Genomic DNA, 72,089 nt, shown 5'->3' on the forward strand with positions numbered 1-72,089 from the left:
ATGACACTACAAGGAAGCAAGCAGAGAACATCAAAGAACCAACAGAGGATGAAAAGCAAACAAAGGCAGATGAGGCTAAGGAGCAAGTTGTGATACCAAACAAAAGCACTGAGAAACTTAAAGAGAAGAACAACCAGCCACATAGCTCAAAGGAAGTAGCTCAGGGGCAGCAGCAATTAGAAAAAAACATCACGCCTCCACTGCCATATCCCCAGAGGTTTAATAAAGAGGTTAAAGACCAGCATTTTCACAAATTCCTTGAGATTTTTAAGAAGCTGGAAATCAATATTCCCTTGGCTGAAGCACTTGAGCAAATGCCTCTATATTCCAAATTTCTGAAGGATCTTATCAACAAGAAAAGAAGCTGGGATGAGAAACAAACCATAATGATTGCTGAGGAATGCAGGGCCTTGATTCAAAAGGGGCCTCCTCCCAAGCTTAAGGACCCAGGAAGCTTCCTGTTGCCTTGCACCATTGGGGAATTGACAATCACTAAAGCAATGTGCGATCTCGGAGCAAGTATTAACTTAATACCATCCTCCTTGGTGAAAAAGCTGCATATAGAGGAGGTCAAACCAGTACAAATGTCTCTGGAGCTGGTAGACAAGTCAATGGTATACCCCAGGGGTGTAATTGAAAATCTTTTGGTCAAGGTGGACAGTTTTATATACCCTGCTGATTTTGTGGTTCTAGAATCAAACGATGATGATGGTGACTCTGTTATACTGGGAAGGCCATTCTTGGCCACTGCTAGAGCTATCATAGATGTAGAGGAAGGGGAATTAACTCTCAGGATGCATGACCAGAGTGTCACTCTGAAGGTATTACCTGAGGCACAATTTAGCAAGGAGAAGAAAGACTATATGAAAAATGACCAGGAAAGTCACAGCAACATCCCAATGCTAAAGATTGTGCAGACTGATGAAAAAGCCCAAGAGGATATTAGAGTATTAGCCACTGAGAAGAGAGGTCCCCAAGGAAAACCTACGGCCAGAAAAGAAAGAACAACAAAAGGAAAGATGAAGCGCAGAAACAAAGCAAAAAGGGGTTGGAAAAACAGAAAGATTCCAACAGAGGGGCTTTCTAAAGGTGACAAAGTGCAACTGATATATCAACAGCTGGGGGCAAATCAACAAACCGAGGATTACTACACTGTCAGCAACATACTATCATTAGAACATGCTGAAATTGAACACCAGAGAACAAGGAAGAGAATCACGATCAGGGGAGACAAATTGAGGCCCTACAAACACCAACCACCATAAAAGAAAGCCTCAATGTCAAGCTAGTGACAATAAAAGAGCGCTCCATGGGAGGCAACCCATGCTTTAAGATTCATGTCATTTTAAATTCAATAAGTTATGATCATTTGAGCATGAATTCTTTTCTCTTTTCATGAACATGTCCATTGACTGCATGCACTGTTATGAAACATATACTAAGTTTGGTGTACCTCCAAGCACACTAAACCAATATTACAAAGGATTTTGTTTCACATGCTTAAAATGTTTTGATAGAGCATATGGCCGAACACTAAGTTTGGTGTCCACATAGCTTCATGAAAATTTGAAACTCATGCATCAATAATCATACATTTGTTATTTTCCAAAACCTTATAAATAGAAAAAATTCTTATTCGGTAATGAAGGCATTAATTGTGATGTACCCTTGGACAAGAAACAAGTTTGGTGTTCATCAAACCTTGATGCACCGACTCAAGGATACAATTAATCCTTCATGAAAAAAAAAGAGAAAAAGAAAGTGTAATGGAAACAATTCTTATGAACATTGAACGTTTGAACTTCACTAATTGGAGGAAGAGACTCATTTTCTTTATACATTACCAAACATTAAGTTTGGTGTCCTCTAAAGAGAGTGTCACGGTTCAAATAAGATAAGAATTGATGGTTCACATAGTATTACTAAAAAGAACACTCTTGCTACGGTTGGATAAGACTAATGTATGTTGTCTTGTTGTGATGACTAGGAGGTCAAAGAATCTTCAATGAAAAAGACAAGACAAAGGAAAGTATAGCATAAGGACAAAATCCCATCACATGCTTCAAGAAAGAAATCTGCCACTCCTTGAGAATGATCACGACAAAGGCAAAGGAAAGAGCAAACTTTGTCTTCATTCATCCATACATGCATGCCTTTGATCTCCACAAGTCTAATTGCATCCCAACCCTTCATTGCTCATTTAAAAGCATACCACCTTCAAGCCATGCACATGACCGAATCACTCCTCAACATAACAAGCTTTGTGCAACCTTTCTCTTACTTTAAACTCCAACCACTTAAACTTCTCTTCATAATTTCTTGTCATAGCAAGTCCGGTCCTAATTTCTTTTTCCTCCAAACACACATCAAACTCTCCAACATTCTTCACATTCCCTCTCAACCAACCAAGTGATCATGGCATCCTCCTCAAGAACCAAACGACGAAAAGGAAAAGATCCAATAGTAGAGGAAGAAACACATGAATATGACCAACGGAGGTTCAAGTCTTGGTTTCATCAAATGCAAATTCAATGGATGAACGAGAAAAGAATCTATCCTGAAATTCCATTCATGTTGCCGGATGATGGATGTCAAGAAATGAAGAACAAAATCCGGAAGAGGAGATGGGAGGAACTTACATCACCAGCCACCCGAATTAATACCAATATCATAAGAGAGTTCTATGCAAATGTCCCAAGGCTTGACATGCGTGAGCCCCCAACGTACAAGAGCTATGTGCGTGGGGGTGGAAGTAGACTTTAGCCCGGACGCGATCAAGAAAGTCTTGAAACTAAAGTCAGTCCGCTTTGATGAACCAGGATACCAACAAAGATTGAATGAAGATCAGGATTATGAGGAGATTGCGAGAGACATTTGTTTTGAGAACTCAGAATGGGAAGGAGATAACAAGAACAGATACAAGTTCCTGAAGAGATGTAACCTCACTCCGGAAGCAAAAGGATGGTATGAGTTGATGAAAAGGTCAATTCTGGGCACAGTGAACACCTCAGAAGTTAACAGGGAGAGAGCCGTGATGCTGCATTGCATCATTGTGGGAGGAGAGATAAGAGTTCATGAAATCCTTGCAAGAGACATTCAAAAGCTAGCTGAAAAGAATTCGGCCGGATCTTGGTTGTACTATCCGAGCACCATTTGGAGGTTGTGTGCAAGGGCTAAGGTTCCAATGGAAGAGGAGAATCCAATGTGGTTAAGCCAAGGCATGCCCATAACCATTGAACGGATGATGATGCCCCTTGAAGCACATCAAGGCCGAAGGCCACATGGAGGAAGGGAAGTAGAAGAACCAATGGAAGAAGATGAGCCACACATAGAAGAAGAGCCACAAGAGGAGGAGGAACAGCCACACTTTTTCCCACATGGCAATATGGATATGACTCAAATGCAAGAAGCAATAGGGAGATTGTCTCAACAGTACACGAGAATCCAAGAAAGGCAAGAGGAATACCATTCTCTGTACATGAAAAACCAACAAGCACAAGAAGAAAGAGAGCTAAGAATAATGAACAAACAAAATGAATTCGAGTCAAGATTCCTTGTGATGCAAGAAGAACATGCCTTTCAATCTCATGAATCTTTTGGGAAGTTGGAACAAATGCAAGCTGAAAATTTGAAGGCTCTTAAAGAGTTCACAACACTCCAAGATGCAAGGTATGAAGTGCAAGCCGATTACAATGTCAATAGCCAAATCAAACTGAACTATATTGGAGAACATTTGCACAACATGGACCCGGCATTCCCAACTTTTGATGAATTCTTCAAAATGAGAAGTGAGGTAGAAGTGAGCAGGGCTATGAGACTCGAAGATAGAGTGGATGAAGCTAGGAATAAAGCTGGTTTTTGGCAAGATCAACAGGCACCAAACAAGGATGGTGGGAACACTAGCAGCCAAGTGTACGAAAGGAGAAAGAAAAGGCATGACAAATGAAAGGTGGACTTGCTCCTTGTTCATCACTACAAAGAAAAAAGCATGCATTCTATCTGTTCTAAGTTGTCTTTGCATTTCTAAGTAGTTCTTCTTAATTAAAAGCCTTTGCATTATGTTTGTTTCTTTTAAAATAAGTAGGCTAGTTTATGTGTGTGCTTGTGTGTTTATTTTCACTTAACAAGAAGCATGTGTTGTCCCCTGCATCTTTAAATTCAATAAAAGAAATGTTTGAATGAGAAGTAAGATAGTCTCTGTTAGATAGAAGTAGAATAAAAGTAAGTGGTGGTATGTGTGTGATTGTACAATAGCTTACTTTTAGTGAATAAAGAGCTAGGATATCTCCTTCTAAGTAAAGAGTGGCCTACTGTCTATGAATCTCAATTAAATAAAAAATTCCTTGGTTAGAAAGAAAAACAAAAAGAAAAAAAAAAAGTTAGCCAAAAAGTGGCAGAACAAAAGGAGACAAAAAGAAACAAAGCTGGACACCAATAGTTTGAACTTTAAAATATATGCCTGTGATGTCTTTGTACTAGGATCTGCTTGGATTAGTAAGCTCTTAGGAGTGCATCAACACTCGGTGACTTGGGTTAACTAATCCGGGATCATCAGCTGAAAGTCCACTATCAAGAGCAACCTAACTACAAGGCATTTAGTAACCCAAAGAGGTGCTGGGCATCAATGTTTTAAGAAGGAATGTGAGCCAAGTGTCTATGGTGAATAATGTGTCAAGTATAAAGAAAAGAAAATGAACCTGCTACACATGACACTCAAATAAAGCTTATAAACAAAGTAATAGCCAAGGATAAAGGAATAATGAGAGGTCATAGCAGTATGTCACTTGAAGCTTGAAGGAGACTTTCTAGGCCTAGGAGTCAATAAGAAGTGAGTATTTGCATATCCACACAAAACCCCATGAACTATCAATAATACTCTGCTAGCATGAACATCCTCTTCCATTTCATTCTTTCTTCTCAATAAATCTTTTCTTGCTTGGGGACAAGCAAGCTTTAAGTTTGGTGTTGTGATGACAAGCCATCTTAGCCTATTTTAACTAGTCTTTTTCTTTTGTTTTCATTAGAATTATGCACTTTCTTGAGCTACAAGCAAGCTAATTGAGTAGATTTTCATGTTTCCCTTGATTGAATCAACCATATATGAATTCATGCCATTTCATGAGGTTTTATGCTATATTTGTTGCATATTGTGAAAGAATGAATATCTCATGATTTTGAGCATAGCTTTGATGTGTTTGGTTGATTAATTATAGGTGAAGAAAGCTTGAAGAAGGGTTGAAGCAAGAAGGAATGGCTAGGAGTAAAGAGGAGATAATGGAATAAGTGAAATTGAACCAGGAAGCAAGAAGCTGGACCTAAAGTTAGCATCAAACTTTTGCACAAACTTTTGGTTGAAAAGTTAGCCCCAACGTTAGCCCCCTAACTTGGAGGCTAACGTTGGAACTTGAAAATTTTCCCCTGGGCTCCAAAAGTTTGCGCCAACGTTAGCCCCCTAACTTTGAGGCTAACGTTGGCACATGAATTTCTCCCCTGGGAACCAAAAGTTTGCGCCAACGTTAGCCCCCTAACTTGGAGGCTAACGTTGGCACATGAATTCCTCCCTGGCCATCCAACGTTTGCGCCAACGTTAGCCCCCTAACTTGGAGGCTAACGTTGGCACATGAATTCCTCCCTGGCCATCCAACGTTTGCGCCAACGTTAGCCCCCTAACTTGGAGGCTAACGTTGGCACATGAAAATTCAATGAGGAAGGAGCAAAAGTTTGCGCCAACGTTAGCCCCCTAACTTGGTGGCTAACGTTGGCGCCACAAGCACACTAGGCAAGGCCAACGTTGATATCAGCAAAATGTGCTAGCTGATATAAAAAGTTTGAGCCAAAGTTAGACCCCTAACTTTGGCTCAAACTTTTGGTCCAACTTTTGCTAACCTCAAAACCGGTTCAATTGGTTCACTTCGGTTCTTCTCCAAACTTCAAGAGCAATCAACCAAGGCCTCTTTCAACCCAATTCCACCAAGAGCAAAGGCCCAACTCAAGGCTTGAAGACCATTTGAAGAAAGTGTATAAATAGGATAGAATTCAAGTTCTTCGGGGAGCTTTCCTTTTGGAATTTTCATAATAGTTTTCGGAAAGCTTTTGTTATTGAGTGAACTTTAATTTCTTTGTTTCCATTGCTTTCAATTTCATTTACATTTGTCTTGGATCTTGGATTGGAGAATTGAAGAAATTCTGTTTCAATCTCAATCTTGGATCTCTCTGTTTCTTTACTGTTAATTGAATTTCATTTCCGGTTAATTGCTCTTCATCTATTCTCTTTGCAATTTACAATTCCCTTGCAATTGTTCTTGTTGGATCTAGGAAGGCATTGAGATCTAGACTTGGTTTTCTAGTCTCTGGGTCCTGAGATCTGAATTTCCCATTTCACTTCTCTGTTTACTGCTTTCTATGTTCATTTACTTTTCTGCTTCATATCCGGTTCAATCCCAATTCCCTTTCCCTCTTCTGTTTAATGCAATTCAACTTTTCCTTGTTTAAATTCTGCAAATCCATTCCCCAATTCCCTTTACAATTCCAGCTGTTTACATTTCTTGCACTTTAAGATTCCGTAATTTACATTTCTTGTACTTTAAGTTTCTGCCATTTAATTTCTTGTCCTTTACGTTTCAGCAATTTATTTCTTGTTCTCTTTACTTCAATGCAATTTAATTCTGCAAGTCACAAAACCATCAACCAAATCTTGATTCGCTTGACTAAATCAACCACTAAGCTAAAATTGCTCAATCCTTCAATCCCTGTGGGATCGACCTCACTCCCGTGAGTTTTTATTACTTGATACGACCCGGTACACTTGTCGGTTAGATTTGTGTGTTTTGGGAGAGATTTATTTTTCCTCCAAAATACTCATCATGGAGGTCAATCTGTGCTAAAGCTAATGCAAAACTAAGATGTTAACTGATACTAATTTGAAGAAAATCACAAATTTTCCTAGGAGAATTTGACATATTTTAGAGATAAGTTGGAATATAATTGAAAATTTTGGGTCTTTGTACTAAAACATTGTTGTAGTACTTCGGTTCATCTAGGTCTATGGTACAAAACAGATGTAGGGTGCTTGAAGGGATTGTTTGATGGTAGTTTGTTTAACCTCACAGAATTAAACAAAATAAACAACAAAAATAAGTGTTGAATTTAAACTTTTTTTTTTGAAAACTGAGCATAAAAGGAAAAGTATTTCTCTTGGATGAAAAACTAATGCAGTTTAAACAAGTTTCATCAACAATGCAAAAGACATGGGAAGAGGGATCTAATTGGAGAAATAGACAGTCGGGGATACATTGCAATAATGCAATGCGTGGACTCCAGATTATTGTTTCTTGTTGAAAATAGTCTATGTTGTTTGGAAGAGTCTATGCTTCTCTGCTCTGCGGTACATAAAACCTAATAATAGACAAATAGCATATTTTAGTTTTAGACGTATTGAATTATAGTTCTTACTTCTCACTCCTTATCAAGTCAACAAAACTCTCAAACAACTTCATCCTTAGGTCGACTGAAATTTATAGAAACTTTAGATGATAGAAATAAGATTTATTACATTTAAATTGGGAGTATGCATTTTATTAGTTCAACTCACTTGTCAAATAAAAATACCTTGGCAATTAACTGATACTATCTGTGAAATATTTTAGATGTGTTATATACAGGCATTTTTTTTCTTTTTGATTAGTTAAACCTTGCACCTATCATTATATCGACAATCGCGACAGAAAGTTTTTGTGCTCGTTACAATTATAACATTACACATACTTTCCTAAAAGACAAGCATGCCTATTTTTAATCTTTCAAGACAGGAAAAATGCATAATAAGCTGGTTACATGGAGGGAGGCTATTTGCTCACACCTTGATTATGTGAATGACAATGTATTTCCTAATTCTGTTGGTTCTAGTGGTTGTATGTAGGGGTGTGCATGGGTCGGGTGAAACCGGGTTTGATGTGACCCAGACCCGGCCCGAAATATATACCGAGTCTATTTGTTAGACCCGAACCCGACCCTAGACCCGATGAAACCTATACACTTTCGAGCCACGATTATACCGGGTAAAAACCGGGCCGTTAACATTATATTACCTTGATACCTTCTTGTAAGTTAGCATGTAAAAGTATCCAAATTTTCAAGACTCCAATCATTATTTGACATGGTAAAATTCACTTAGAAAAATATAATAAGAACTAACTCTTCTCTAAAATTAAAGTATAACCATAATCAATACTAATATTGCCTAATAACACCAAATATTTAAATCAATACAAATAACACAAGATTATGCATTAGTCTAAAGTCTTATGCATTTTAAACATAAAACATTAACTTATAGTCTTATATATAATGACTAATAACACAAAATATTAAGGTTTACAATACTTAAATTTCACATAATAATAGCCATCATCCATAACTAATAACACAAAATATTAATTGTACATGATGACCGGGCCACCGGGCCGATTTCGGGTGACCCGAGCTATGGCCCGGACCCGACCCGAAATAATGACCGGGTCTACTTTTGAGATCCATACCCGACCCTAGACCCAATAAAATCACATCAAATTAGCCCCTAAAGTGTTCGGGACCGGACCGGGTCTTCGTTAATAAAAAGTTACAATATTGGTTGGTAATGTGCGTCAGTTGCAACTTGCAAGTTGTTACTTATTGCAATATAATTTAGCTTATTAATCTTCATTAATAAAAAGTTACAATATTGTACTATTACCATAATAAATATTATTGCAAAACATACACTCTTGTCTCTCCTGGTAGTGGGTACAAGTGTATAATTATTGTATTTCGATTTTAAAATGATCTTATTGATTTGAAATGGCTTCTTAAATTTGCAGCTTCATGATGTGTAAAGAGGCGTTAAGAATGGAGCTGGTATTTTCCGTGAATGGGGTCTCTTTCACTATGCGTTTACATTTTGAAATATGAAAATTTATAACTTTTTTTTTGAGCTTTTAGATGGCCTCCTAACTAGGTTAGAGATGTAATGCTTGAATGATATGATGGCTAGGTTATGTAAATTTTGTATAATGATGATTGTCCAGTATGACTTTACTTAATTAAATGTGTCAATTTAAGTAAATATGGCATGGTTTGTGGCTCGAATAGAAATGACAAAAAATGGGGCCTTGAAAGATTAAAAATAGGCATGCTTGTCTTTTAGGAAAGTATGTGTAGTGTTATAATTGTAATGAGCATAGAAATTTTCTGTCGCGATTGCCGATATAATGACAGGTGCAAGGTTTAACTAATCAAAAAGAAGAAAATATGCGTGTATATAACAAATCTAAAGTATTTCATAGATAGCATCAGTTAACTGCCAAGGTATTTTATTTGACAAGTGAGTTGAACTAATAAAATGCATACTCCCAATTTTAATGTAATAAATCTTATTTCTATCATTTAAAGTTTCTATAAATTTCAGTCGACCTATGGATGAAGTTGTTTGAGAGTTTTTTTCACCTGATAAGAAGTGAGAAGTAAGAATTATAACTAAATAAGTCTAAAACTAAAATATGCTATTTGTTTATTATTAGGTTTTATGTACCGCAGAGCAGAAAAGCATAGACTCTTCCAAATAACATAGACTATTTTCAACAAGAAACAATAGTCTGGAGTCCACGCATTGCATTATTGCAATGTATCCCCGACTGTCTATTTCTCCAACTAGATCCCTTTTCCCATGTCTATTACGTTGTTGATGAAACTTGTTTAAACTGCATTAGTTTTTAATCCAAGAGAAATACTTGTCCTTTTATGCTCAGTTTTCAAAAAAAGTTTAGATTCCATACTTATTTTGTTGTTTATTTTGTTTAATTTTGTGAGGTTAAACAAATTACCATCAAATAATCCCCTCAAGCACCCTACATCCATTTTGTACCACAGACCAAGATGAACAGAAGTACTACAACAATGTTTCAGTACAAAGATCCAAAATTTTCAATTACATTCCAATTTACCTCTAAAATATGTCAAATTCTCCTAGGAAATTTTGTGATTTTCTTTAAATTAGTATTAGTTAACATCTTAGATTTGCATTAGCTTTAGCACAGATTGACCTCCACTTACTAAATATCATGAGCTACAGTATAAGAGCATCCACTGATCAGGCAGCATAATAGGAATGAGTCTATCAGAAAAATGACAAACGTAAACAACGAAGCATCTACACAAGGGAAATTTGAATCTTCAACTGGAAATTATTGATTTACAACAAAAGAAGTACCGGCTCAATAATGCTCAATAATGCTGAAGAACCTTTATCTATTGAACCACATATGCACCTCCCTAAATTTCTGTAACCTCATGGTCCTAGATGGTAACATAAAAAAACGAAACAATGGAAAATATGTAGTAGTAACGAAACTTCTATGCTAACCAAATCTGACATATACATTTCATAAATAAAAGTAAAGAAAATACTGGGGTTAGAAAAAAAAAGCTAATTGAAAGCTGTAGAATCAACCAAAGATATCACATACCGCATTGTAAATCGGTATCTGGTTACGCCAAAACTCTAAGGGTGGTGGAAGCAACCATCCTGCAATATGATTCGAGCACAAAATTCAAGAAGATTAACTGTAATATGGAGCAAAAATATTAGTAAGTGCATGAAAAGTGCACTAGTGCATCAAGTATCTCTAGGCCAAATAAGATTTAGCTTTTATGAATGAGAACTGGGAAATAACTAACAGGTAATATTTACCTGATCTGGACTTTTTGAAACTTGATAGAGCAGACACTTAGGCTATCTTCTCTTTCTCACCAATGATCGAGGGGCTTAAACCCCTTTTTCGTGGATATTTGGTTGTTGTGGCAGATCTAGTCCTTTTTCTTTCACACGTGATATGACTTTTTTCACTTGTAGCTTTCTTTCTCCTAGAATAACTTTCTTTATTTTCAAATAAAGTTATAGAAACTCTAGATGTAGAGCTTTCATCGAGATGCTCAGATAATGTATTTACTTTTTCTATAGTCACTTTTTCCAGAGATTGCAACTGAGCTGGTGTCACTGGATTGTTCAGTTCCTCTGGATGTTTCAGAGTAATTCCAGAAGCTGGCTACTTCTGCTGACAGACTTTCATATTATGATACCTGGTAACACGTCTAATGCTGCCACTACCTTGAGCAGCATTAACCCCACATATAGTGTTAGAATCATGTCATTCACATTCAGCATGTGGCTTCCCATGAGCTGTCAAACTTAAAACATCAAGCTAGATAACAAAAGATCTTGGAGATACATGAAAAACTGAAGATTGATGGTTTAGAGGTTATAATAAACTCTCGTTGCAAGTATAGTTACTAAACCAAGCAATCAACATTTCTTACAAACGTTTTGGTTGTCACAAGTAACAAACCCCTTTTTAAAATTGATAATCGAGTATTTAAACCTCGGGTCGTCTTCTCAAGGAATTGCAGGGAGGTATATTCTTATTATTGGTTATGAGTCTTGTAAATTGGGGGTTTTGGAAAGAAGGAGCAAGTAATGTAAGATAACAAGTCGTTAAAATAATAAATAACAAAGCTCTTGGCAAGGTATAAGAACTGGAAGTCCTATCCTAGTTATCCTTATCAATTGTGATGAGAATGGATTTTTCTCCCACTTTGTTAACCACTAACTATGAAGGTAAGTTAAGTGGATGAATTAATTTTTATTCCTCAGATCCTAGTCTTTCCTTGGGAAAAGTTAGAGTTATTGGAACTTAAATTAATTCTTGAAGAATTCCAATTTTCAATCAACAATGAGTTTGATAACTCAAGAGTCACCAATTATTTAACCAAAGCCAAAAGGAAAAATATCTAAATTAAATTAAAAGCATTTATAAATAAAGCAAAGCAAAATTAAATCTGAAAATACCTCGAATTGCATTAAGAATAGAAGATCAATCTAAACATAAAGAGTTCATAAATTAAATTGAGAAAAGAAATAAAAAGAACATTGAACCTGGGATTGAGAGGCACTCCTAAAACTAAGAGAAATCCTAAATCCTAATCCTAAGAGAGAGGAGAGAACCTCTCTCTCTAAAAACTACATCTAAATCCTAAAATTGTGAATATTGAAAGCCTATCATCATGAATGAATGGATTCCTCCACTTTATAGCATCTGATCTGTGTTTTCTGGGCCGAAAAGTAGGTCGAAAACAGCCCAGAAATCGCTGGTTGCGAAATCTGCCATGCTGGTTTTTCGTCACTGCAATGCGTCCGTGTGAAGCACGCGTTCGCGTTGCCTAGCATCAGAGAAACTATAGCATATTATATATCAAATCAAAGCTCCAGACGTTAGCTTTCCAACGCAACTGGAACTGCATCGTTTGGACCTCTGTAGCTCAAGTTATGACTGTTTTAGTTCGAAGAGGTCAGGCTGGACAGCTTTGCAGTTCCTTCAACTTCTTGTATTTCTTTCACTTTTGCATGCTTCCTCTCCATCCTCCAAGCCATTCCTACCCTGTAATCTCTAAAATCACTTAACGCACATATCAAGGCATCTAATGGTAATAAGAGAGGATTAAACATAGGGAAATTAAGGCCAAAGAAGCATATTTTCAATCAAAGCACATAATTAGGAAGGCAAATGTAAAACCATGTGAATAGTATGAATAAGTGGGTAAAGAGTTGATAAAAACCACTCAATTGAGCACAAGATAAACCATAAAATAGTGGTTTATCAACCTCCCCACACTTAAACATTAGCATGTCCTCATGCTAAGCTCAAGAGAAACTATAAAGATGAAGAGGAATGGTAGATTAATATGAAATGCAACATATCTATATGAATGCACTACATGCAAAATGTTTCTACCTACTTAGTTAAAAGTAAACAAATCTTTCAAGAAGAAATATGAACTGGATTTCACTAATTCAATTTATACAATAAAGGACAAGTGAACTTGTAAGAAGATAGCTCATGAAAGCAGGGAACATAGAATCAAGCATTGAACCCTCACTGGTAGTGTATATCACTCTAACTCTCAAGTGTCTAGGGTCAATCACTCTATTCTTCCCTAGTCATGCTTTCTAAACCTTGTTCTTCATCTAACCAATCAACAAATACTTAGCATACTAATGCAAACATCATGAGGTCTTTTCAGGGTTGTAATGGGGCTGAGGTAAAAGTAAGGGTACATGTATGGCCAAGTGAGCTATAATATGAATCTTTGACTAACCTAAGCTCTCACCTAATATACATATACTCTATATACTGTTAAATTCATGCCTAACTACCCATAATTCCCACTTTTGTATGATTTCCATACTCATGTACCAAATTTTTTATATTTCTTTACTTTTATCACATGTGCATTGATCTTTTTATTAACTTAGCATTGGGGTAATTTTGTCCCCTTATTTATTTACTTATTTATTGAATATTTTTGGATTTTTCTCTTTCTTTTTTTTTTGTAGAGAAATAAACATAACTTATCAATGCACATGGATTTTCCATTATTTTTTTATTTTGGTTTTTCATGAGTAGGTTCCCAAATTCCCAATATTCAAATAAATTAGAAACATGATACATTCCCTTATCAACCCATGTTCCCACAATTTTCCCACACTTAGTTGATGCACAATCCCTATCTTAAGCTAACCAAAGATTCAATTGGGATATTTAATTATTTTTCTACTTAAGGCTAGTGATGTGGTAAAATACAGAACAAATGGGGATTAAAAGGCTCAAAGTGGCTGACAAGGGTGATTTAAAGGGTAGGCTTATTTGGGATAAGTGAGCTGAAATCAAACAATAGCCTCAATCATATGCAAGCATGTAAATACACTAAATAATGGACATATAGATTGGAACAAAATATAGATTACAATCATAGAGAAGGAAATACACAATAATAAAATATTATGGTTAAATAATGTAATCATGTAAATAAGCTCAAAATCTCACGGGTTGTGTGTTCTTTGGCTCAAAAACCATGTTCCAAATACAACTTCAAACAAGTTTTAATATAAAAGTTTTTAATTTAAATTAGTGAAATACTATAAAAAAATTTTGAAAAAGAAAATATTACTTCAACCAAGTAGTAACTAAATGCACAAAATCAAATAAACATGCAATTAACCATGCAAATGCAACAATGAACAAACAAAGAAAATAAAATAATGGTGTTGAAAGGAAAAAAATGGCTAACCCATGGAGATCGGTATCGACCTCCCACACTTAAAGATTGCACCGTCCTCGGTGCATGCTAAGATGTACGAGTGGACGGGCTGCTCCAACTGATGTCTTTCTCTATAGATTGTGTAGATTGACTTGCCTGTCTCCCCAGTTAGAAGCTTTCCCTTTCCCTTCCTTGGTGGCCATCCTGAAAGAAGAGAAAAAGAAGGAAAGTAACCCAAAAATAAAGATAAAATAAAATATGGTTGGGTTAATGCCAAATGATAAGGGTCTCATTTACATGGAAGCTTCAACATGTACGTGAGAAAACAATAGAAGCACATGGCATACCAATGGTGCAAAATTTGCAACAATGGGGAAGAGAGTGGGGAAGGAGAGATAATATAAATTCATGTCAATGTAAAAGTAATATAGGTATAAAAGATTGGCATTGATATAAATAATATTACCTATCCAAAATAAAACAAGTCACTAAGCACCCAAAATAATTCAAGAGAAGATGCAATAGTTAAATAAGAAAATTAACACCAAAGGTAAAATAATTAATTTAGAAAAGAAAATAAAAATATGCACAAAATTAAAATGTAATGAATGAAGGTATGCAAATAAATTAAATGAAATAGAATGGAAGTGAAGAGGGATGAAGAAGAAGAAAGTAAGAAAAGGACGAAGAAAGAATAAGAAAAGATAAAAAAATTAGGATTAGAGAAGAAAAGATAAGAAAATTTGCACTTAGCTGGATAGGTTGTGTGACGCTGGCGACGCGGTCGCGTGGTGCGCAATAAGGTCAGGCGACGCGGACGCGTGGGTCACGCAATCGCGTGACCTGATTTGTGCGGTTGGCCCGAGTGCAGCCTCGCGATCGCACAACTCTCTGTTCGAAACTTGGTATTGCCAAAATCCAGGGTGACGCGGTCGCGTGGTCGACGCGATCGCGTGAATGGCCATCATGGGGATATGACGCGGACGCGTGGGGCACGCGGACGCATGGTAAGGTCTGGGCGTCTAGCGCCAGTCCAGCATCACTCCAGCTCATCTTTCGGCCATGCACCTTTTTGACGTCGAATTTCAGGTCACGCGGCCGCGTGGGTGACGCGGAGGCGTCGTCCACGCGTTAGCGTGGGTTGAAGTTCGCAGATGCGACGCGGACGCGTCATTCACGCGTTTGCGTCACCTAACGTCGGAGCAGCTATAGCACATTATATATCAAATCGAAGCCCCGGACGTTAGCTTTCCAACGCAACTAGAACCGCATCGTTTGGACCTCTATAGCTCAAGTTATGACTATTTTAGTGCGAAGAGGTCAGGCTGGACAGCTTTGCAGTTCCTTCAACTTCTTGTATTTCTTTCACTTTTGCATGCTTCCTTTCCATCCTCCAAGCCATTCCTGCCCTGTAATCTCTGAAATCAGTTAATGCACATATCAAGACATCTAATGGTAATAAGAGAGGATTAAACATAGGGAACTTAAGGCCAAAGAAGCATGTTTTCAATCAAAGCACATAATTTGGAAGGCAAATGTAAAACCATGTGAATAATATGAATAAGTGGGTAAATAGTTGATAAAAACCACTCAATTGAGCACAAGATAAACCATAAAATAGTGGTTTATCAATACAAAATGATAAAATATCAAAGAAACTATTAGTCGTGTGAATTCAAATAATCATAGAACCAAATCATGCAACGTCGTCCAAATATTTACTAGCAGAGAAGATCTCAGGATCAATTGATGATACATTTTTAGGAACAGCACTACCCAAATCAGTGCCAATAGTTGGTTCATCCTTAATCAAATCTGCTGCATAGCTTTCCCAATTTTGAGGAAAACCAAATAAGAAATGACTGAAGACCTAGCAACATAGAAAACAGGTGAAAAATCAAACTGGAAAGACATACAAATTCTACATTATTTTGATGATTGTTCGCAAACCAAAATTTAATAGTTTCCATCCAATCTACTACTGACCCATCATTTAAAAGTTTGACAACCAGGTTAAACTTCTTAATTATGAGGGAATTCATGGGTAGATGCATGTATGAATCTCTACCTAGACAGAATATGCATATTGATGCCATATGAAGTTCCCAAACCACCATGTAATGAATCAATTTGCAAACGTAATTAATCAAGTAGGAAAGTAGAGAGAGAATACACTAATGAGTAATGGCTACAAACCTCATGAGGGAAACCATTATCAATGATGCGCTGCTCGTCAATGAAACCCTTTATGATAATATAAACCCCATCTGTGGTCTCAAGAGAGAACAGATCATGCCGTTTTGCAATTGGAGCACTGGTGAAGACACGTACTACTTTTTCCCTGATTCACAGAATCAAGTTATGCAATTACCATATTAGATATTTCAAGGAAGGCATTACTTCAAATCAATTTCAACAAATCACTAAAATGCATTAAAGGAGGTAAAACAATATAACGATAAATCCTAATACAAAATCAAGCTAAGTTTCTTACCTTTTTGATGCAATGCCTCCAATTAGCTAACTGCTTTCCTTCGAATCCTTGTTTAGCTTTAACCAGCCACCATTCATACAAGCAAACCTTCGCATACAGAAAACACAGGAAGAATCAGAACTACGAAGAAACGAAAAGAGGAAAAATACTTAGGGGAACAAATAAATTGGAATGAGAATGAGGAGAAGCATAAGTAACCGTTGGTTGGAAACAAGATAAATTGGCATTTTTAGAAGTGGATGGAGTTCAAGTAAGCTCAGTGAACGGGCGAAAATTTGCCGATTAAGAATTTAATGTAGAAATAACGTTACGAGTACAGTTCTTAACCAACAAAAATTCCGCTTATCAGTTTAAAAGGAGTTGTCACAAAATTTGAATAAAAATACTGGGAGTAGGAATCCCAGGTCGTCTCCCAACGAGTTGACAAAAGAGTGCTATTTTATCAGTCAGAAATTTTTCGAGAAATTTTAAGAGTTGGAGAACGGAAAAATAAATGATTGTAATTTAAAGCAATGAAAATTAGCAAGAGAATTTATATAATCAAAATAAAAAGCCTTGACCGGGGGAAGATTAATTGGAAATTCTATCCTTGTTGAATTTTTCCAAGTGTAATAATAAGAGGTTGTTGTTTTCACTTAGTTAACCCTTACCGAATAAAGAAAAGTCAAGTAATTAAGCTAACTCTTACTCGCAAGTCCTAATCCTCTCCTATGGATGGATTAGCGTTAGTAAATAGAGAGTTAGCCAACAACTTCCAATTAAGATTGACACTTGAGTATTCCAACTCAAGGGTCTCCTTTTAATCAACCCCCAAGTCAAGTTGGGAGTCTACTCCATTGACATGCATACTACTTTCACAGATATATAAAGAGAATAGAAAGAAGACATGATAAATTAAATAAAATAGGAACTAAAAATTAATTAAAGGTAAAAGTAGTTCTTTGCATTAATAAATCCCAAAATCATAACATCCTTATTTGAACAAGGTTAATAGGTAATCAAAAGAGTAAAGGGATAAGAAAACAAACTAGAATAATGGCAACTTCAATGGAGGTAGTAACTCTTCTTAATATCCAAAGCAAAAGCATCAAAAGTATAAAAACTAGAATATAGGAATATGAAGAACCCTAGAGGAAGTAGTGATTTCTCTCTAAGATTCAAAGCTAAAAACTAAAAACTATCCGAATGAGAATGTGTGTTGAGTCTCTGCTTGTACCCTGGCTCTAGTCTGTGTTTCTGGGCTGAAAACTGGGTCCAAACTCAGCCCAAAATCGCCCCCAGCGTTTTCTGTGATTTCTGCAGGTTGCACATGTCACGTGTACGCGTCAGTCACGCATACACGTCAGGTACGCGCACGCGTCGCCGTACAAACTCCAATTCACGCGCACACGTAAGCCATGCATGCGCGTCGCTTCTCGCTGGTTGTCTCCTTTATTTCTTGTGCTCCTTCTATTTGTGCAAGCTTCCTCTCCATCCTCTAAGCCATTCCTGCCCTATATAACCTGAAAACACTTAACGCACAGATCACAGCATCGAATGGTATAAAGGGGGATTAAAAATATACAATTTAAAGGCTTAGGAAGCAAGTTTCCAACTATAGAACAAAATTGGGAAGGAATTGTAGAATCATGCAAATTGTATGGATAAGTGTACAAAGATTTGATAAAAACTACTCAATTGATCACAAGATAAACCATAAAATAGGGGTTTATCACTCAGCCATGAGTGGGAAACATGGGAAACAGTGAAATCCCCGTTATTCTTCGCCGGGACTTCTAATGGCTGACAGATGGTGGCAGAGAAGAAGAAGACGACCGAGGACAGCAGCCCCGGGAAAATAGAGCAGAGAAGCGTCATCACACTTTGTAGCCATTGGTGGTGTCGTTGTCGTTGAGGATCGTCGTCACCGAGAAGCAGTGCAGCACCGTGGCCATGAAGGTGAGAGAAGCAGTCGAACAGAGGAGCTTCGGCACAGGCCAAGGTGACTCTGAGGCTGGTGAGTGGTGACGGTGGCTGGTGAGAGACAGAGAGAGGGCTGAGAGGGAAAGGTGGCGCCATACGTGAGGGTGAGGGGACTGAGATTAGGCAACCAAGGCTTAAACCCTACTTACAATGTGTAAGATTTTATTATACATCTTTGAAAACAACCCGTTGATTAGTGTACTTGTTGAAAAATGGCGCCCAAACTCACACTTTTTACCTCCTTTAGGGTTAGTGTACCATTACTTTGGAGGACATGGCAATGCAATTAAAGTTACCCAATGATGGAGAACCTGTAAATGGTATATTGAGGTCATGGAGCAAGTTTCACCAGAGAGATATATGGCAACGATATGAATAACTTTTTGGGGATGTTCCAGATGGGCATGTTAGGACAAATTGAAGTGGCTAAGGACTCGACTTTAAGAGATGCCATTCAATGCCCTGATAATGCCCTCATGCAATACGTCCGTTGTTATATTATGTATTGTTAGGTGGTATTCTACTACCAGATAAGGTTAACAACACCATGCACGTGCAATATTGACAGAGAAAAAATGTCGGTAGAGATTTTTACAAAAATATCGCGTTGCAAGTATAGTTCTAAACCAATAATTAAACCTCAATCAATGTTTAAATTGTTTGTCACTTAAGCAAACCCAATAAAATTAACCAAAGTATTCAAACATCGGGTCGTCTCTCAAGAAATTGCAGGGAAGTGTACTTACTATTGGGTATGGGAAAAATATATTTTTGGGGTTTTTAAAATAAGAGACACGAAAGTAAAAATGGCAAGAAAATTAAGTAATAACTACGAAAGCTCTTAGCAAAGAAAGAGAATTAGAAGTCATATCCTTATTATCATTGTCAATTGTGATGGAAAATGGGAATTGCCTTCACTTAGTTAACCTCTAACCAATGGAGGAAGGTCAAGTGCATAGAATCAACTTGAGTTCACAAGTCCTAGTCAACTCATAGTGAGAGACTAGCTTTGGTGAAGTTCAAGCTAACCCGCAATCTTCAATCACCAACCAACAAGAGACTTTTACAATTCAAGAGTCTCCAAATTACTCAATCCAAGCTAAGAATATAAAAAATCTAATTTAAAATTCAACCAAGTATTTTATCAAACACTTGGAAGGCACAAAATACAAGCATAGAAAGTTGACAAGACATAGGAAATTCTAAGACTAACCAAAGCAAAGAAATAACCATAACAAAGCAATTGAACAATAAGAAATATGAAACATGAATTGCATTAATGAAAATTAAGAGTAACACATAAACTCATAAACTAAATTAGCAAAATAAATGAATCAATAAGTAGAATTGAAGAACAAAGGTGCTAGAACAATAAATTGCAAGGAATTGTAAATAAAAATAGAAATCAAATCTAAATCTAAGAAGAAATTGGAATAGAAACCCTAAAACCTAGAGAGAGGAGAGGGCCTCTATCTCTAGAAACCTACATCTAAAACCTAAAATGTGAATGAATGTTAAGTGAATAATTCCTCCCTTTCTACTCCACTCTGCAGCCTCTAATATGTATTTTCGGGCCTGAAACTAGGTCAAAAGCAGCCCAGAAATCACCCCCAGTATTTTCTGTTTAATGCAGCACATGACGCTCTATCACGCGTACACGTCAGCCACGTGTATGCGTCGCTGGACTTTTCACTGGCCATGCGTAGGCGTCAGCCACACGTGCGCATCATCTGTCGAATGCACTAGTCACGCGTACGCATCGTTCATCCGTGCGCGTCACTACCAGATTCTCAAAATTTGAATTTCTTGTGTTCCTTCCACTTTTGTATTCTTCTTTTCCATCCTCTAAGCCATTCCTGCCCTATAAACCCTGAAAATACTTAACAAACATATCACGGCATCGAATGGTAAGAAGAGAGGATTAAAATTAGCAAATTTAAGGTCAAAGAAGTAGGTTTTTAATCATAGCACAAAATTAGGAAGGAAAATGTAAAACATGCGAATTATATGCATAAGTGTGAGAATAATGGATAAAATCCACTCAATTCAATACAAAATAGACTGCAAAATAGTGGTTTATCAAATATATTTCATTGTTGGACAATTATGATGCCATAAGCAGCTATAGTTATGGTAGTGTTGTTCTTTGTTGGTTATATCAAGCCATGCGTTTAGCAACCAATTATAATGTTGAGGGTATAGGTGGTTGTCATACATTGCTGATGTCCTAGATATACTATAGAGTGTTTTTGGCACCAAATGTCAGGACGTCTTACACCTTTCCCATTAGATACAAGGTATGGTCTTAACATGGCATAGTTTTTTCATAAGGTATCCGCTTTTTAATTATTATTCTACACAAAATTTATTGCCGCTCCTTTTTTTGACAGGTGGATAGGAAAAAAAGCGTAGAATTACTATGCTAAAAATCGATTGATATGACACCGTTTAAGGTTAGACAGTCTATTTGTTGATGATGTAAGTTGAGAATTTTCTTTATTGTTGAATTTTTTATCTATAGTTATGATGTCGGTAATGTAATCCTTGAATTAATTTATGTAGTTCAATTGGTTGTCGCATGATGATCCTCGTATAGCTTCGAATATGTCTGAGGAATTTCAAGGAAAACCCCATGGAGACTTCTATATTGATGTTGTGCAACTCATATTCTTCCGATGGATTGAGATTCTAAATGTAGACCATATTAATATGACTTTATTGATTTGAAATGGTTTCTCAATTTTGCAGGTTCATGATGTGTAAAGAGGCTTTAAGCATAAAGCTGGTATTTTCCATAAATGGGGTCTCTTTCACTATGTGTTTACATTTTGAAATATGAAATTTTATAACTTTTTTTGAGCTTTTAGATGCCCTCCTAACTAGGTTAGAGATATAATGCTTGAATGATATGATGGCAAGGTTATGTAAATTTTATAGATTGATGATTGTCCAGCATTACTTTGCTTTATTAAATGTGTCAATTTAAGTAAATCTGGCATGGTTTGTGGCTCAAATAGAAATGACAAAAAATAGGGCCTTGAAAGATTAAAAATAGGCATGCAGCATGCTTGTCTTTTAGGAAAGTATGTGTAGTGTTATAATTGTAACGAACACAGAAATTTTCTGTCGCGATTGCCGATATAATGACAGGTGCAAGGTTTAACTAATCAAAAAGAAGAAAACATGCCTGTATATAACAAATCTAAAGCATTTCACAGATAGCATCAGTTAACTGCCAAGGTATTTTATTTGACAAGTGAGTTGAACTAATAAAATGCATACTCCCAATTTAAATGTAATAAATCTTATTTCTATCATTTAAAGTTTCTATAAATTTCAGTTGACCTAGGGATAAAGTTATTTGAGAGTTTTGTTGACCTGATAAGGAGTGAGAAGTAAGAACTATAACTCAATAAGTCTAAAACTAAAATATGCTATTTGTCTGTTATTAGGTTTTATGTACCGCAGACTAGAGAAGCATAGACTCTTCCAAACAACATGGACTATTTTCAACAAGAAACAATAATCTGGAGTCCATGCATTGCATTATTGCAATGTATCCCCGACTGTCTATTTCTCGAATTAGATCCCTCTTCCCATGTCTTTTGTGTTGTTGATGAAACTTGTTTAAACTGCATTGGTTTTTCATCCAAGGGAAATACTTATCCTTTTATGCTCAGTTTTCAAAAAAAGTTTAGATTCCACACTTATTTTTGTTGTTTATTTTGTTTAATTTTGTGAGGTTAAACAAACTACCAACAAACAGTCTCCTCAAGCACCCTACATCCGTTTTGTACCACAGACCTAGATGAACAGAAGTACTACAACAATGTTTCAGTACAAAGACCCAAAATTTTCAATTAGTAATAGTTAACATCTTAGTTTTACATTAGCTTTAGCACAGATTGACCTCCACTTGCTAAATATCATGAGCTACAGTATAAGAGCATCCACTGATCAGGCATCATAAAAGTGCACTAGTGCATTAAGTATCTCTAGGCCAAACAAGATTTAGCTTTTATGAATAAGAACTGGGAAATAACTAACAGGGAATACTTACCTGATCTGGACTTTTTGAAACTTGATAGAGTAGACGGTGGGGATATCTACTCTTACTCACCAATGATCGAGGGGCTTAAACCCCTTTTTCGTGGTTATTTGGTTGCAGTGGCAGATCTAGTCCTTTTTCTTTCACACGTGATCTGAATTTTTTCACTTGTAACTTTCTTTCTCCTAGAACAACCTTCTTTATTTTCAAATAAAGTTCTAGAAACTCTAGATGTAGAGCTTTCATCAAGATGTTTAGATGGTGTATTTACTTTTTTTGTAGTTACTTTTTCCAGAGATTGCAACTGAGCTGGTGTTAGTGGACTGTTCAGTTCCTCTGGATGTTTTAGAGTAATTCCAGAAGCTGGCTGCTTCTGCTGACAGACTTTCATGTTATGATACCTGGTAACACGTCTAACATTGCCACTACCTTGAGCGGCATTAACCCCACATGTAGCGTTAGAATCATGCCATTCACCTTCAGCATGTGGCTTCCCATGAGCTCCAAATCCTTCCTTTAAAGGTTTCGAAGAAGACAAGATAGATTTTTGTTGAGCTGTAACACTTAAAACATCAAGCTAGATAACAAAAGATCTTGGAGATACGAAATGATAAAATCTCAAAGAAACTATAAGTCGTGTGAATGCAAATAATCATAGAACCAAATCATGCAATGTCGTCCAAATATTTACCAGCAGAAAAGATCTCAGGATCAATTGAGGATACATTTTTAGGAACAACACTCCCTAAATCAGTGCCAATAGTTTATTCATCCCTAATCAAATCTGCTGTATAGCTTTCCCAGTTTTGAGGAAAACCAAATAAAAAATGACTGAAAACCTAGCAACATAAAAATGGGTGAAAAATCAAACTGGGAAGACATACAAATTCTACATTGTTTTGATGCTTATTCGCAAACCAAAACTTAATAGTTTCCATCCAATCTACTGTTGACCCATCATTTAAAAGTCTGACAACCAGATTAACCAATAAATTGCTTAATTATGAGGGAATTCATCGGTAGATGCATGTATAAATCTCTTCCAAGAAAGAATATGCATATTGATGCCATATGAAGTTCCCAAACCACCATGTAATGAATCAATTTGCAAACGTAATTAATCAAGAAGAGAAGTAGAGAGAATACACCAATGAGTAATGGCTACAAATCTCAGGAGGGAAACCATTATCAATGGTGTGCTGCTCGTCAATGAAACCCCTTATGATAATATAAACCCCAACTGTGGTCTCAAGAGAGAACAGATCATGCCATTTCACAATGGGAACGCTAGTGAAGACACGCACTACTTCTTCCCTGATTCACAGAATCAAGTTATACAATTACCAGATTAGATATTTTAAGGGAGACATTACTCCAAATCAATTTCAATAAATCACCAAAATGCATTAAAGAAGGTAAAACAAGGTCACGAAAAACCCTAATACGAAATTAAGCTAAGTTTCTTTCCTTTTTAATGCAATGCCTCCAATGGCTAACTGCTTTCCTTCGAATCCATGTTTAGCTTTAACCAGCCACCATTCATACAAGCAAACCTTCGCATACGAAAAATACTGGAAGAATCTAAACTACGAAGAAATGAAAAGAGGAAAAATACTTAGGGAAACAAATAAATTGGAATGAGAATGAGGAGAAGCATAAGTAACCATTGGTTGAAAACAAGATAAATTGGCATTTTTAGAAGTGGATGGAGTTGAACTGTTGAAGTAAGCTCAGCCATGAGTGGGAAAGATGGAAAATAGTGAAATCCCCGTTACTCTTCGTCGGGACTTCTAATGGCTGACTGATGGTGGCAGAGAAGAAGAAGACAATCGGGGACAGCAGCCCGGGAAAATAGAACAGAGAAGCACCGTCGAACTTCGCAGCCACTGGTGGTGTCGTCGTCGCTGAGGGTCGTCATCACCGAGAAGCAGTGCAGCACCGTAGCCATGAAGGTGAGAGAAGCAGTCGAACAGAAGAGCTTCGGCGTGGGCCAAGATGACTCTGAGGATGGTGAGTGGTGACGATGGCTGGTGAGAGACAGAAAGAGGGCTGAGAGGGAATGGTGGCGCCGTACATAAGGGTGAGGGGACTGAGATTAGGCAACAAAGGCTTGAACCATACTTACAATGTGTATGATTTTTTTATGCATCATTGATAACAACCTGTTGATTAGTGTACTTGTTGAAAGATGGTGCCCAGACTCACACTTTTTACCTCCTTTAGGGTAAGTGTACCATTACTTTAGAGGACATGGCAATGCAATTAGAGTTACCCAATGATGGAGAACCTGTAAATGGTATATTGAGGTCATGGAGCAAGTTTAACCAGAGAGATATATGGCAACGATGTGAATAACTTTTTGGGGATGTTCTAGATGGGCATGTTAGGACCACGAAGTTCAACATAAAATTGAAGTGGCTAAGGACTCGACCTTAAAGTAGCATTTTTTTTCGGAGACAGGACACAGAGACATGGACAACGAATGTTTAAAACGTGTTTGGAGGTAGAGACATGGACACGGAACACATTGTCTCCAGGACACTATTTTATATTTTTGTGTCCACTCTTTTACGAAGGACAATGATGGACACGAGATTTAAAAAGGTGGACACGGACTTCTTTATCAAAATTTTTTCCCTTTCTATCCATAGATATTTTTTATTATTCTTATTATCTATTCTTATTTTTCCTATTTTTAGCTTCTTTTCTACATCGTAGTTCTTCTTTCTCTGCGTTCTTTTTTTCAGATACTCTCTTTTTTTGGTAGAATTTCTTACTTGACTGGATAATTAATTTATTCTTTTTTTATCATTCATTCTCTTCTCTATGGCATGCTATATTAATGGAGACTTATTTCACTTTTCTACCTTATGTTACTTTATTTATTCTTATTTTTGTTACTTTAATACCATTTTTATCTTATTGGTTCATAGACCATTCTTCTTGTAATTTTCTGTACTCCTACATACTCTTATTTTTTATTAAATTAATTTGTACTTGATGTAAAAAATTTGGAATCATGTAGCTATTTTAGTTATTTCGCATAATATCTTAGTTTTGTCCATGTCTATCCAAACATAATACAAGACATTACATTAGTGTCTTGTCCATCGTATCCAAATACAATACACAAAAAATAATTTTTAGTGTCTCCATTCTATTGTCTCTGTCTTAGTGTCATGTCCTGTCTTGTCTCCAAAAATAAACGCAGCCTAAGAGATGCCATTCAATTCCTAATAATGCCCTCATGCAATACGTCTGTTGTTATATTATGTATTTGTTAGGTGGCATTCTACTATGAGAGAAGGTTAACAACACCATGCACGTGCAATATCTTTTATTGTTGGACAATTATGATGCCATAAGCAGCTATAGTTACGGTAGTGTTGTTCTTTGTTGGTTATATCAAGCCATGTGTTTAGCAACCAATTATAATGTTGAGGGTATAAGTGGTTGTCATACATTGCTGATGTCCTGGATATACTATAGAGTCTTTTTGGCACCAAATGTCAGGACGTCTTACACCTTTCCCATTAGATACGAGGTATGGTCTTAACATGGCATGGTTTTTTCATAGGGTATCCGCTTTTTAATTATTATTCTACACAAAAATTTATTGCCGCTCTTTTTTTTGTCAGGTGGATAGGAAAAAAATGCGTAGAATTACTATGCTAAAAGTTGACTGTTATGACACCCTTTAGCGTTGGACAATCTATTTGTTGATGATGTAAGTTGAGAGTTTTCTTTGTTGTTGAATTTTTTATCTGTAGTTATGTTGTCGGTAATGTAATCCTTGCATTAATTTATGTAGTTCAACTGGTTGTTGCATGATGATCCTGGTATAGCTTCGAATATGTCTGAGGAATTTCAAGGAAAATCCCATGGAGACTTCTATATTGTTGTTGTGCAACTCATATTCTTCCGATGGATTGAGATTCTGAATGTAGACTATATTAATATGACCTTATTGATTTGAAATGGTTTCTTAATTTTGCAGGTTCATGATCTGTAAAGAGGCTTTAAGCATGGAGCTAGTATTTTCCGTGAATGGGGTCTCTTTCACTATGCGTTTACATTTTGAAATATGAAAATTTATAAAAAAAATTTAGCTTTTAGATGGCCTCCTAATTATGTTAGATATGTAATGCTTGAATGATATGATGGCTAGGTTATCTAAATTTTGTATATTGATGATTGTCTAACATGACTTTGCTTAATTGAATGTGTCAATTTAAGTAAATCTGGCATGGTTTGTGGCTCGAATAGAAATGAAAAAAATGGGGCCTTGAAAGATTAAAGATAGACATGCTTGTCTTTTAGGAAAGTATGTGTGGTGTTATAATTGTAACGAGCACAGAAATTTTCTGTCGCGATTGCCGATATAATGACAGGTGCAAGGTTTAACTAATAAAAAAGAAGAAAACATGCCTGTATATGACAAATCTAGAGCATTTCACAAATAGCATCAGTTAACTGCCAATGTATTTTATTTGACAAGTGAGTTGAACTAATAAAATGTATACTCCCAATTTAAATGTAATAAATCTTATTTCTATCATTTAAAGTTTCTATAAATTTCAGTCGACCTAGGGATGAAGTTCTTTGAGATTTTTGTTGACCTGATAAGGAGTGAGAAGTAAGAACTATAACTCAATAAGTCTAAAACTAAAATATGCTATTTGTCTATTATTAGGTTTTATGTACCGCAGAGCAGAGAAGCATAGACTCTTCCAAACAACATGGACTATTTTCAACAAGAAATAATAATCTGGAGTCCATGCATTGCATTATTGCAATCAGTGTTGTCGGAACTGGACTGAACCGTCTGGTCGGACCAAAAACCTGGTGAACCGATGACATAGCCGATCCGGGTGAGCTTTCTGACCGGACAAGGAAGCGAACCGAAAAGACCCGATTTGAACCGGCTGGGTTTGGCCAAAACTGGTGAACCGGCATGTTTTATTTAACCCAGACCAGTTCGAACTCTTTTTTTTTATTCGCTTGAAACGACGTCATTTCGATTAAAATTAAAAAAAAAACAAAAAAACAAAAACTCAGTAAAGTAAATAGAGCTGCTGAAACTGAAAACCCTAGCTCGAGCCTCCTGCCTCCATCCCCTTTTCCTGTTTCAGTGTTTCCCTTCCCAAACCTTTTGGCCATGACTCCATGAGAGACCACCTGAGAGTTGAGAGTCTGAGACAGAGAGTGTGAGAGAGACCCGTTAAGCCACCTCACCCGGCTCTCCGTCGTCGAAGGAGGCAACCGTTACAGTGCGCCACCCACAACAGCCCAGAAGCACCTCCATCAAAGATTCAAGTTGCTTCCTGCTACTGCTACTGCTCGTCGCCTACTGCTCGTCGCCTCCTGCTTGTCACCTCCTGCTCGTCAGTCGTCACCTCCGGTTTCCCTCAGTCCCTCTTCTCTGCTCGTCCCTCTAGGTATGTATTTTTATGTTTTTATTTTTTTTAAGTTATTCAAGATTTTAATTTTCAATAATTTAGTACTTTAGTTTTGGTTAGAATTAATTGATTAATGATTGATTATGTATGTTGATTTCTGTTTGATTTCTTTTAGAATTTAGATTGTTGATTATTCAGTTTTTTGTAACATATTGTTGTGATATATATTGATTATCTATGTTGATTTCTGTTTGATTTTGATCTCTCTTGATTGTTGATTTATGTTTGATTTCTGTTCAATTTGTTGATTATCCATTATTGTTTAGATTGTTGATTGTTGATTAGTCATTTAGTCATTTAGTCCTGGTTGATTAGGAATTCAGTCATTTAGTCCAGGTTGATGATGAAGCTAATAATAATTCTGTGAAAAATACAAATCAGAATGAAACCAATCAGGATGTAACTCCAGATTTGTCAGATGAAGAAAGATATCCAGATTTTGAAATTACTCCTTGGGATATAATCCATGAATTGTTAGTTTCATTATGTTAAATTGAGTTGTTTATGTAACAGTACTAACAAATTTTATGTTTATTTTCGTATTACTTATTTTTAGGATTTGAGACTTAATGTTTATTAAAATGTTATTGGAGATATATTTTTTAACTGATAATTTTTAAGTTTTTAGCTATTTTCTATGTTTTACTTATGTGGGACCGGGTTAACCGGTTCAACTAGTGACCCACCGGTTGAACCAGTGACATAGTGACCCAATAACCTGACCGGTTCGATTACCGGTTCGGTTCTGACAACTATGATTGCAAAGTATCCCCGACTATCTATTTCTCAAATTAGATCCTTCTTCCCATATCTTTTGCATTGTTGATGAAACTTGTTTAAACTGCATTGATTTTTCATCCAAGAGAAATACTTATCCTTTTATGCTCAGTTTTCAAAAAAAGTTTAGATTCCACACTTATTTTTGTTGTTTATTTTGTTTAATTTTATGAGATTAAACAAACTACCATCAAACAATCTCTTCTAGCACCCTACATCTGGTTTGGACCATAGACCTAGATGAACAGAAGTACTATAACAATGTTTCAGTATAAAGACCCAAAATTTTCAATTATATTCCAACTTACCTCTAAAATATGTCAAATTCTCCTAGAAAATTTTGTGATTTTCTTCAAATTAGTAACAGTTAACATCTTAGTTTTGCATTAGCTTTAGCACAGATTGACCTCCACTTGCTAAATATCATGAGCTACAGTATAAGAGCATCCACGATAAGGCAGCATAATAGGAATGAGTTTATAAAAAAATGACAAATGTAAACAACAAAGCATCTACATAAGAGAAATTTGAATCTTCAATAAAAAATTATTGATATACAACAAAAGAAGTATCGGCTCAATGATGCTGAAGAACCTATATCTATTGAACCACAGATGCACCTCCCTGAATTTTTATAACCTCATGGTCCTAGATGGTAACAAAAAAATGAAACAGTGGAAAATATGTAGTAGTAACGAAAATTCTGTGCTAACCAAATCTGACATATAGATTTCATAAATAAATGTAAAGAAAATACTGGGGTCAGAAAAAAGGCTAATTGAAAGCTGTAAAATCAATCAAAGATATCACATACCGCATTGTAAATCGGTATCTGGTTACGCCAAAACTCTAAGGGTGGTAGAAGCAACCTTCCTGCAATATGATTCGAGCACAAAATTCAAGAAGATTAATAGTAACATCAAGCGAAGATATTAGTAAGTGCATGAAAAGTGCACTAGTGCATCAAGTATCTCTAGGCCAAATAAGATTTAGCTTTTATGAATGAGAACTGGGAAATAACTAACAGGGAATACTTACTTGATCTGGACTTTTTGAAACTTGATAGAGCAGACATTGAGGATATCTTCTCTTTCTCACCAACGATCGAGGGGCTTAAACCCCTTTTTCGTGGATATTTGGTTGCAGTGGCAGATCTAGCCCTTTTTCTTTCACACGTGATCTGACTTTTTTTACTTGTAGCTTTCTTTCTCCTAGAACAACCTTCTTTATTTTTAAATAAAGTTCTAGAAACTCTAGATGTAGAACTTTCATCGAGATGTTCAGATGATGTATTTACTTTTACTGTAGTTACTTTTTCTAGAGATTGTAGCTGAGCTGGTGTCGGTGGACTATTCAGTTCCTCTGGATGTTTCAGAGTAATTCCAGAAGCTGGCTGCTTCTGCTGACAGACTTTCATGTTATGATACCTGCTAATACGTCTAATGCTGCCACTACCTTGAGCGGCATTAACCCTACATGTAGCGTTAGAATCATGCCATTCACCTTTAGCATGTGGCTTCCCATGAGCTCCAAATACTTCCTTTAAAGGTTTCGAATAAGACAGGATAGATTTTTCTTGAGCTGTAACACTTAAAACATCAAGCTAGATAACAAAAGATCTTAGAGATATGAAATGATAAAATATCAAAGACACTACAAGTCGTGTGAATGCAAATAATCATAGAACCAAATCATGCAATGTCATCCAAATATTTACCAGCAGAGAAGATCTCAGGATCATTTGATGATACATTTTTAGGAACAACACTACCCAAATGAGTGCCAATAGTTGATTCATCTCTAATCAAATTTTCTGCATAGCTTTCCCAGTTTTGAGGAAAACCAAATAAGAAATGACTGAAAACCTAGCAACATAGAAAACGGGTGAAAAATCAAACTGGGAAGACATACAAATTCTACATTGTTTTGATGCTTGTTCGCAAACCAAAACTTAATAGTTTCCATCCAATCTACTGCTGACCCATCATTTAAAGTTTGACAACCGGATTAACCACTAAACTGCTTAATTATGAGGGAATTCATGGGTAGATGCATGTATAAATCTCTTCCAAGACATAATATGCATATTGAGAACTTGTAAATGGTATATTGAGGTCATGGAGCAAGTTTCACCAGAGAGATATATGGCAACGATGTGAATATCTTTTTGGGAATATTCCAGATAGGCATGTTAGGACCATGAAGTTTAACATAAAATTGAAGTGGCTAAGGACTCGACTTTAAGAGATGCCATTCAATGCCCTGATAATGCCCTCATGCAAATCGTCCATTGTTATAGTATGTATTTGTTAGGTGGCATTCTACTACCAGATAAGGTTAACAACACCATGCGCGTGCAATATCTTTCACTATTGGACAATTATGATGCCATAAGCAGTTATAGTTAGGGTAGTGTTTTTCTTTGTTGGTTATATCAAGCCATGTGTTTAGCAACCAATTATAATGTTGAGGCTATAGGTGGTTGTCATACATTGCTGATGTCCTGGATATACTATAGAGTTTTTTTGGCACCAAATGTCAGCATGTCTTACACCTTTCTCGTTAGATACGAGGTATGGTCTTAACATGGCATGGTTTTTTCATAGGGTATCCACTTTTTAATCATTATTGTATACAAAAATTTATTGTCGCTCCTTTTTTTGACAGGTGGATAGGAAAAATAAAGCGTAGAATTACTATGTTAAAAGTTGACTGATATGACACTGTTTAAGGTTGGACAGTCTATTTGTTGATGATGTAAGTTGAGAGTTTTCTTTGTTGTTGAATTTTTTATCTGTAGTTATGTTGTTGGTAATGTAATCCTTGTATTAATTTATGTAGTTCAACTGGTTGTCGCATGATGATCCTTGTATAGCTTCAAATATGTCTGAGAAATTTCAAGAAAAACCCCATGGAGACTTCTATATTGTTGCTGTGTAACTCATATTCTTCCGATGGATTGAGATTCTGAATGTAGACAGAATGTTGTGACAGTTCGGTGAAAAACAAGGGCCACCTAACCCGCCGTTGATCATTGATACCTTTCACCATCAATCGGCATACAACAACGATTCCTTGTGGCCCATTCGCCTAGCAATGTGGTTTAAAGTTTGGGCAAACCAACACACAGATGCATATCATTTGAAGATTGAGATGGTAGAGGCCTTGCGACCTAGTAGGGATTACTACAAGTAGTATTGTGAAAGGACTAGGAGATTTTTATCATTTCCAGATGCCATACTTGATCCTCACAATATACATTCCCGTCGATGCCCCAGCAAAGTATGGCAAGGTATCTTGGTCAGGTTACTTGAGGTCCCTCAAGATCGGAGGCACTATCGGGTGTGTCAGACTAGGATGCAGGCTCACAATGAACCAGTTATGGATGAGCCTGAGTTCCCACACAAAGATCCACCACAAAATTTTTCTGAGGAGCCACCACAGCATGTCATGCCTGTTGGAGATTTTTACAGCCCTTAGCCATTAGGTGCACAAGATCCCCCTTCTATGTATCAGTTCATGCTTATCAGAGCAGTTATGAGGTTGGTGGTTTATCCCTAGAGGTGGTACATAAAACTTGATCAATTCTATTGAGAAAGCGGGGTGGACAAATTTCTTTTCCTTCTTTGATGGACTGGACCCATTTATTACTCCCCAATCCTTTCCACATACACCCATTGACTTGGGGTTCGCCTTTTGACCATCCGATTCCGACAGCCATCCACCTGTAGCAGGAAGGAGATCGGGATTTATTAGTGACACAGTAGGTTTCGCTCTTCGCAACCAATATGGGCTTGTGCCCCTCGACCTTTGTTTACTAATAGTACATTGAGATGATGATAAGTGAAATTCACTATTGCACAAACTGGTAGATTATGAGTGTCCTTGTGAACAGAGTTGATACAATCAGAAAGATTAGTTGTCATGTGATCATATCTACGTCTATCGTTACAGTGTTGTAGCCACCTAGGTGGATCCAACTCTCGAATCCATGTCATCATTGTCGGAGATATGGCCAGATCATCGTTGCTAATTAACTCAAGGTAACATTGTGTTTGCTCTTGCATCTTCGAATACAAAGCGCTAACTCAATGTCTTTTAGCCCCCTTACTCTTGAAATGTGTTGCAAAGTTTGAGGTAATATGTCTCACACAGTAAACATTGTGTTCCCACCTACAATCAAGCCGCTCTAGTGCTGCCTTTATTATTGTATGCCTATCAAAAATGATCACAATCCCCGGTTGATGAGCTACATGCCTCCTTAAGTTGGTCAGGAAAAAGTACCAAGAATCTGTATTCTCCCTATCCATAATTACGAAAGTAATTGGCAAAATGTTATTATTCTCATCTTGTGCTATTTCCATCAATAAGGTGCCCCAGTACTTACCATACAAGTGTGTTCCATCAGTTGAGACCAAAGGCTTGCAATGCTTAAATGCCTCGACACACAATAGAAATTCTTAGAATACCTGGTGAAACATAATACTATCATGATCTAACATGCTGCCACTTGCCAATGTAGTACGTTTTCATCTATAGATCGACAGTTGTGCTTACAACGAGCATGGTCATTCATTAACAACAAAAAGGGACTCTAGTAACCAATATTAATGCAAATAAAAAAATCTATAACATCTTTCAAATACCTAGAGTGAAAGTTTTCAAAGCATTGAAATACTTCCGCAGTTGATATTATATGACACATCCTAATCTCCATCAATTTTTGCAATTACCTTTTACTTTGCATGCCAAACTTTCATGTACGACACGTTGTACCCATAGGTTGACTCTATTGAACCTTGCAACACCTTTATACCAATCATCGCATCATCGTGAACCATGGAAAATATATGTTGGCATAATTGGTGCGCAGAAATCGTGACGGTTCCATTCCTTGGTAACGGCGCTGAAAACTTTATACGCACGTTCATAATCTTGATTCTTTGTCACAACTTCGCACAACTAACCAGCAAGTGCACTGGGTCGTCCAAGTAATAAACCTTACGTGAGTAAGGGTCGATCCCACGGAGATTGTTGGCTTGAAGCAAGCTATGGTCACTTTGTAAATCTCAGTCAGGCGAATTTAATTGATTGTGGATATTTGATAATTAAAATATAAATAAAGCATAAAGATAGAGATACTTATGTAATTCATTGGTGAGAATTTCAGACAAGCGTATAGAGATGCTTTCGTTCCTCTAAACCTCTGCTTTTCTGCTGTCTTCATCCAACCATTCCTACTCCTTTCCATGGCAAGCTGTATGTAGGGCATCACCGTTGTCAATGGCTACATCCCATCCTCTCTGTGAAAATGGTCCAATGCGCTGTCACTGCATAGCTAATCATCTGTCGGTTCTCGATCATGCTGGAATAGGATTTACTATCCTTTTGCGTCTGTCACTACGCCCAGCACTCGCGAGTTTGAAGCTCGTCACAGCCATCCCTTTCCAGATCCTACTCGGAATACCACAGACAAGGTTTAGACTTTCCGGATCTCAAGAATGGCCATCCATGGGTTCTAACTTATACCACGAAGATTCTAATATCTCGGACTCGGTCCCCTGTATTAGATATCTAAGAGATACTCATTCTAGCTTGTTTGCATGTAGAACGGAGTGGTTGTCAGGCATGCGTTCATAAGTGAGAATGATGATGAGCGTCACATAATCATCACATTCATCATGTTCTTGGGTGCGAATGAATATCTTAGAAGCGAAATAAGCTTGAATTGAATAGAAAAACAGTAGTACTTTGTATTAATTCATGAGGAACAGCAGAGCTCCATACCTTAATCTATGGTGTGTAGAAACTCTACCGTTGAGAATACATAAGTGATAATGGTCCAGACATGGCCGAATGGCCAGCCCCATGAAAGTATAAGATAGCATAAAACTGATCAAAGATCCCCTAATACAATAGTAAAAAGTTCTATTTATACTAAACTAGTTACTAGGATTTACAGAAATGAGTAAATGATGCAGAAATCCACTTCTGGGGCCCACTTGGTGTGTGCTTGGGCTGAGCATTAAGCTTTACACGTGTAGAGGCTTCTCTTGGAGTTGAACGCTAGTTAGTAACCTATTTCTGGCGTTTAACTCCACTTTGCAACATGTTTCTGGCGTTTAACTCCAGAATGCAGCATGAAGCTGGCGTTGAACGCCAGTTTATGTCATCTATCCTTAATCAAAGTATGGACTATTATATATTGCTGGAAAGCCCTAGATGTCTACTTTCCAACGCAATTAAGAGTGTGCCATTTGAAGTTCTGTAGCTCCAGAAAATCCACTTTGAGTGCAGGGAGGTCAGAATCCAACAGCATCTGCAATCCTTTTTCAGCCTAAATAAGATTTTTGCTCAGGTCCCTCAATTTTAGCCAGAAATTACCTGAAATCACAGAAAAACACAGAAACTCATAGTAAAGTCCAGAAATGTGAATTTTTATTAAAAACTAATAAAAATATACTAAAAACTAACTAAATCATACTGAAAACTATGTAAAAACAATGCCAAAAAGCGTATAAATTATCCGCTCATCACAACACCAAACTTAAATTGTTGCTTGTCCCCAAGCAACTGAAAATCAAATAGGATAAAAAGAAGAGAATATACTATAAATTCCAAAGTATCAATGAAACTTAGCTCCAATCAGATGAGCGGGACTTGTAGCTTTTTGCCTCTTGAATAGTTTTGGCATCTCGCTTTATCCATTGAGGTTCAGAATGATTGGCATCTATAGGAACTTAGAATTCAGATAGTGTTATTGATTCTCCTAGTTCAGTATGTTGATTCTTGAACACAGCTACTTTATGAGTCTTGGCCGTGGCCCTAAGCACTTTATTTTCCAGTATTACCACCGGATACATAAATGCCACAGACACGTAACTGGGTGAACCTTTTCAGATTGTGACTCATCTTTGCTAAAGTCCCCAATTAGAGGTGTCCAGGGTTCTTAAGCATACTCTGTTTTTGCTTTGGACCTTGACTTTAACCGCTCAGTCTCAAGTTTTCTCTTGACACCTTCACGCCACAAGCACATGGTTAGGGATAGCTTGGTTTAGCCGCTTAGGCCAGGATTTTATTCCTTTAGGCCCTCCTATCCACTGATGCTCAAAGCCTTGGATGCTTTTTATTTACCCTTGCCTTTTGGTTTTAAGGGCTATTGGCTTTTTGCTCTTGCCTTTTGGTTTAAAGAGCTTTTGGCTTTTTCTGCTTGCTCTTTCTTTTTCTTTTTTTTTTCTTTTTTTTTCGCTATTTTTTTTCTGCAAGCTTTTGTATTCACTACTTTTTCTTGCTTCAAGAATCATTTTTATGATTTTTCAGATCATCAAATAACATGTCTCCTTTTTCCTTATTCTTCAAGAGCCAACATATTTAACATTCATAAACAACAACTTCAAAAGACATATGCACTGTTCAAGCATTCATTCAGAAAACAAAAAGTATTGTCACCACATCAAAATAATTAAACTAATTTCAAGGATGAATTCGAAACCATGTACTTCTTGTTCTTTTGTAATTAAAACAGTTTTCATTTAAGAGAGATGATGGAGTCATAGTCGTAACTTTAAGGCATAGACACTCAGACACTAATGATCATGTAATAAGACACAAATATAAATAAACATAAAGCTCAAAAATCGAAAAACAGGGAAAATAAATAAACAAGGAGATTAAGGAATGAGTCCACCTTAGTGAGGGTGGCGTCTTCCTCTTCTTGAAGAACCAATGGTGCTCTTGAGCTCCTCTATGTCTCTTCCTTGTCTTTCTTGCTCCTCCCTCATAGCTCTTTGATCTTCTCTAATTTCATGGAGGATGATGGAGTGCTCTTGGTGCTCCACCCTTAATTATCCCATGTTGGAACTTAATTCTCCTAGGGAGGTGTTGATTTGCTCCCAATAATTTTGTGGAGGGAAGTGCATCCCTTGAGGCATCTCAGGGATTTCATGGTGAGGAATTTCCTCATGTTCATGTTAAGGTCCATGATCTCTTGTTTGCTCCATCCTTTTCTTAGTGATGGGCTTATCCTCTTCAATGAGGATGTCTCCCTCTATGTCAATTCCAGCCGAATTGCAGAGGTGACATATGAGGTGAGGAAAGGCTAACCTTGCCCAAGTGTAGGACTTGTCAGCCACCTTGTAAAGTTCTTGAGGTATAATCTCATGAACTTCTACCTCCTCTCTAATCATGATACTATGGATCATGAAGGCCCGGTCTATAGTAACTTCAGACCGGTTACTAGTAGGAATGATTGAGCGTTGAATGAACTCTAGCCATCCCCTAGCCACTGGTTTGAGGTCATGCCTTCTTAATTGAACCGGCTTGCCTCTTGAGTCAATTTTCCATTGAGCTCCTTCCTCACATATGTCTATGAGGACTTGGTCCAACCTTTGATCAAAGTTGACCCTTCTTGTGTAGGGGCGTGCATTCTCTTCCATCATTGGTAAGTTGAACGCCAGCCTTACATTTTTCGGACTGAAATCTAAGTATTTCCCCCGAACCATGGTAAGCCAATGCTTCGGATTCGGGTTCACACTTTGATCATGGTTCCTAGTGATCCATGCATTTGCATAGAACTCTTGAACCATTAGGATCCCGACTTGTTGAATGGGGTTGGTGAGAACTTCCCAACCTCTTCTTTGGATCTCAAGTCGGATCTCCGGATACTCATTCTTCTTGAGCTTGAAAGGAACCTCAGGGATCGCTTTCTTCTTGGCCACAACTTCATAGAAGTGGTCTTGATGGACCTTTGAGATGAATCTCTCCATCTCCCATGGCTCAGAGGTGGAAGCAATTGCCTTCCCTTTCCTCTTTCTTGAGGTTTCTCTGGCCTTAGGTGCCATAAATGGTTATGGAAAAATAAAAAGCTATGCTTTTACCACACCAAACTTAAAATGTTTGCTCGTCCCCGAGCAAAAGAAAAGAAAAGAAGTAGAGGAAGAAGAGAAATGGAGGAGAGGGAGAGAGAGTAGGTTTCGGCTAAGGAAGAGAAGAGAGGGTTGTGTTGTGTGAAAATGAAGAAGGAATGAGGGGTTTATATAGGAGTGGGGGGGTGAAGTTTCGGCCATTAGGGTTGGGTTTGGGAGGGAAAAGAGTTTGAATTTTGGAGGTAGGTGGGGTTTATGGGGAAGAGATGATGGATGTGAGTGGTGAAGAGGTGATGGGAAAGAGTGATTGAGGTGATTGGTGAAGGGTATTTGGAGAAGAGAGTTATGAAAATGTGTGAAGAGGAGAGAAGAAGATGTGGGGATCCTGTGGGGTCCACAGATCCTGAGGTGTCAAGGATTTCTCATCCCTGCACCTTTTAGACGTGTAAAACGCCCTATACATGCAATCCTGGCATTTAACACTAGGCTGCTGCCTGTTTCTGGCATTAAACGCCCAAATATTGCTTGTTTATGGCGTTTAACGCCAGGTAGATGCTTGTTTCTGGCGTTAAACGCCAGCTCTATGCTTGTTTCTGGCGTTTAACGCCAGCTTTCCTCTGGGTGCAATCCTGGCGTTTAAACGCCAGACTGCTGCTTGTTTCTGGCGTTTAACGCTAGTTTCATGCTCTGTTCTGGCGTTAAACGCCAGTAAGCTCTTCCTCCAGGGTGTGCTATTTTTAATGCTGTTTTTCATTCTGTTTTTGATTTTTCAGTAGTTTTTGTGACTCCACATGATCATCAACCTAATAAAACACGAAAATAACAAAAAGAAAATAAAATAGATATGATTAAATAACATTGGGTTGCCTCCCAACAAGCGCTTCTTTAATGTCAATAGCTTGACAGTGAGCTCTCATGGAGCCTCACAGATAATCAGAGCAAGGTTGGAACCTCCCAACACCAAACTTAGAGTTTGAGTGTGGGGGTTCAACACCAAACTTAGTGTTTGGTTGTGGCCTCCTAACACCAAACTTAGAGTTTGACAGTGGGGGCTTTGGTTGACTCTGCAGTGAGAGAAGCTTTTCATGCTTCCTCTCCATGGTTACAGAAGGAGATCCTTGAGTTTTAAACACAAGATTGTCCTCATTCAGTTGAAGGATCAGTTCTCCTCTGTCCACATCAATCACAGCTCTTACTGTGGCTAGGAAGGGTCTTCCAAGGATGATGGATTCATCCTCATCCTTCCCAGTGTCCAGGATTATGAAATTAGCAGGGATGTAAAGGCCTTCAACCTTTACTAGCACGTCCTCTACTTGTCCATAAGCCTATTTTCTTGAGTTGTCTGCCATCTCTAATGAGATTCTAGCAGCTTGCACCTCAAAGATTCCTAGTTTCTCCATTACAGAGAGTGGCATGAGGTTTATCCCTGATCCAAGGTCACATAGAGCCTTCTCAAAGGTCATGGTGCCTATGGTACAAGGTATTAAGAACTTTCCAGGATCCTGTTTCTTCTGAGGTAGTGTCAGTTGATCCAGATCACTCAGTTCATTAATGAGCAAGGGAGGTTCATCTTCCCAAGTCTCATTACCAAATAACTTGGCATTCAGCTTCATGATTGCACCAAGGTACTTGGCAACTTGCTCTTCAGTGACATCTTCATTCTCTTCAGAAGAAGAATACTCATCAGAGCTCATGAATGGCATAAGGAGGTTCAATGGAATCTCTATGGTCTCTAGATGAGCCTCAGATTCCTTTGGTTCCTCAGAGGGAAACTCCTTATTGATCACTGGATGTCCCAGGAGGTCTTCCTCACTGGGATTCACGTCCTCTCCTTCCCTTGTAGGTTCAGCCATGATGGTTAAATCAATGGCCTTGCACTCTCTTTTTGGATTTTCTTCTGTATTGCTTGGGAGAGTACTAGGAGGAGTTTTAGTGACTCTTTTACTTAGTTGGCCCACTTATGCCTCCAAATTTCTAATGGAGGACCTTGTTTCATTCATGAAACTTAAAGTGGCCTTAGATAGATCAGAGACTATATTTGCTAAGCTAGATGGATTCTGCTCAGAATTCTCTGTCTGTTGCTGAGTGGATGATGGAAAAGGCTTGCTATTGCTGAACCTGTTTCATCCACCATTGTTAAAGCCTTGTTAAGGCTTTTGTTGATCCTTCCATGAGAAATTTGGGTGATTTCTCCATGAGGGATTATAGGTGTGTCCATAGGGTTCCCCCATGTAATTCACCTCTGCTATTGCAGGGTTCTCAGGATCATAAGCTTCTTCTTCAGAAGATGCCTCTATAGTACTGTTGGATGATTCCTTCAATCCATTCAGACTCTAAGAGATCATATTGATTTGCTGAGTCAATATTTTATTCTGAGCCAATATGGCATTCAGAGTATCAATTTCAAGAACTCCTTTCCTCATAGGCGTCCCATTATTCACAGGATTCCTTTTAGAAGTGTACATGAACTGGTTATTTGCAACCATGTCAATGAGTTCTTGAGCTTCTGCAGGCGTTTTTTTTAGGTGAATAGATCCACCTGCAGAATGGTCCAATGACATCTTTGATAATTCAGATAGACCATCATAGAATATATCCAGGATGGTCCATTCTGAAAGCCTGTCAGAAGGACACTTTTTGGTCAGTTGCTTATATCTCTCCCAAGCTTCATAGAGGGATTCTCCTTCTTTCTGTCTGAAAGTTTGAACATCCACTCTAAGCTTACTAAGCTTTTGAGGAGGAAAGAACTTGGCTAAGAAAGCCGTGACCAGCTTATCCCAAGAGTTCAGGCTATCCTTAGGTTGAGAGTCTAACCATACTCTAGCTCTGTCTCTTACAGCAAATGGAAAAAGCATAAGCCTGTAGACCTCAGGATCAACCCCATCGGTCTTTACAGTATCACAGATCTGCAAGAATTCAGTTAAGAACTGAAAAGGATCTTCTGATGGAAGTCCATGAAACTTGCAATTCTGTTGCATCAGAGAAACTAATTGAGGTTTCAGCTCAAAATTGTTTGCTCCAATGGCAGGGATTGAGATGCTTCTTCCATGTAAATTGGAATTTGGTGCAGTAAAGTCACCAAGCATCTTCCTTGCATTATTATTATTTTCGGCCATGTTGTCTTCTTTTTCAAAAATTTCTGTCAGATTTTCTCCAGAGAGTTGTGCTTTAGCTTCCCTTAGCTTCCTCTTCAGAGTCCTTTCAGGTTCAGGATCAGCTTCAACAAGAATGTTCTTATCCTTGTTCCTGCTCATATGAAAAAGAAGAGAACACAAAAGAAAATATGGAATCCTCTATGTCACAGTATAGAGATTCCTTTATGTGAATATAAGAAAAGAAGAATGTAAGAAGGAGAAAAGAAAAACTCGAACAAAGAGAGGAAGATGGTGTTTGAATTTTGGGTGGAAGAGAAGTGTTAATAGATGAATAAATAAATAGAAGGAGATGAAAGAGAAGAATTCAAAAATAATAAAAAAATAGTTTTGGTTTTAATTTAAAATTAAAATTGAAATTTGAAAATAAAAAAAAAGGAAAAATGAAATGAAATTAAATTAAAGTTTAAAACAATTAGTTAATTCAAAAAGGAATTTTGAAAAAGGGGAAGGTGATTTTCGAAAATTAGAAGGAGATAGTTAGTTAGGTAGTTTTGAAAAAGATATGATTGAAACAAAAAGATAGGATTGATTGAAAAAGATTTGAAAATTATTTTTGAAAAAGATATGATTGAAATAGTAAACTTTTAAAATCAAATAAAAAGTCAAGTGGTTAATTGAAAAAGATTTGAAAATCAAATTTGAAAAGATAAGAAGTTAGAAAAGAAGTTAGAAAAGATTTTGAAATTGATTTTGAAAAAAGATGTGATTGAAACTTAATTTGAAAAAGATTTGATTTTAAAATTAAAGTTGATTACTTGACTAACAAGAAACTAAAAAGATATGATTCTAGAGTTTAAAGATTGAACATTTCTTACTAGGCAAGTAACAAACTTAAAATTTTTGAATCAATCACATTAATTGTTAGCATTAATTTCGAAAATATGAAATAGAAATAAGAAAAAGAATTTTGAAAATCAATTTGAAATTTTCGAAAATTATGAAAGAAAAATGAAAAAGATGTGATTTTTGAAAAAGATAAGGTTTTTAATTTGAAAATTTGATTTGACTCATAAGAAATAACTAAATTTTAAAAATTTTTTGACTGAATCAAATCAAATTTTCGAAAATTATGAGTGAAATAAGAGAAAGATATTTTTTGGTTTTTGAATTTTCAATGAAGAAAGAGAAAAACAACTCCAAAGACTCAATGCATGAAAATTTTGGATCAAAACAGATGATGCATGGAAGAACACTATGAATGTCAAGATGAACACCAAGAACACTTTGAAGATCAAGATGAACATCAAGACTTATTTTTGAAAATTTTTAAGAAAAGGAAAACATGCAAGACAACAAACTTAGAAATTTTCAAACTTTAGACACTAACAAATTGAGAATGCATATGAAAAACTAGAAAAGACACAAAACAAGAAAATATGAAGATCAAACAAGAAGACTGGCCAAGAACAACTTGAAGATCATGAAGAATGCAATGCATGAGATTTTCGAAAATAATTTTTTTGAAAATTAAAAAGATGCAATTGGCCCCAAACTTGAAACTTGACTCTAGACTCAAACAAGAAACACAAAAATTATTTTTGATTTTATGATTTTGTAAATTTTTTTGTATTTTTCGAAAATTAATTGGGAAAAACGAAAAAAGAAAAATCTTTTTTTTTTGTATTTTTCGAAAATAAGAAATAAAAAGCTTAAAATTAAAACAAAATTACCTAATCTGAGCAACAAGATGAACCGTCAGTTGTCCAAACTCGAACAATCCCCGGCAATGGCGCCAAAAACTTGGTGCGCAGAAATCGTGACGGTTCCATTCCTTGGTAACGGCGCTGAAAACTTTATACGCACGTTCATAATCTTGATTCTTTGTCACAACTTCGCACAACTAACCAGCAAGTGCACTGGGTCGTCCAAGTAATAAACCTTACGTGAGTAAGGGTCGATCCCACGGAGATTGTTCTTGAAGCAAGCTATGGTCACTTTGTAAATCTCAGTCAGGCGGATTTAATTGATTATGGATATTTGATAATTAAAAGATAAATAAAGCATAAAGATAGAGATACTTATGTAATTCATTGGTGAGAATTTCAGACAAGCGTATAGAGATGCTTTCGTTCCTCTGAACCTCTGCTTTCCTGCTGTCTTCATCCAACCATTCCTACTCCTTTCCATGGCAAGCTGTATGTAGGGCATCACCGTTGTCAATGGCTACATCCCATCCTCTCTGTGAAAATGGTCCAATGCGCTGTCACTGTATGGCTAATCATCTGTCGGTTCTCGATCATGCTGGAATAGGATTTACTATCCTTTTGCGTCTATCACTACGCCCAGCACTCGCGAGTTTGAAGCTCGTCACAGCCATCCCTTTCCAGATCCTACTCGGAATACCACAGACAAGGTTTAGACTTTCCGGATCTCAAGAATGGCCATCCATGGGTTCTAACTTATACCACGAAGATTCTAATATCTCAGACTCGGTCCCCTGTATTAGATATCTAAGAGATACTCATTCTAGCTTGTTTGCATGTAGAATGGAGTGGTTGTCAGGTACGCGTTCATAAGTGAGAATGATGATGAGCGTCACATAATCATCACATTCATCATGTTCTTGGGTGCGAATGAATATCTTAGAAGCGGAATAAGCTTGAATTGAATAGAAAAATAGTAGTACTTTGTATTAATTCATGAGGAACAGTAGAGCTCCACACCTTAATCTATGGTGTGTAGAAACTCTACCGTTGAGAATACATAAGTGATAATGGTCCAGGCATGGCCGAATGGCCAGCCCCCATGAAAGTCTAAGATAGCATAAAACTGATCAAAGATCCCTTAATACAATAGTAAAAAGTTCTATTTATATTAAACTAGTTACTAGGGTTTACAAAAACGAGTAAATGATGCAGAAATCCACTTCTGGGGCCCACTTGGTGTGTGCTTGGGCTGAGCATTAAGCTTTACACGTGTAGAGGCTTCTCTTGGAGTTGAACGCCAGTTAGTAACCTATTTCTGGCGTTTAACTCCACTTTGCAACCTGTTTCTGGCGTTTAACTCCAGAATGCAGCATGGAGCTAGCGTTGAACGCCAGTTTACATCATCTATCCTTAATCAAAGTATGGACTACTATATATTGCTGGAAAGCCCTGGATGTCTACTTTCCAACGCAATTAAGAGCGCGTCATTTGGAGTTCTGTAGCTCCAGAAAATCCACTTTGAGTGCAGGGAGGTCAGAATCCAACAACATCTGCAGTCCTTTTTCAGCCTAAATCAGATTTTTGCTCAGGTCCCTCAATTTCAGCCAGAAATTACCTGAAATCACAGAAAATACACACAAACTCATAGTAAAGTCCAGAAATGTGAATTTTTATTAAAAACTAATAAAAATATACTAAAAACTAACTAAATCATACTGAAAACTATGTAAAAATAATGCCAAAAAGCGTATAAATTATCCGCTCATCAATAATCTTGCGACATTGAACTTGTCAAACAACTATGAGGCCCTTGGTATTTTTGAATTTTCCGAAACATTAAAGCTCTAGTCCTTGTAACCTTTATCATCCACTGACAATGGTCTCCAAACTGCTTGTATCTACACACATACCTAGAATGATCTGACTCTACCAATTTGTATTTTCACTTTTACAAATGTTATAATTCATAATAGCAAGCATGGTTATTTCTCTATTAAGAAACTTCAACCCAACCTCAAGCTCCATTTCACCAGACACATCATAGTTACTTGGCCTATCATCAATTGTGATCAGATTCATTGCTGAGAGATTCAAAGCCAGAAAGTGACCTGGAGTGCTACTAGAAACACTACTAGATGGTAGCGTGTTACCCTGTAGTGGTATAGGAAGCGAGAGAACCCTTTCGCCGTAAAGTAGTTGGGTTTCAGCACTTCTACCATCGTGTACAATCTCTTCTTTGTTAGATGACCAGAAGTGCTACACATACAAGTCATTTTTGTTTACAAGTCATACAAGTTGGACCAAACCCAATAAAAAGGACGCTCACCCAAACAAGTGTGTTAACACGCGCGCTACTGATGAGCGGATAATTTATACGCCTTTTGGCATTGTTTTTTGTATGTTTTTAGTATATTTTAATTAGTTTTTATTATATTTTTATTAGTTTTTAAATAAAAATCACTCTTCTGGACTTTACTATGAGTTTGTGTGTTTTTCTGTGATTTCAGGTATTTTCTGGCTGAAATTGAGGGACCTGAGCAAAAATCTGATTCAGAGGCTAAAAAAGGACTGCAGATGTTGTTGGATTCTGACCTCCCTGCACTCAAAGTGGATTTTTTGGAGCTACAGAAGCCTAATTGGCGCGCTCTCAATTGCGTTGGAAATTAGAGATCCTGGGCTTTTCAGCAATATATAATAATCCATACTTTGCTCGAGATTTGGTGGCCCAAATAGGCGTAACAAGTCAGCTCAAGAATTCTGGCGTTTAACTCCAAAACTGGCACAAAAGCTGGCGTTTAACTCCAAGAAAAGTCTCTACACATGAAAGCTTCAATGCTCAGCCCAAGCACACACCAAGTGGTCCCGGAAGAAGATTTCTGTATTAATTACTTATTTCTGTAAACCCTAGGCTACTAGTTTTCTATAAATAGGACCTTTTGCTATTGTATTTTCATAGATCTTTGATAAGTCTTATGCTATCTTAGACACGTTTGGGGGCTGGCCTCACAGCCATGCCTAGACCTTGTTCTTATGTATTTTCAATGGTAGAGTTTCTACACACCATAGATTAAGGTGTGGAGCTCTGCTGTTCTTCATGAATTAATATAAGTACTATTGTTTTTCTATTCAACTCAAGTCTATTTCTTCTCCAAGATATTCATTCGTTCTTCAACTTGATGAATGTGATGATCCGTGACACTCATCATCATTCTTACCTATGAACATGTGCCTGACAACCACCTCTGTTCTACTAGCAATGGCTTGAATGCGTATCTCTTGGGTTTCTAATCTAAGATTGGAACCTTCGTGGTATAGGCTAGAATTATTGGCGGTCATTCCTGAGATCCGGAACGTCTAAACCTTGCCTGTGGTATTCTGAGTAGGATCTGGGAAGGGATGACTGTGACGAGCTTCAAACTCGCGATTGTTGGGCGTGTGACAGACGCAAAAGGATCAATGGATCCTATTCCAACATGATCGTGAACCGACAGATGATTAGCTGTGCGGTGACATCGCCATTGGAACGTTTTCACTGAGAGGACGGGAAGTAGCCATTGACAACGGTGATGCCCAACATAAAGCTTGCCATGGAAAGGAGTATGAATGATTGGAAGAAGGCAAAAGGAAAGCAGAGGTTCAGGAGGAACAAAGCATCTTCATACGCTTATCTGAAATTCCAACCAAAGAATTACATAAGTATCTCTATCTTTATCTTATGTTTTATTTATCTTTTAATTATCAATTCTCCATCACCATCTGAATTTAGCCTGACTGAGATTTACAAGGTGACCATAGCTTGCTTAAGCCGACAGTCTCTGTGGGATCGACCCTTACTCACGTAAGGTATTACTTGGACGACCCAGTGCACTTGCTGGTTAGTTGTGCGGAATTGTGACAAAGTGTGATTCACGTTTGAGAGCTCCAATTCTATTGGCGCCATTGTTGATGATCACAATTTTGTGCACCAAGTTTTTGGCGCCGTTGCCGGGAATTGTTCGAGTTTGGACAACTGATGGTTCATCTTGTTGCTTAGATTGGGTAATTTTATTTTATTTTTATTTTCGAAAAATTCAAAAAAAAAATTTTATTTTGTTCTTCAGAGTTTTTAAGAATGAATTCTAAAGTTTCGTGATGATTTGTTGAAGTCCGGCTGGCTGTGAAGCCATGTCTAATCTTATTGGACCGAGGTTTCAACTTATCATCACAAGAGCTTGTTGATTCCTATCAATTTTGCTGTTATTAGCAATGATCTGCTAAAGCTTGGCTGGCCATTGGCCATGTCTAGTGTTTTAGACCAGAGCTTTCATTGAAAGCTTGGCTGGCTAGTAAGCCATGTCTAATTCCTGGACCGGAGTCTTAGACTAGCATTACAATGATTCCTGGAATTCTTATTAAAAATTTTGAACCCCTTTATTCTCTTTTCCACTCAATTTTTGAAAAATCACAAAAAAAATTTATAAAACCATAAAAAATAAAAAACATTTTATGTTTCTTGTTTGAGTCTAGTGTCTAATTTTAAGTTTGGTGTCAATTGCATACCCATAATTTTCGAAATTTACATGCATTATGTTCTTCATTAATCTTCAAGTTGTTCTTGATGATTTCATTGCTCTGATCTTTAAATTCTCTTGTTTTGTGTATTTTGTTGTTTCTCATATGCATTCTCAATTTGTTAGTGTCTCTTATATGAAAATTTTTAAGTTTGGTGTCCTACATGCATTGTTTGTTTGATTTGAGTTTCCTAAGATTAGTTGTATTTTGATTGTTTCTCATCATTGAAAAATTCAAAAAAAAAAAAAATTCTCAAAACTATGTCTTTTCAAGTCATTAATACAGAGAATTGAAGATTCAGAACATTCAGCAGAAGAATCAAACAGAAAAAGCTGGGCGTTCAAAACACCCAGTGAAGAAGGAAAACTGGCGTTTAAACGCCAACCAGGCTGGGCGTTTAACGCCCAAAAAGGTAGGTTTTGGGCGTTAAACGCCAGAATGGATGCCATTCTGGGCGTTTAACGGCAGGATGACACAAGAGGGAAGATTTTGTTTTTAATTCAAATTTTTTTTCAAATCTTCATAATTTTTCAAAATCAAATCTTTTTCAAATCATATCTTTTCAATCATATCTCTTCAAAATCAATTTCTTTCCATTTTTTTTATTTTCAAAAATCCTTGTTATAATTAATGATTTACCTCAAATTTTCTAGTTGTTACTTGCCTATTAAGAAAGGATCAAAAGTTTTAATTCTAGAATCATATCTTCTAATTTCTTGTTAGTCAAGTAATCAACTTTAATTTTAAAATTTTCTCTTTTTAGTTTGATTTTCAATCATATCTTCTCAATTATATCTTTTCAATCACATCTTTTTCAAAATTAACCTTCAATCATATCTTTTTAATTTCTAATTTCAAAATCTTTTTCAAAAATCACTTTATTTCTTTCCCAATCTTAGTTTTCGAAAATCATCAATCAAATTTTCAAAAATTTCTTTTAATTATTTCAAAATCTTTTAATTAATTTTCGAAAATTCTTTCCCTCTTCTCACATCCTTCTATTTAAGGAACTAACACTCCTCCTCAAGGTGCAATTCGAACTCTATCCCTCTTGATAAGTTCGAATTCTTCTCTCTCTACCTCCTAATTCTATTCTTCTTTTCCTCTGACACATCAAGGAATCTCTATATTGTGACATAGATGACTCCCTACTTTCTTGTTCTCTTCTCTTTCATATGAGCAGGAACAAAGATAAAGGCATACTTGTTCAAGCTGATCCTGAACCTGAAAGGACCTTGAAGAGAAAGCTAAGAGAAGCTAAAGCACAATTCTCTCTAGAGGGCCTAACAGAGCTTTTCAAGGAAGAAGAAGCCATGGCAGCCGAAAACAACAATGCCAACAATGCAAGGAAGGTGCTTGGTGACTTTACTGTACCTACTCCCGACTTCTATGGGAGAAGCATCTCAATCCCTGCCATTGGAGCAAACAACTTTGAGCTTAAGCCTCAATTAGTTTCTCTAATGCAACAGAATTGCAAGTTTCATGGACTTCCATTGGAAGATCCTCATCAGTTCTTAGCTGAATTCTTGCAAATCTGTGACACTGTCAAGACCAATGGGGTTGACCCTGAAGTCTACAGACTTATGCTCTTCCTTTTTGCTGTAAGAGACAGAGCTAGGACATGGTTGGATTCACAACCTAAAGAAAGCCTAAACTCTTGGGAAAAGCTAGTCAATGCCTTCTTGGCAAAGTTCTTTCCACCTCAAAAATTGAGCAAGCTTAGAGTGGAAGTCCAAACCTTCAGACAGAAGGAAGGTGAATCCCTCTATGAAGCTTGGGAAAGATACAAGCAACTGATCAGAAGGTGTCCTTCTGACATGCTTTATGAATGGAGTATCATAGGTATATTCTATGATGGTCTGTCTGAACTATCCAAGATGTCATTGGATAGCTCTGCTGGAGGATCTCTTCATCTGAAGAAGACGCCTGTAGAAGCTCAGGAACTCATTGAAATGGTTGCAAATAACCAATTCATGTACACTTCTGAAAGGAATCCTGTGAATAATGGGACAACTCAGAAGAAAGGAGTTCTTGAGATTGATACTCTGAATGCCATATTGGCTCAGAATAAAATATTGACCCAACAAGTCAATATGATTTCTCAGAGTCTGTCTGAAATGCAAGCAGCAACAGGCAGTAATAAGGAAGCTTCCTATGAAGAAGAAGCTTATGATCCTGAGAACGCAGCAATAGAAGAGGTGAATTACATGGGAGAACCCTATGGAAACACCTATAATCCTTCATGGAGAAATCATCCAAATCTCTCATGGAAGGATCAACAGAGACCTCAACAAGGTTTCAACAACAATAATGGTGGAATGAACAGGTTTAGCAATAGCAAGCCTTTTCCATCATCTTCTCAGCAACAAACAGAGAATTCTAAGCAGAGCCACTCTGATTTAGCAACCATTGTCTCTGATCTAATCAAAACCACTCAAAGTTTCATGACTGAAACAAGATCCTCCATTAGAAATTTGGAGGCACAAGTGGGTCAGCTGAGTAAGAAAATTACTGAACTCCCTCCTAGTACTCTCCCAAGCAATTCAGAAGAGAATCCAAAGAGAGAGTGTAAGGCCATAAACACGTCTCCCATGGCCGAACCTGGAGAGGAGGAAGAGGCAGTGATCTCCACTGAGGAAGACCTCAATGGACGTCCACTGACCTCCATGGAGTACCCTGATGAGGAACCATGGGAATCTGAGGCTCCCACAGAGACCATAGAGATTCCATTGAATTTACTTCTGCCATTCATGAGCTCTGATGAGTATTCTTCCTCTGAAGAGGATGAAGATGTTACTGAAGAGCAAGTTGCTAAGTACCTTGGAGCAATCATGAAGCTAAATGCCAGGTTGTTTGGTAATGAGACTTGGGAGGATGAACCTCTATTGCTCATCAAAGAACTGGATGACTTGACTAGGCAGAAATTACCTCTGAAGAGACAAGATCCTGGAAAATTCTCAATACCTTGTACCATAGGCACCATGACCTTTGAGAAGGCTCCGTGTGACCTGGGATCAAGTATAAACCTTATGCCTCTCTCTGTAATGGAGAAGCTAGGGATCATTGAGATACAAGTTGCAAGAATCTCACTAGAGATGACAGACAATTCAAAGAAACAGGCTTATGGACTTGTAGAGGATGTCTTGGTAAAGGTTGAAGGCCACTACATCCCTGCTGACTTCATAATCCTAGAGACTGGAAAGTGTATGGATGAATCCATCATCCTTGGTAGACCCTTCCTAGCCACAGCAAAAGCTGTGACTGATATTGACAGAGGAGAATTGATCATTCAAGTGAATGGAGACTCCTTTGTGTTTAAAGCTCAAGGATATCTCTCTGTCACCATGGAGAGGAAGCATGAAGAGCTTCTCTTAATACAGAGTCAAACAGAGCCCCCACAGTCAAATTCTAAGTTTGGTGTTGAACCCCCACATTCAAACTCTAAGTTTGGTGTTGGGAGGTTCCAACATTGCTTTGAACATCTGTGAGGCTCCATAAGAGCCACTGTCAAGCTATTGACATTAAAGAAGCGCTTGTTGGGAGGCAACCCAATTTTTACTTATCTATGTTAGATTTCTATTTTCTTTTGTTATTTTAGGTTTTCTATAGGTTGATGATCATGTGAAGTCACAAAAACAATTGAAAAGGCAAAAATAGAAGGAAAAACAGAATGAAAAACAGAACACCCTGGAGGAGAAACTTACTGGCGTTTAAACGCCAGTAAGGGTAGCAGAATGGGCATTAAACGCCCAGTCTGGCACCATTCTGGGCGTTTAATGCCAGAAATGGGCACTAGACTGGCGTTTAACGCTAGGAATGGGCAAGAAGCTGGCGTTAAATGCTAGAAATGGGCAGCAGCCTGGCGTTTAACACTAGGATTGGTAGCAAGGGGGTGTTTTGCACGCCACATGGTGCAGGGATGAGAAATCCTTGACACCTCAGGATTTGTGGACCCCACAGGATCCCCACCTACCCTACCTCTCTCTCTCTTCTTCACCCATTCACCAATCACCTCAATACCTATTCCCCAAAAACCCCTCACCTATCAAATCCCACCATTCTCTTCACCACTCACATCCATCCTTCATAAAACCCCACCTACCCCACCATTCAAATTCAAACCACTTTCCCTACCAAACCCACCCATAATGGCCGAACCATACCCCCCCTCTCCACTCCTATATAAACCAATCTTCACTCCTTCATTTTCACACAACCTAAACACTACTTCTCCCCCTTGGCCGAAACACAAAGCACCATCCATCTCCTCTATTTCTTCTTCTTCTACTCTCTTCTTTCTTCTTTTGCTCGAGGACGAGCAACCTTCTAAGTTTGGTGTGGTAAAAGCTAAAGCTTTTTTTGTTTTTCCATAACCATTAATGGCACCAAAGGCCGGAGAAACCTCTAGAAAGAGGAAAGGGAAGGCAAAAGCTTCCACCTCCGAGTCATGGGAGATGGAGAGATTCCTCTCAAGGGTGCATCAAGACCACTTCTATGAAGTTGTGGCCAAGAAGAAGATGATCCCCGAGGTCCCTTTTAAGCTCAAAAAGGGCCAATATCCGGAGATCCGACATGAGATTCTAAGAAGAGGTTGGGAAGTTCTCACTAACCCCATTCAACAAGTCGGAATCTTAATGGTTCAAGAGTTCTATGCCAATGCATGGATCACCAAGAACCATGATCAAAGTGTGAACCCGGACCCTAAGAATTGGCTTACAATGGTCTGAGGGAAATACTTAGACTTTAGTCCGGAAAATGTAAGGTTCGCATTTAATTTGCCTATGATGCAAGGAGATGCACACCCATACACTAGAAGGGTCAACTTTGATCAAAGGTTGGACCAAGTCCTCATGGACATCTGTGAAGAGGGCGCTCAATGGAAGAGTGATTCAAGAGGAAATCCGGTTCAACTAAGAAGGCATGACCTCAAGCCCGTGGCTAGGGGATGGTTGGAGTTCATCCAATGCTCAATCATTCCTACTAGCAACCGATCTGAAGTTACTATAGACCAGGCTATCATGATTCATAGCATCATGATTAGAGAGGAAGTAGAAGTTCATGAGGTTATATCCCAAGAACTCTACAAGGTGGCGGATAAGTCCTCTACTATGGCAAGGTTAGCCTTCCCTCATCTCATTTTCACCTCTACAATTCAGCTAGAATTGACATAGAGGAAGACATCCGCATTGATGAGGACAAGCCCATCACTAAGAAAAGGATGGAGCAAGTGAGAGAACCTCACCAAGAGCATGAGGAAACTCCTCATCATGAAATCCCTAAGATGCCTCAAGGGATGCATTTTCCTCCACAAAACTATTGGGAGTAAATCAACACCTCCCTAAGAGAATTAAGTTCCAACATGGGACAACTAAGGGTGGAGCACCAAGAGCATTCCATCCTCCTCCATGAAATTAGAGAAGACCAAAGAACCATGAGAGAGGAGCAACAAAGGCAAGGAAGAGACATTGAAGAGCTCAAGCACTCCATAAGATCTTCAAGAGGAAGAACAAGCCGCTATCACTAAGGTGGACCCGTTCTTTAATTTCCTTGTTCTTTATTTTCTGTTTTTCGAATTTTTATGCTTTATGTTTATTTATGTTTGTGTCTTTATTACATGATCATTAGTGTCTAAGTATCTATGCCTTAAAGCTATGAAAATGAATCTATCACCTTTCTTAAATGAAAAATATTTTTAATTGAAAAAGAAAAAGAAGTGCATGAATTTCAAATTTTAAAACAGTTTATTTATTTTGATGTGGTGGCAATACTATTGTTTTTCTGAATGAATGCTTGAACAGTGCATATTTTTGAATTTGATTGTTTATGAATGTTAAAATTGTTGGCTCTTGAAAGAATGATGGGAAAAGGAGAAATGTTATTTGATAATCTGAAAAATCATAAAATTGATTCTTGAAGCAAGAAAAAGCAGTGAAAAGCTTGCAGAAAAAAGATATATGCAAAAAAAAAAGAAAGAGAAAAGCAAGCAGAAAAAGCCAATACCCCTTTAAACCAAAAGGCAAGGGTGATAAAAAAGGATCCAAGGATTTGAGCATCAGTGGATAGGAGGGCCCACAGGAATAAAATCCTGGCCTAAGCGGCTAAACCAAGCTGTCCCTAACCATGTGCTTGTGGCGTGAAGGTGCCAAGTGAAAACTTGAGACTGAGCGGTTAAAGTCGAGGTCCAAATAAAAAAGAAGAGTGTGCTTAAGAACCCTGGACACCTCTAATTGGAGATTCTAGCAAAGCTGAGTCACAATCTGAAAAGGTTCACCCAGTTATGTGTCTGTGGCATTTATGTATCCGGTGGTAATACTGGAAAATAAAGTGCTTAGGGCCACGGCCAAGACTCATAAAGTAGTTGTGTTCAAGAATCAACATACTTAACTAGGAGAATCAATAACACTATTTGGATTCTGAGTTCCTATAGATGCCAATCATTCTGAACTTCAAGGAATAAAGTGAGATGCCAAAACTGTTCAGAAGCAAAAAGCTAAAAGCCCCGCTCATCTGATTAATACTGATCTTCATAGATGTTTTTGGAATTCATTGTATATTCTCTTCTTTTTATCCTATTTGATTTTCAGTTGCTTGGGGACAAGCAACAATTTAAGTTTGGTGTTGTGATGAGCGGATAATTTATACGCTTTTTAGCATTGTTTTTAGTATGTTTTTAGTATATTTTAATTAGTTTTTATTATATTTTTATTAGTTTTTAAATAAAAATCACTCTTCTGGACTTTACTATGAGTTTGTATGTTTTTCTGTGATTTCAGGTATTTTCTGGCTGAAATTGAGGGACCTGAGCAAAAATCTGATTCAGAGGCTGAAAAAGGACTGCAGATGCTGTTGGATTCTGACCTCCCTTCACTCAAAGTAGATTTTCTGGAGCTACAGAAGCCCAATTGGCGCGCTCTCAATTGCGTTGGAAAGTAGACATCCTGGGCTTTTCAGAAATATATAATAGTCTATACTTTGTTCGAGATTTGGTGGCCCAAACAAGCGTTACAAGTCAGCTCAAGAATTCTGGCGTTTAACTCCAAAACTGGCACAAAAGCTGGAGTTAAATGCCCAAACTGGCACAAAATTTAGCGTTTAACTCCAAGAAAAGCCTCTACAAATGAAAGCTTCAATGCTCAGCCCAAGCACACACCAAGTGGGCCCGGAAGAAGATTTCTGCATTAATTACTTATTTCTGTAAACCCTAGGCTACTAGTTTTCTATAAATAGGACCTTTTGCTATTGTATTTTCATAGATCTTTGATAAGTCTTATGCTATCTTAGACACGTTTGGGGGCTGGCCTCACGGCCATGCCTAGACCTTGTTCTTATGTATTTTCAACGGTGGAGTTTCTACACACCATAGATTAAGGTGTGGAGCTCTGCTGTTCTTCATGAATTAATACAAGTACTATTATTTTTCTATTCAACTCAAGTCTATTTCTTCTCCAAGATATTCATTCGTTCTTCAACTTGATGAATGTGATGATCCGTGACACTCATCATCATTCTCACCTATGAACATGTGCCTGACAACCACCTCTGTTCTACTAGCAATGGCTTGAATGCGTATCTCTTGGGTTTCTAATCTAAGATTGGAACCTTCGTGGTATAGGCTAGAATTATTGGCGGCCATTCCTGAGATCCGGAATGTCTAAACCTTGTCTGTGGTATTCTGAGTAGGATCTGGGAAGGGATGGCTGTGACGAGCTTCAAACTCGCGATTGTTGGGTGATGACAAGTCATCTTAGCCTAGTTTCACTAGTCTTTTTCTTTTGTTTTCAATTGATTTTATGGACTTTCTTGAGCCATAAGTAAGCCAATTGAGTAGAATTTCATGTTTCCTTTGATTCAATCAACCATGGAAGAATTAATGCAATTTCATGAGATTTTGTGCTATAATTGTCATATACTATGAAAGAATAACAATCTCATGATTTTGAGCATAGCTTTGATATGTTTGGTTGATTGATGATAGGGGAAAAGAGCTTTGAAGAAGGTTGAAGAAAGAAGGAATGGCTAGGAGCAAGAGAGAACAAAAAGCTTGAGCCAAAGTTTGCCTCAAACTTTAGCTCAAACTTTTGGTTAAGTTGAAATCTCCCTGGAAGAAGCAAAAGCTTGTGCCAACGTTTGCCTCAAGCTTTTTGGCAAACGTTGGCACCACACACCAACACCCTGGAGGAGAAAAGCTTGCGCCAACGTTTGCCTCAAACTTTTTGGCAAACGTTGGCACCACACACCAACACCCTGGAGGAGAAAAGCTTGCGCCAACATTTGCCTCAAGCTTTTTGGCAAACGTTGGCGCCACCATCAACACACCCAGGAGACCAAAAAGTTTGCGCCAACGTTTGCCTCAAACTTTTTGGCAAACGTTGGCGCCACAAGGCATACAAGAAGGCTCAACGTTTGGCTCAAAGTTTGACCTCAAACTTTAGCCCAAACGTTGGTAGCAGCAAAAGGGGGCAGCTGATATGAAAAGCTTGAGCCAAAGTTTGCCTCAAACTTTGACTCAAGCTTTTATGATTCATGGCCCGGTTCACAATGGGTTTCTCTCCAACTCCAAGAGCAATCAACAGAGGCTTTTATCAACCCAATTCCATCAAGAGCAAATGCCCAATTCAAGGCTTGAAGACCATTTGAAGAAAGTGTATAAATAGCTTAGGATTTAAGTTTTCAAGGAGCTTTTCCTTTTAGTTTTGCTGAGTAGTTTTGGAGAGCTTTTGGTTAGGAGTTATTTGGAGATTCTGAGTCTTGGGGAAGGAGAATTGAATTCTCTTCCTCTTAGTTTTCTTGCTTTCAATTTCATTTACAATTTGTCTTGGATCTTGGGTTGGAGAATTGAAGGAATTCTGTTTCAATCTCATCCTGAGATCTCTCTGTTTTATTTACTGCATAATTGAATTCAAATTTCTGTTCATTGCCTCTTCTTCTACTCATTCTGCAATTTACTTTTCTTTATTTCTTGCAATTGAATTCTACATTTGGATCTAGGAAGGCATTGAGATCTAGACTCGGTTATCTAATCTCTTGGGTCCTGAGATCTGGAGTTTTCAGTTTAAATTCTCTGTTTAATGTTTTTCAAGTTCATTTACATTTCCGTTTTAGATCCGGTTCAATTCAATTCTTCTTCTACTTTCAGTTTAGTGCAATTTACTCTTCCTTGTTTAAATTCTGCAAACCCACTTCCCAATTCCCTTTATAATTCAAGTAATTTACATTTCTTGCACTTTAAGATTCAGCCATTTACATTTCTTGCAATCTAAGTTTCTGCAATTTACATTACTTGTTCTTTAAGATTCAGCTTATTTACTTTCTTTGCTCTTTAATTTTCTGCAATCTACCCCTCTCCCTTTACATTTCAAGCAATTTAGTTTCTGCAATCACAAATCACCCAACCAATACTTGATTCGCTTGACTAAATCAACCACTAAACTAAAATTGCTCAATCCTTCAATCCCTGTGGGATCGACCTCACTCCCGTGAGTTATTATTACTTGATGCGACCCGGTATACTTGCCGGTGAGATTTGGGTGTTTGGAATCCGTTTTCCGAAAATACTCATCATTGGGCGTGTGACAGACGCAAAAAGATCAATGGATCCTATTCCAACATGATCGAGAACCGACAGATGATTAGCCGTGCGGTGACAGCGCATTTGGAACGTTTTCACTGAGAGGACGGGAAGTAGCCATTGACAACGGTGATGCCCAACATAAAGCTTGCCATGGAAAGGAGTATGAATGATTGTAAGAAGGCAATAGGAAAGCAGAGGTTCAGGAGGAACAAAGCATCTTCATACGCTTATCTGAAATTTGAACCAAAGAATTACATAAGTATCTCTATCTTTATCTTATGTTTTATTTATCTTTTAATTATCAATTCTCCATCACCATCTGAATTTAGCCTGACTGAGATTTACAAGGTGACCATAGCTTGCTTCAAGCCAACAGTCTCCGTGGGATCGACCCTTACTCATGTAAGGTATTACTTGGATGACCCAGTGCACTTGCTGGTTAGTTGTGCAGAATTATGACAAAGTGTGATTCACGTTTGAGAGCTCCAATTCTATTGGCGCCATTGTTGATGATCACAATTTCGTGCACCAGCTACTCAAGGGTTTCCATAGCACGCTTCGCGTTCCTCCTCCTCCTCCTCCTCCTCCTCCTCCTCCTCCTCCTCCTCTTCCTTTTTCTTCTCCTTCTTCTTTGCATTTCTCCTCCTTTTTTTCACATGTTTCATCTTCATCGTCGTTTTTTTATTACTGTTGTTGCTATATTTTTTTCCTCATTCTCTTTCTATTGATTTTGCAACATTATGTATTTGATTTTTTCCACCCAAGAAGAATTATGAGAATATGAAATAAGAAGATGAAGAAGAAGAAGCAGCAAAAGATGAGGAGGAGAAAGAGGAAGAGTTTAAAATTATGCAGAACTTATCAGCACGCATACACCGAAAATTATTAAACAATACACCCAAATATCTTCGTGTTACACCCAAATATCTTTGTGTTACACCCAAATTTGCTATAAATATAGAAAAATGTTTCCTCTAATGCTGCATTTTTTTGTTCTTCTTTTTTTCCTTATTTCTTTCTTTCTTTTAGTTAAACAAATGTAAGTTCATCATCTTCCAAGTGATTTTGTACCATTATGTGTTTCTTCTTCTTCTTTGTTTGATTTTTTTGCTTTTATTCTTGTTAAAAGAGTAAAACAAGAAGAAATTTGAGAAGATAAAACAAGAAAAAAAGATGAATAAGAAAAAAAAAGAAGATGATGATGATGATAAAAAAGAAGAAAAAGAAGAAGAAGAAGCAACAAAAGATGAGGAGGAGGGAGAAGAAGAGTTTTGAATTATGCAGAACTTATTAGCACACATACACCTTAAATTCTTAAACAATACACCCAAATATCTTCGTGTTACACCCAAATATAGAAAAATGTTTTCTTTAATGCAGAACTTTTACATTACATTCAATTCAAACCATCAAGAATGAACAATAATTTTAACAAACAAAAACAACATTATTCACCTATAGAATCATAAAATACTAACGAAAATATTAACTAGAATCAAACCACACCTCAGCCACTTGATTGGATTCAAAATAATCAATTTTATTCTGGTTCAATTGACAATTTGAATTTAAATTATTCATTATCTTCAACAATGAGATAACTGATGATGGAGGAGAAGGAAGAAAAGGTAGTAGGAGAAGAAATTCCAATGAAAAAGAAGGAGGAAGAAGAGGAGGAGGAGGAGGAGGTGGTGTTGGTGAGAGAGTAAAACAAGAAAAAACTTAGCAAGGTAAAACAAAAAGGAAAAGATGAACAAAAAAAAGAAGAAGATGGTGATGATGATGAAAAAAGAAGAAGCAACAGAAGACAAGGAGGAGGAAAAAGGAAAAGTTTTGAATTATGCAGAACTTATCAGTATACATACACTGAAAATTCTTAAACAATACACCCAAATATCTTCGTGTTACACCCAAATTTGCTGCAAATACAGAAAAATATTTTCTCTAATGCTGCACTTTTTTTGTTCTTCTTTTCTTTCTTATTTCTTTCTTTCTTTTAGTTGAACGAATGTAAGTTAATCCTCTTCCAAGTGATTTTGTACCATTATGTGTTTCTTCTTCTTCTTTGTTTGATTTTTTTATTTTTATTCTTGTTAAAAGAGTAAAACAAGAAGAAATTTGAGAAGATAACATAAGAAAAAAAAAGATGAATAAGAAAAAAAAGAAGATGATGATGATGATGATGAAAAAGAAGAAGAAGAAGCAACAGAACATGAGGAGGAGGAAGAAGAAGAGTTTTGAATTATGCAAAACTTATCAGCACACTGATTTAAAGAAAATTGTCGTGTCGGTATAGAATTTCATAATTGAAATCTCGTTGCAAGTATAGTTCTACACCAACAAACAATCCTCCCAATCAAAAATTTAGGTTGTCACATAGAACAATCCCCAAATAAGAATTAACCGGAGTATTTAAACTCCGGGTCGTCTCACAAGAAATTGCAATGAAGTGTATGATTATTGGCTATGAGGGGACAAGGGGGGTTTGGTTGATAATTGGGCGAGAAAATATAAATGGCAAGAAAAGTAAATCAAGCAAATAACTAAAGAAAGCAAGTAATAAAGAGAGACATTCATGGCAAGGATTGAGATCATAGGCTTTCTATCCTAATCATGCAATGATTAATTCATCTTATTTAGTTAACTCCAACAATTAGGGAGAATGTCAAACAAGACGAATCAATCATACCACAATAATAACAAGAATTTATCTTATTACGTCATCTCCAACATTGGAAGAAGGTATCATATTATCTTCCATGAGAGAAAGTCTAACAAGACTAGCTAATCTCAATCCAAAAGTCCTAATCAACTTATTAATTAAATTAGCAAAAGATTAGCGTCAATGGAAACAATATTCCAAAAGTCCTAATCAACTCACTAATTAAATTAGCAAAAGATTAGCGTCAATGAAAACAATATTAGCTAACAACTCTAGATCACCAACATGAGTTGGGTTTTCATGACTCAAGATTGCCTAATTACTCTTTCCAAGCCAAGAATGCTCAAAATCTACTCTAACATCCAACCAAGCATTTTGTCAAACACTTGGAAGGCATACATGGAAAGTATAGTAAAATGTGCAAGAAATATAAATCTACCAACTATCAATTGCAAGAAAAGTAAATCAACAACTCAAATCAACAATTAAAAGAACATCAAACATTAAATTGCATTAAAAGTAAATCAAATCCAACATGAGTTCATAAACATAAAAGAGGACAAAATAAAGGAAATGACAAGTAAAAACTAGAAGAGTAGAGATGTAACAACAAGAAATTAAAAGGAGAAACTAAATCAAAACAAGAATTAAAACTTTGATCCAAGAAGAATTAACTAAAACTACCCTAAAATCTAGAGAGAGGAGAGAGCCTCTCTCTCTAGAATTCTACCCTAAAACATGATGAAAACTAAACTATGACTACTTTGTTCATTTCCCCTTCAATCCTTGGGTTCAGTAGCATCAGAAATGGGTTGGATTGGGCCCAAAATGAGCTGCAAAATCGCTGGGGGCGATTTTTATTAAAGTGGACTCACGGCAGAATCGGCACGCGCGGGTACATGGCACGTGTGCGCCCCTGAGCGCGAAGAAACATATGGCAAAATTTATATCATTTTGAAGCCCCGGATGTTAGCTTTCCAACGCAACTAGAACCGCCTCATTTGAACCTCTGTAGCTCAAGTTATGGTTGATTGAGTGCGAAGAGGTCAGGCTTGACAGCTTTACGGTTCCTTCATTTCTTCATGAGTTCTCCCACTTTGCATGCTTTTCTCCTCAATTCTTCCATCCAATACTTGCCTTATGAACATGAAATCACTCAACAAACACATCAAGGCATCTAATGGAATTAAAGTGGATTAAATTTAGCTATTTTAAGGCCTAAAAAGCATATTTTCACATTTAAGCACAAATCATGGGAGAATTACAAAACCATGCTATTTCATTGAATAAATGTGAGAAAAGTTGATAAAATCTCCCAAAATAAGCACAAGATAAACCACGAAATCGGGGTTTATCACACACATACACCGAAAATTCTTAAAGAATACACCCAAATGTCTTCGTGTTACACCCAAATAACTTCGTGTTACACCCAAATTTGCTGCAAATACAGAAAAAATATTTTTTTAATGCAAAACTTTTACATTACATTCAATTCAAACCATCAACAATAAAACATTATTCACCTACAAAATCATAAACTACTAACGAAAAAATTAACTTGAATAGAACCACACGTTAGCAACTTGATTGGATTCAAAACAAGAATAAAATTTGTTTTGATTCAATTGACAATCTGAACTTGAATAATTCATTATCTTTAACAATGAGATATGGAGGAGGAGGAGGAAAAGGAAGGAGGAGAAGAAATTCCAATGAAAAAAGAAGGAGGAAGAGGACGAGGAGGAGGATGTGGTGTTGGTGACGACGATAACGAAAGAGGAGATGAAGAAGAAGAAGAACGTGTAGCAAGAAGAAGAAGAAGAACGTGCAGTAACGGCACAACGAAGAACGTGTACACGTTGATTAAAATCTGTTAAATTAAGAGGCATATGAAATGTGCATGCGTAAGATGCGCGTGTGAGGGTGATTTAGGAAAAAATGACTTGTATGGTAAAATAGCTTGTATGTAGTCCACCAAGAAATCAGTGATACCTTCTAGGGAAGCAGGAAACGTGGTAGGAGAGGGACATCCATGATAATGCTCTATGGCTGTGTTTGGTTGACGTCTCAAAATAATAAAGACATAGACATAAATGCATAGAAGTACAAAGATACAAGAAGACACTGAATTTTTTATCTTGTTTGGCAATTTAGATACAGTAGAACATACAACTCAAAATTTCACTAAAATATCGATTTTACCCTCACCATTCTCCCACTACCATTTTTGCCCTTCTCCCTCTCTCAGAGTTATCATCAGCCGTTAATTGCACCACGATCTTCAATCAAATACAAAAATAATAATATCCTAATCTAAATTAACTTTAATATTATAAAATCAACAAAAAATCCAATTTGATGCATCCCAAACAAAATAACAAACACATTCAATTTTTTGACAAAAAAATAATTCAATGAAGGGAGAATAAAGGAGGAAGGATGAGCAGATCAAAGGAGACATTCACCTTGTAGAGGATGAATAGCGTCACTAGAGAGAGGATGGAGGGAAACACCGTCGAAGACCAAAGCCAACGGTGGATCTAGACAACAGCTTGAAACCTGAGCCCTTCGAGAGAGAAAAAGGATGAGCAGACGCAGTGGCTCTTGACAGAGGAATAGTGGCAATCGGCAAAAAAGATGTACCTAGATCTGACTTTTTGAGGAAGAGGGTGAAGCAGAAAGAGAAGACACAATGGGTGAAAAGGAAAAGTAGGAGAGAGGCAACGGTATGGGTGTCGCAAAGAGGAAGTGGGAGAGAAGCAGTGCATGGTGTGAAAAGGAATAGGGAGAGTGATGGCGATGACCAGCAAATATTGAGGAGGAAAGATGAAAGAGGGAGGATGAAGGATGGTAAACTACTAAGAAGGATAAGGAGTTGTAGATAGGGAGGTGGAAGATGCATGAGAGAGGAAGAGGGAGGGTGAACTTGGAATTCTGAAAATTAAATAAGGGTAAAAGGATAAAAAAATTAGTGCTCACAATTTATGTCTCAGTGTCTCAATTATTTGGAGGTACACAAATTTAGTGTCAATCTGTGTCCTCCCGTGTCCATAAAAAAATTGTGTCTCACTCAACCAAACGAGAGACATGTGCCATCGTATCCATGTCTTAGAGAGACATGGACATGAACCAAATGCTACCTATATTTTGCTCTAGTCACTACAAGAAAAATGTTGAGTACCGTCGGATTTATCGTCAGAGAACCAATTAAAATTTAACGGTAATCAAATTACCGCCGGAATGAATCAGGCGATATAAACCTCGCCGATAAATGGTTATCGTCAGATTCTTTTTGTGCGGCGGTAATTACCGTCGGATTCTGCGATGGAATACCAGCTCGAAAAAGCAATTGGTTATCGGAGAATTTTTTCAATGGTATTGTTGGCGCCAAAAAATGTTGTTTCACACACTATTACTGTTGGATTATTCCTACGGTAAATCAGACGGTAATGTCAATTTTTTAAAAAAATTGAAATAAATGGTTAATTTTAATTTTAAATTTAAATTTATTTTCACACAATTAATGTCGAGTTCATAAATAACGAAAACCTATTATTTAAAATAAATAATACAATGTTCAAACAAATTAAAAGTCAAGTACATCAAATATATATAATCAAATAGTTAAACAAAACACTAATAACTACAGATCCAAGTAATCCTCGTCGGTTCCATGGCCCTGAGTCAGCGGCGCAGAAGGCGGTAATGTTCGTGTACCACCAGCAGTGGTGTTGCTACCAGCAAGGTTGATGCCAGCGACACATATCTGGGTCTGGTATAGCTCCATCTGAGCTTCCATACGCTAAAGCCGCTCTAGCGACTCCCTCCACTCCAGCCTGAGCTCATCCGTAGACGTCACACGGGTGAGGATCTCCTGATACTTTTCTCGATAATCATTCAGCTCCTGAGCCTATTGGTAAAGGCTGCTTGGAGCTCCTGCACTTGCAGCCTCAAATTCAAGCCTTCCTCGGGCTCGACTGGTGGCAGAGCCTGACAACGGGCTTAACATGGAGGTGCGGATGCTACTGACGAAGAATGACTCCAGCCCGTATACGTGGTTCTTGTATGGTGCTGAGGTGGTCTCGTGGTAAACTGCAATTGAGATCGATGACTGAAGCTGCAGAGCCATCAGCAGCATCCTCCCCACTTTGCTGAGACTATTGAGCCACGACGTCTAGTATTTGTGTGTAGGACTCCTGTGTTACACAAGTTATTGCAATTAGTATAACAGATATACAGTTAATTAATCTCTAAATATTTTATAGCATAAGATCAGATATATGTTTAGTCATATAATGGTCCTGAGACTGTTGATAAGCAAATCTCTCTTTGTTCTCCTTTAGCTTATGGTGTACTTGAATGTCTCCACCAATGTCACCTCGCGATCCAATAACTTCAATTACACGTGTTGCATTGAAACAATATGATTAGGATGCCTAGTAATGATATGCAAAAGAATATGACTAAGTTATTAAAAAAAATTAAAGTCACTTTATACCAGTCTGGCCTTAGTCTTCATGAAGGTGGTTGAGCCGCCGGTGTACTTGGACGACTTAGCCAATGTCCTATTAGCTCGATTGGTGAGATGTCAATGCAAGAATCCCTCATCAGTCTTCCAATGACAAATAGATCCTTCTTTATTTTGCTCAGAGCTAAGGCATTTGATGATCCCGCCCCTGACGAACATCATCCATCATATACTAGAGCCGCCGACCCATTCTATGGTCGAATATCTTCCTGATGATAAGATCGTGCTCAGTGTCCCATATAAAGTGCAACTGCAACAAAAAAATTTAAAATTATTTAAGCAAGATAGATGATATAAACTAGCTAAAAAGTTTGAAATCGAAAAAGAAAAGTAATTACCACCCATTTCTGAAATCATCGCTCCCTGGTCTTAGCAGAAATTTTTGTGTAGTTGGGCCAGGGTTGGTCGTACATTTCTGAGTACACGTGTTGTTGTTCGATGTAAACCTAACAACAACCCACAATAACCATAATCAAGTAACCAGGAAACAAGAATCACTTTTCAAAAACTTTGAGCAATAACCATAAATAGGAAACAGAAAACAATAACCAGGCAACCAAATAAACCTAAATTAACTAAACAAGAATTAATTTTCATGAAATTTCAACAATAACCATAATTAGTAAACAGGAAATAATAACCAGGCAACCAAATAAACCTAAATCCACTAAACAGAAATCAATTTTCATGAACTTTCAGCAGGAACCATAATCAATAAACAGGAAATAATAGTCAGGCAACTAAATAAACCTAAACAGGAAACATAAAATAATAACCAGGCATTCAAACCTAAATCCGCTAAATTAGAATAAATTTTCAGGCACTTTCAACGATAACCATAAACAGGAAATACATGAGACTCAACGTGATACTTACCTCGTGCTGCCATCAAGCCAAATCTTCAACCGTACGATGGGAGGTGGTGGAGGGGCATCAGCTGCCTCACTTCCGTGGCTGAACTCCGGGGTCGCAGCATCTGTTGCTGGAGATGATGTCGCTATAGATATGGGCTGCTAAGCAGTAGGAGGTGACAGCGTCACCATAGACGGAGGCACGTAGTTGGGGTTAGGGACCATGATGAACATTTGGTCTGCTAAATCCGTAACCCGTGGCATCACTGGGGTGGTCGGAGTAGAGGGAGAGGATCTAGAAGTCCCGGAGGTACCAAAAGAAACCTTCCCTCTACTCCGACCACGGCTACAGCCACAACCAGCGGCACCTCTACCTGTCGTCATGTTTGTACCAATTAACAGAAATTTAGCACAACAAGTCAACAATAAAGTGCAAGTATGAGGAACAAGTTCAACACTAATGTACTTCCTATAGTCAATATCACAAGGTTAATTTCGAGAATTGAAAAGCGTTCCTAATATAAACCAAATAAACATCCAAAATTAACATACTTGGATTATATAGAATCAAGGAGCTTAAAATTGTATTAATCTTGTACTATTGAACAAAGAACCTCAATCATGCAAAAATAAAAGTTTTAGTCAATTAAAAGCATTTCACATCCATTCATCAATGCATAATAACAATAAGAATGTGAAAGCAAGCATTGATTTCCAAGTATTGAACCAAAATTTTATTAAGAACTCGTTGAGGCATATTGTCAAACTCTTGGCATACCAAAGTGTAAACGGCACAAAATGACACTAACAAGCATCCTCTGAGCACCAATTCAAAAGCTCAGCACCAATAACACTAAACCAACAGTATAACTCATGAACTCAGCAGCAAATCAATCAAAATAGCCTTAATAGTGTGATGGTTTATCAGTGGCTAAGATAAAGGGGGGGGGAGGGGTTGAATCTTAGCCCCTTTTTGCTGAGTAACACTTGCTGCCCTTTTATATTGCTTTAGGAGATATTTCTGCTTTTTGTCTCGTCACTAGTCAAGAGACATTTTCTTTTTGTCTCGTAACCAATGAAGAGATATTTTTCAACTTTGTCTCCTTTGAACAGAACCAGAAATTAAGTAGAAGAGAGAGAGAATCACACCCAGAAGTATCCTGGTTCAGCTGCTAAGTGCAGTGCAGCCTACATCCAGTCTCCATCACAACAATAATGGAATTTCACAATAATCAAATAAATTACAGACACCAATTCTCCCTAGAAACTACCCTTCCTATCCGGGACAAGTCCAGAATCTATCTCCAATCCTGAACTTGACTTGGTCACCTACCAAGCTTTCAACTGCTAAGTGCTAACCCAACTTGCAAGGGGATTTCCACAGAATCATGATACACAACACAGATGTACAATGGACCTCTAAGACACCTATGGCTTTTTCTTTTAATTTTGTATCCTCTGTCTTTTTCCACTCTATGGCTTTTTCATACAAGCCTCACTGTTTGTCTTTTCTATGAGACTCAAGACAGACAAAACTAAAGAAAATACAAAATGAAACACATTGAAGGAGAAGATCTTCTGTTAGCTTGGGTAGCTATGAGAACTCTGTGCTCACTCTTTTCTCCTTGCTTCAAGCCTTGGCTGTTCACCCTTATTATAGAAGGGGAAGTCTCCAAGGTTGAAACGGTTGAACCGAGCTAATCTTCTTCTTCTTCAATACCAAACCGGTTCGGCCAGAGAGAGAAGAGAGAGAACCGAATGTAAAATCCAACATGCAATTACCTCTTCCTCATCCCTTCTCACCAAGCTTCATCAATCCAGGCCTTCCATCTTGACTTGCTCCCCAAGAAGGATTCCTGACCCTTGATGAGTTCTTGATGCTTGATAGCTCTATCTGCTCTATCTTCTACCTCTTTCTCCACGTAGCTACAGTAGCTACCTTCTGTGATGGTTGATCAAAAGTAGAGACGAGCCATGCCCAAGGGATCTTCTTCTCTGACCGAATTGGATCTCTTTCATTCTTGGGTATGGAGAGCATGACCAAAAACTAAAGCAAAGAGAAGAGAGAGAAGAGAGAGAATGTAGAAAAGCTTTCAATGGAATTAAGAAAGAGAATTAAAATGAATTAAGTTTCCAAAACCCCATGCCTAGTAACGTGTGAGAGTAATGATAGCAATCAAATCAATTTTAAAAATTCTCTCTCATGTTACCAATACTATTAATGCAACTTAATTGAATTTTGAAATCCATTCAAAAGAGGGGAGTTGGTGTCCGTGGGAAGCATGCAGCCTTTGCTTTCTTTTCTTTTCAATTTCGGACCAAACCATTATTGGTCTTTCAACAAGGATTATTTTGGGCTTGCTCAATAAATTCTGGCCCAACTTATGTTGCCTAAAATAATTCAGCCACATATTAGATAGGATTTTTGCACAAGGCTGAATCTATTTTCTTAGCATATTTAGGCTTGTCATTTTTGGCCCAAAACAAAATCTGCACAATACAAAATTATTAATCAACTAATGTGCATTAACATTTAAATTAATAATTTTGTAATTAATTATTTTAATAATGTTTGATCATCATCAAATTAATTTGGAGTTTTCCAAACTCATCATAGTGAAATAACGCAATCAAAACTTGCAATAAAATAGAGAATCTTCATACAATCAAATAATTATCAAACAATCTCAGCAATAATTTCTCAACAAAATAGTCAACAATACAGCAATTAATACAATTAGACAATTCCAAACACTACAACAACTCAAAACCTAATGTATTGAATCTAACCTAACTTAATCAACCTAAATCCACTAAGATTAGAAAACTAAATTGAACTAATTTTGAAACTGATACAAAATTAAAACTTAAATTCTAATCAAACCTAAACTAAATTAAACTAAATTAAACTAAAATTAAAGAAATTGAAAAAGAGTTGTTTAAGAACCTGTAATGAAGAATGGAGAAAAAAATAAGGAAAGAGGTAGATGTTGCAGCGGTGGTCGCCAAAGTTACAGCTAAGCTTGCTGGAATGAAGGGGACTACTGCAACTTCGATTCTGTGTCAATGAGACAGAGAGAGCAGGAGGCAACGGTTGAGCCTGAGAGAAAAAAATGGAAGAAAGAGAAGGGGCTTGCAGTGGTGGCAGATTGTGGTGACGGCGCCACTGGAAGGAGAGAGAGGGAGGGAAAGAAGCAGAAGAATGAGGGGTCGACGGTAGGTTGCCGGCGACAGAAAGGGGTTGCCGACGATAGTGGTCTCGGCGGTGGCAGCAGATGGTGGTGATAGCGACTGAAAGGAGAGAGAGAGGGTGGGGATGGTGATGATGATTTCGAATGAGGGGGAAGAAGGTTCGTGATTACGCCCTTTTGCCGCCGGAAAATTCTGACGGTCTAACACATTGCAGGACGCCAAAACGCAGCATTTCACTAATTAGAGTTATCTTCAGAAAAATTCGACGGTAAATCCACCGGTAAATGACGCGCAAAAATAATTTAGTTTTCCTCCAGATATTACCGTCAGATTTATTATTAGAAAACAGAATTCGACGGTAATTGTTTAACCTTATGAATTCGACGTCGTTACCACCACTAAATCTGACAGTAAATTCAGCACTACTCTGCAACGCTAAATCTGAAGTACTCATCATTTTTCTTATAGTGGGTGTGACAAAAACATTAAAACTGGGACTGTAAACCCTAACATTTTACGTAACACTTTTGCATGGTGCGTATTTAAAAAAATTAATTTTTATATTTATATAAATAAAAAAGCCGTTATATATAATATATGATATTAGAAATAAATTTGTCAGAGAAAAAAATTATTTGCATGGTGAAATAAAAGTAATTAAGTAGACATAAATGGAGCAAGGGATTCAATAATAATATGATAAATTTTAATACTAGCTTAGCTACATTAAAAATTAGTTTGCATAACTCCATTTTTAGCAGAGTTAATTCAAAACATAAGATTAATTATAAAGACTATATATCAAAGTATCAATACTTTATTATAGAATGAAAATCTAAAAATAACACATACAAGTCCTTCACTTAATTATGGAGTTTATCATATGATACATCGTGCACCGTGGATCCACAAACGAAATTCTTTATTTGTATAGTTCTTTAATAAATCAAATGAAGTTTATTACCGTAAGCATATATAATATATAGGTTTTGGATAACACTAGTAGTTTCATTACTGTTGTTGTTGCTGCATTTTTTTTCCTTCTTTTTTTTTTATTGATTTTGTAACATTATATATTTGATTTTTTTTCTCCCAAAAAGAATTATGAGAATATGAAATAAGAAGATGAAGAAGAAAAAGTAGCAGAAGATGAGGATGAGAAAGAGGAAGAGTTTTGAATTATGCAGAACTTATCAGCACACAAACACCGAAAATTCTTAAACAATACACCCAAATATCTTCGTGTTACACCCAAATTTGCTGTAAATACAGAAAAATATTTCCTCTAATACTGCATTTTTTTGTTCTTTTTTGTTCTTATTTCTTTCTTTCTTTTAGTTGAACGAATGTAAGTTCATCATCTTCCAAGTGATTTTGTACCATTATGTGTTTCTTCTTCTTCTTTGTTTGATTTTTTTACTTTTATTCTTGTTAAAAGAGTAAAACAAGAAGAAATTTGAGAGATAAAATAAGAAAAAAAAAGATGAATAAGAAAAAAAAGAAGATGATGATGATGATGATGATGATGATGATGATAAAAAAGAAGAAGAAGAAGAAGTAACAGAAGATGAGGAGGAGGGAGAAGAAGAGTTTTGAATTATGCAGAATTTATCAGCACACATACACCTTAAATTCTTAAACAATACACATAAATATCTTCGTGTTACACCCAAATAATACAGAAAAATATTTTCTTTAATGCAGAATTTTTACATTACATTCAATTCAAACCATCAAGGATGAACATAAATTTTCACAAACAAAAACAACATTATTCACTTATAGAATCATAAAATACTAATGAAAACATTAACTAGAATCAAACCACACCTCAGCCACTTGATTAGATTCAAAATAATCAATTTCGTTCTGGTTCAATTGACAATCTGAATTTAAATTATTCATTATCTTCAACAATGAGATAACTGATGATGGAGGAGAAGGAGAAAAAGAAAGGAGGAGAAGAAATTCCAATGAAAAAGAAGGAGGAAGAAGAGGAGGAGGTGTTGGTGAGAGAGTAAAACAAGAAGAAACTTGAGAAGGTAAAACAAAAAGAAAAAGATGAACAAAAAAAGAAGAAGAAGAAGAAGAAGATGGTGATGATGATGAAAAAAAAAAGAAGAAGCAACAGAAGAAAAGGAGGAGGAAAAGGAAAATTTTTGAATTATGCAGAACTTATCAATATACATACACCAAAAATTCTTAAACAATACACCCAAATATCTTCGTGTTACACCCAAATTTGCTGCAAATACAAAAAATATTTTCTCTAATGCTGCATTTTTTTGTTCTTCTTTTCTTTCTTATATCTTTCTTTCTTTTAGTTGAACAAATGTAAGTTCATCCTCCTCAAAGTGATTTTGTACCATTATGTGTTTTTTCTTCTTCTTTGTTTGATTTTTTTGTTTTTATTCTTGTTAAAAGAGTAAAACAAGAAGAAATTTAAGAAGATAAAATAAGAAAAAAAAAAGATGAATAAGAAAATAAAGAAGAAGATGATGATGATGATGAAAAAGAAGAAGAAGAAGCAACAGAAGATGAGGAGGAGGAAGAAGAAGAGTTTTGAATTATGCAAAATTTATCAGCACACATACTGTAAACCCCGGTTAAATTAGTAGATAATTAGTCAATAAATTAGTTTTTAATAAGGAATATTTGAAATGTGAAAATTATATCAAATTAGGATAGAGCTCGTCGAAACGAGAATTTTGACACCAATTTCGAAGAAAACGGTCCAAGATTGGACCGAACGGGCCGAACCGGTTGAATCAGACCCGAACCGGGCCGTCGGTCCAACCGGACCAACTCATTAAATGAAGCCAAACTCCTTTCTCTCCCTCATTTGGGTGCAGCAGCGTGAAACGCTTCCAGGTAGGGGAGAAGAGTGACGAAAGTTTCCCGAACCTTTACGGTGAATTTCAAAATCCCGTAACTTCTCCGTCCGAGCTCCAATCGCCGCACCGTTTATGGCCACGCGTTCATCACGTCGAGCTCTATATTTCTACCGGAACAATTTTACTAGTAACTTGTTTAATCACTCTCAACCCTCTTTTCCCCCGATTTTCGAATTTTTAATGGGAAGGTTGAATTTCTTTGATTTCTGATGTTTTAGGATCCAATTAGCTTGGGAAAAACGTTCACTCTTGCTTATGTGAAGCTTGGGTAAGGTGAGGATATGATAATTTTATTTTAATTTCATTAAATTTGAGCTTTGAGTATTAAATTGGATATATATGTGTTATGAATGTGTATTAGGTTGTGAATAAATAATTGGAGTTTGAAATTGAGAATACTGGAACTTGGAGGAAGCGGATTAGTTAAGGTTTTGAGGGCTGTGTTCTTTTAGGAAAATTGTCTTGGAATAATACTTGGGAATCGGCTAAGGTATGATTTAGATTTCTTGCATTTAATATATAATGTTCTGTGAAAACTTAGGCTAGATGACCATAGGATAAGTTGGAATGCAGGTGTATGTTTAATGTTTAGTAATTTGTCGATGAATATATTTGGTTGAAGTTTATTGGATAATTAGTTATTAATTTTGGATGGTGAATGTTGTTATGTTAATTTGGAGAGAATTATGGTTGAATGTTATTGTTGATGAACAGGGTTGGTATGGTGCTTGTTGATTAACTAATGATTTAGTGAATTATTGATTTGAGGTATTTTGTATTAGAAGCCTAGGATAAGTGAATTATGGTCCTTAGTTGAATTTTGGTTGTTGGATTTACATATTGTATGAGTATAATTGTTGATCTAAGGTAGATTTATTGTGGTGACTGTTATGATGATGATGAAGGGTATGTTAAATTGAAAAGAAAGCAGGTTTGTACCCGAAAAGGGTGGCAAAGTCCGAGTTTTAGAGGAGATGCTACCGAAATTTTATAAAAATTAGAGATTTTGTTTATATGACTATCTAAAAAGATTTATATTCAAAGTTTATATGGTTTGATTTAGAGTTATTAAGAAAATGAGCATGTTTTAAGTTTGATTCATTTAGAAAAGAATGAATTATGTTTTGAATTGGAACTATTGATGGACGGAATGGGAGGTGTGATAATGAAGGATAAGGATTGAATATGATTGACGTATAATGATGAATGAGAAGCGATTGAGAATGATGTGGATGTTGATGAATTATAATTGAATTATTTATATGGCTTATAAATTTGAATAATCTGAGATACGAGATTCCTTGG

At 37.0% G+C, this 72,089-nt stretch overlaps 1 protein-coding gene and 1 non-coding gene across 2 annotated transcripts; one reads left to right on the top strand and one right to left on the bottom strand.

Annotated features, from left to right (window-relative positions):
• Positions 1-29,467: 29,467 nt before the first annotated feature.
• Positions 29,468-32,934, bottom strand: LOC148572270 (uncharacterized). Its single transcript, XM_088507432.1, has 5 exons — positions 32,695-32,934; positions 30,585-30,732; positions 29,906-30,448; positions 29,682-29,740; positions 29,468-29,515 (listed from the first exon to the last, which is right to left on the bottom strand). Exons 1-5 carry the CDS (start codon positions 32,932-32,934, stop codon positions 29,468-29,470), a joined length of 1,038 nt encoding a protein of 345 aa, XP_088363558.1.
• Positions 32,935-40,347: 7,413 nt separating this feature from the next.
• On the top strand, positions 40,348-40,454 carry LOC148572271 (small nucleolar RNA R71). The gene has a single exon (XR_015908203.1). It is a non-coding gene; the product is annotated as a small nucleolar RNA R71 (small nucleolar RNA).
• Positions 40,455-72,089: the final 31,635 nt, after the last annotated feature.

This window comes from Arachis ipaensis, chromosome B3 (genome assembly GCF_059453495.1).
Source record: "Arachis ipaensis isolate K30076 ecotype BB chromosome B3, ASM5945349v1, whole genome shotgun sequence".
NCBI lineage: Eukaryota > Viridiplantae > Streptophyta > Magnoliopsida > Fabales > Fabaceae > Arachis > Arachis ipaensis.

Excerpts from the sequence above, each read along its gene's own strand:
- LOC148572270 (XM_088507432.1), bottom strand. The coding sequence starts at position 32,934 with ATGCAAGAGCAAACACAATGTTACCTTGAGTTAATTAGCAACGATGAT. Across the intron at positions 30,733-32,694 it reads TCACTTATCATCATCTCAAT|GTTTTCAGTCATTTCTTATT; the intron begins GTACTATTAGTA and ends CTATGTTGCTAG. Across the intron at positions 29,516-29,681 it reads AGATACCGATTTACAATGCG|GACCATGAGGTTATAAAAAT; the intron begins GTATGTGATATC and ends GTTACCATCTAG.